This window comes from Rutidosis leptorrhynchoides, chromosome 3 (genome assembly GCF_046630445.1).
Source record: "Rutidosis leptorrhynchoides isolate AG116_Rl617_1_P2 chromosome 3, CSIRO_AGI_Rlap_v1, whole genome shotgun sequence".
Classification (NCBI taxonomy): Eukaryota; Viridiplantae; Streptophyta; class Magnoliopsida; order Asterales; family Asteraceae; genus Rutidosis; species Rutidosis leptorrhynchoides.
The window spans coordinates 125485946-125558034 of NC_092335.1; the positions used below are offsets into that span (position 1 = coordinate 125485946).

At 32.7% G+C, this 72089-nt stretch overlaps 4 protein-coding genes and 1 long non-coding RNA gene across 5 annotated transcripts; 4 read left to right on the forward strand and 1 right to left on the reverse strand.

The window, feature by feature from the left end:
- Positions 1-4733: 4733 nt before the first annotated feature.
- Positions 4734-7708, forward strand: LOC139900359 (large ribosomal subunit protein uL1c-like). The gene is made up of 8 exons (XM_071883136.1): positions 4734-5105; positions 5887-6066; positions 6163-6217; positions 6356-6483; positions 6587-6670; positions 6755-6880; positions 7421-7509; positions 7609-7708. Exons 1-8 carry the CDS (start codon positions 4779-4781, stop codon positions 7706-7708), a joined length of 1089 nt encoding a protein of 362 aa, XP_071739237.1. The 5' UTR covers positions 4734-4778.
- A 19096-nt stretch (positions 7709-26804) lies between these two features.
- LOC139896770 (uncharacterized) lies at positions 26805-30690 on the forward strand. Its single transcript, XR_011776341.1, has 4 exons — positions 26805-27678; positions 27742-28512; positions 28663-28805; positions 30511-30690. It is a non-coding gene; the product is annotated as an uncharacterized lncRNA (long non-coding RNA).
- Positions 30691-31618: 928 nt separating this feature from the next.
- LOC139896771 (ubiquitin-NEDD8-like protein RUB2) lies at positions 31619-36114 on the forward strand. Its single transcript, XM_071879407.1, has 3 exons — positions 31619-31728; positions 35612-35871; positions 35977-36114. Exons 1-3 carry the CDS (start codon positions 31636-31638, stop codon positions 36083-36085), a joined length of 462 nt encoding a protein of 153 aa, XP_071735508.1. The 5' UTR covers positions 31619-31635; the 3' UTR covers positions 36086-36114.
- A 2405-nt stretch (positions 36115-38519) lies between these two features.
- Positions 38520-42274, forward strand: LOC139896772 (membrane-bound transcription factor site-2 protease homolog). Its single transcript, XM_071879408.1, has 10 exons — positions 38520-38727; positions 38821-38886; positions 39444-39510; positions 39603-39701; positions 39833-39936; positions 40185-40332; positions 40426-40506; positions 41013-41450; positions 41538-41822; positions 41915-42274. Exons 1-10 carry the CDS (start codon positions 38591-38593, stop codon positions 42074-42076), a joined length of 1587 nt encoding a protein of 528 aa, XP_071735509.1. The 5' UTR covers positions 38520-38590; the 3' UTR covers positions 42077-42274.
- A 667-nt stretch (positions 42275-42941) lies between these two features.
- Positions 42942-46269, reverse strand: LOC139896773 (mitochondrial import inner membrane translocase subunit TIM22-4-like). Its single transcript, XM_071879409.1, has 4 exons — positions 46003-46269; positions 45042-45232; positions 44586-44658; positions 42942-43348 (listed from the first exon to the last, which is right to left on the reverse strand). Exons 1-4 carry the CDS (start codon positions 46190-46192, stop codon positions 43263-43265), a joined length of 540 nt encoding a protein of 179 aa, XP_071735510.1. The 5' UTR covers positions 46193-46269; the 3' UTR covers positions 42942-43262.
- Positions 46270-72089: the final 25820 nt, after the last annotated feature.

Genomic DNA, 72089 nt, shown 5'->3' on the forward strand with positions numbered 1-72089 from the left:
ATAACTATCTTAATTCGAGTGATAATCTTACTTGAACTTGTTTTCGTGTCATGATTCTACTTCAAGAACTTTCAAGCCATCCAAAATTCTTTGAAGCTAGATCATTTCTTGTCACTTCTAGTAGGTTTACCTACTAAACTTGAGGTAGTAATGATGTTCATAACATCATTCGATTCATATATATAAAACTACCTTATTCGAAGGTTTAAACTTGAAATCACTATAACATAGTTTAGTTAATTCTAAACTTGTTCGCAAATAAAAGTTAATCCTTCTAACTTGACTTTTAAAATCAACTAAACACATGTTCTATATCTATATGATATGCTAACTTGATGATTTAAAACCGGAAAACACGAAAAACACCGTAAAATCGGATATACGCCGTCGTAGCAACACCGCGGGCTGTTTTGGGTTAGTTAATTAAAAACTATGATAAACTTTGATTTAAAAGTTGTTCTTCTGGAAAAATAATTTTTCTTATGAACATGAAACTATATCCAAAAATCATTGTTAAACTCAAAGTGAAAGTATGTTTTCCAAAATGGTCATCTAGACGTCGTTCTTTCGACTGAAATAACTACCTCTTACAAAAATGACTTGTAACTTATATTTCCGACTATAAACCTATACTTTTTCTATTTAGATTCATAAAATAGAGTTCAATATGAAATCATAGCAATTTGATTCACTCAAAACGGATTTAAAACGAAGAAGTCATGGGTAAAACAAGATTGGATAATTTTTCTTGTTGTAGCTACGTGAAAATTGAAAACAAATCTATATTAATCATATCCTAGCTAACTCATATTGTATTACATGTATTCTAATATATTATGTAATCTTGGGATACCATAGACACGTATGCAAATGTTTTGACATATCATATCGACCCATGTATATATATTATTTGGAACAACCATAGACACTCTATATGCAGTAATATTGGAGTTAGCTATACAGGGTTGAGGTTGATTCCAAAAATATATATACTTTGAGTTGTGATCTAGCCTGAGACGTGTATACATTGGGTCGTGGATTGATTCAAGATAATATATATCAATTTATTTCTGTACATCTAACTTTGGACAACTAGTTGTAGGTTACTAACGAGGACAGCTGACTTAATAAAATTAAAACATCAAAATGTATTAAAAATGTTGTAATTATATTTTGAACATACTTTGATATATATGTACATATTTGTTATAGGTTCGTGAATCGACCAGTGGCCAAGTCTTACTTTCCGACGAAGTAAAAATCTATGAAAGTGAGTTATAGTCCCACTTTTAAAAATCTGTTATTTTTGGGATGAGAATACATGCAGTTTTATAAATGTTTTACAAAATAGGCACAAGTAATCGAAAATACTTTCTATGTTAGATTATCGAACCGAATATGCCTCTTTTTAGCTTGGTAGCGTAAGAATTAGGGAAATGGCCCCTAATTGACGCGAATCCTAAAGATAGATCTATTTGGCCCAACAAGCCTCATCCGAGTTACGGATGCTTTAGTACTTCGATTTATCATATCCGATGAGAGTCCCGGAATGATGGGGATATTCTATATGCATCTTGTTAAGGTCGGTTACCAGATGTTCAACATATGAATGATTTTTATCTCTATGCAGTTTGCGAAATGCCTGATATGAGATGTGTTATAAAAATGAAATCTTGTGGTCTATTATTATGATTTGATAATATGTAGGTTAAACCTATAACTCACCAACAATTTTTTTGACATTTTAAGCATGTTTATTCTCAGGTGATTATTAAGAGCTTCCGCTGTTGCATACTAAATTAAGTACAAGATTTGGAGTCAATGCTTGTATAATATTGTTTAAAAACTGCATTCGAAGAATTATGTTGATGTGTAATATTATTGTAAATCATTATGTAATGCTCGTGTGAAAAACGCTATATTTTAGATTATCATTATTTGATAATCGTCGTAATATTTTAAAGGTTATGGTTTGTTCTAAAATCGAATGCAGTCTTTGAAAAACGTCTCATATAGAGGTCAAAACCTCGCAACGAAATCAATTAATATGGAACGTTTATAATAAATATGAACGGGACATTTCAGTTGGTATCCGAGCGTTGGTCTTAGAGAACCAGAAATTTGCATTAGTGTGTCTTATCGAGTTTGTTAGGATACATTAGTGAGTCTGAACTTCGACCGTGTTTTCTTTAAAAACGATTGCTTAACACTTTTGTTGGAAACTATATATTATTAACATGTAATTATTATGTGATATATTAACTTCTTAATGTGTTTGATATTGTGTGATAGATGTCTACCACTAGTACAAATCTCATCGACTCACCTAATAATAATGAAGAGTCGAATATACTTTGGGAAGATTCACAAATTCCCGAAGAGGAACCGAAAGAGGAGGAACTAGAAGAAGAGGAACCGAAAGAAGAGGAACCAGAAGAGGAGGAATCGGAAGAGGAGGAACTGGAAGAAGAAGAGGTTCCGGAGGAAGAAATATTGATACCTACAGTAAATCGATTAAATAAAAGAAAATCCTCAACCAACGGACCAAAGTTAAAAATGGTCAATGGTGTTTTCGCCGAGGAAGCAAAATATTGGGAAGATTACCAATTTTCTGATTAATCGGATCCAGATGAGGATTCCGATAATGTTATAGAAATTACCTCGACCTAATTTAATATAGCAAAAGAAAATAATAAGGGAAAAGGTATAAAAATAAAGAAACCTGATTCCAACCCCGATGAAGTTTATATGTATCGGCAACGTCCGTATTTCCTAAATTGTAACAATAACCCGGGAACCTCTAAACCACCAGGTTTTTCTAAACCATTGTGGAAAACGACGGCTCGTATTAGAGGAACACCATATATCCCTAGAAAATTAGGAAAACGAACCAAGTCAGAAGAAGAAGAAACCAGTGATTCAAATTAGAGGGTTGTAATCATGTTGTGTATTATATGTATTGTAGTGTGCTTGTATGTTCCATGTAAAAACTGCTTGTATTGTTTGTTAATTATCTTTTATGAATCTAATCCTTGTCTATTTTACAGTATAAAAACAAAATGGACGTTAAGGGTAGACAACCGAATATTTTAGAAGACCTACCAGAGGATATGATTGAGGAAATCTTGTCTAGAGTCAGTCAGAATTCATCAGCACATTTAGTTATGGCGAAATTAACTTGTCAAACATTTGAAAGACTTTTCAGAAATGCCTTAGTTTATAAAAGGCTTTCCTTTGATAGGTGGGGTATATCACATTGAGAAGACCGTAAGTTACGCCGTGTTTTCTTTAAAGCGTTAAGTGCGGGGAACCCAAATGCAATTTTACGCTACGGGTTAAGAACCTATTTTGACTCAACATATCCCAACATAGGATTTCGTGAGTTAGAAAGAGCTTCTAACATGCAACATAAGGAAGCATGTTATGCTTACGGGTTAGTGATGTTCGCTTCTCACCAAAGTGAGAAAAAGAACATCGGATTACAACTTTTAAATAAAACCTTCCCACAAGTGACGGATTCAGTAGTTGAGATGAGAAACAAGATTTTTAGATTATTGCGGGGTTGTTGGACATTACGAAACCCTCGTCCCTTTAACGACGTTACAACATGTTGTCTTGTCAACGGTCACAACGGTTATGTTCCACAAGACCAAGGATGGGAAGTAGTCTTAATAAAACCTCGCAACGAAATCAATTAATATGGAACGTTTATAATAAATATGAACGGGACATTTCATATGTCACAGATATATACATCATCTTCGGTTCGGTCCAAATACCCGTTTTTTAGAGTTTGGCCGGACCGGACCGGACCGACACCCTAAAAATATAAATCTATGGACCAATGACCGGACCGAATAACATCAGGTATTTCGATTTTGGGTCAGTTCCTCATCGGTTCTCATAATTTTCGTGTTCTACTCGAACCAGTCACTTTGTACTTGATTTTGCATTACTTATTTTAACAAATCATAATATAATAATAAAAAAGACATAACTGAGCACAAAGTCAATACAAACCAAAGCCTACGACCCAACAAAAACAAACAACAGACTACAGAATAAGAAGGAACGAAGCGACAAGGGCACCAAGAAAACAAACTAACCCGCCTACAAACAAAAACCACCAAAAGAAAAAAAAGAAAAAAAAAACTAAACTAAAATAAACTTGAGGTATCAAGGGAACACATCGACCTTGAAGTTGTGATTCAAGTCCCATCTTAGACGATAATGAGTGTTTGTTTGACATTTAGAAAGAAAAAAAAAAGCAAAACCGACTAAGAACTTGAGAGATCACCTAGTTAATTACCATACTACAAGTATCTATATGACTATATCTTTAGCTTAGATGTGAATTTACATAAACACCTATGTGTCCTTGACCCTACTATTTTATAATTTACGTAGTCATATTTTGTAAAACGAATTACAAAGTATTGCGAATACTTAAATTGTTCATGTTGAGTAATGATTCTAAAACGTCACTGTTAGCCATTAAGGATAAATAAATAAATATAGAAATATAAATGAGAGAATAGCTATAATGCTAAAAGTATCGTTCACATTTACACATAGAAATTGTCGTCGAAAAAAAAAAAAATGTACACGTTGACATACAAAAGGTTAGGGTTTATTCATGTAAAAATTAAAAGTCAAAGGTCAAAACTTAAAATAATCCCAAATTGCCTTATCTTCATCATCTTCATTGGTACATATGGTATCTGGTTAGAACACACAAAACATAACCCGAAAAAAATAAAAGACCAGAAAAGAAGAAGATGGCTGCTTCTTCAACTTCAGCTACTCTCACTCTATCATCAATCCATCTTCACCAAGAACCAAAATCATCCTTAATCTCTTCTTTCACTTTTAAACCAAACCCCAAAACCAAAACTTTTATTTTACAGTCCCAATCTGATTACACAAGACCCACTAATTTGAAATACAAAAATTCCCCATTTTTAGTTTCTGCAGTGGCCGCTGAAGCTGATTTGGATGAAGATATTGATGAGGATGTCGCCGGTGGCGGTGTTGCTACGATTGCTCCGCCGTCACCCTCTAAACCTAAGAAAGGGAAAGCTGCTCTGCCTCTTAAGAGTGACAGGGTATGTCTTTTATCTAATTTTTTTTATTAAATTTATAATTATTTATATCTCATTTCATTATAAATGTTGATAATTGTTGAAAAAGAAGGTTACTTAATCTATTTTAAGTTCAAGATAGTTAATTGCACACTATATAGTCAAATGTGGACATTTAAACTGATGCTTAGGTTGTGTATATCATATTTCATGGCTTTATTATATCAAAATATAAAATATAATATATGTGATATTGTTAATTAGTGGAATAAGTTTCATGTCACTTGATAGATTTAACAATGACAAGTTAGAGGGACCTAATTAGTCAAAGTATCAATATCGTATTAATTGGCGATAATTAAGTTTCGAGTGGCGAAAAGTAGATATTTTGTGGTTTTGGGATCGAGTGAGTAGCGATGAGCTCTACCAACAATAACCATTTTGCTAATCAGCCTTTTAGCTGGTTGTTAATTCAAAGCTTCAACGGGCCTAGGTCTTAACCCTCTAACAGGGTGTTTACCGAAAATGTTGATAACCGGCAAAGCTGACCACGCCAATGACTATGTATGTAAGGAAATGTTCAGGCAGACTTAGATGGCCATCTAAGTCCTCTAGTGGGGTGTTTGGTTTTGGGTTGTTAAATACATTATCTGATTATCATTATTTAACATTTAAATGAACACAAGACAGATTCCACATTTGAATGTCTTATAATCAGCTTCATACTAGCTTCAAATAAGTGTTTTCACAGTGTTCGCTTGCTGATATTGATTTGTTTTTGTGTCCAATTTGTGTTTATTGTCAGACACGGTCAAAGAGATTTTTGGAAATTCAAAAGCTAAGGGAAAACAAGAAAGATTATGATGTGAAAACTGCAGTATCTTTGCTCAAGCAAATGGCAAGCACTAAGTTCATCGAAAGTGCAGAAGCACATTTCCGTCTTAACATTGATCCAAAGTATAATGATCAACAGCTGAGAGCTACAGTAAGTTACAATTTTAACTGTATTTAAACTTAAATTACTTTATGACTTTAACTTATGCATCAACAACTTCTGATGTTTCTTAATCATCTGTTGTAGGTGAATTTGCCCAAAGGCACTGGGCAGGTTGTTAGAGTGGCTGTTCTTACTCAAGGTTTTTTATTCTTTAAAATATTTATTTATTATTTATTTATTTATTTTAAAAAAACTTACTATAGTCCTGCATGAAGTGGTTGGAAATTACGTTATCATGATCTTGTTGGATTTGTTAATGGATTGTAAAAATTTACAGGTGAAAAGATCGATGAAGCAAAAAATTCAGGAGCAGATATTGTTGGTGGAGAAGACTTGATAGAACAAATTAAAGGAGGATTCATGGAATTTGACAAACTTATTGCAACTCCAGACATGATGCCTAAGGTTTAACTTAGTCTTATTTAAAAATTTCGAAATAAAAGTTACTTTTTTCATACATTATCTAAACATTTTCCTATAAAAAAGAAATAATATATTTGTGGATCAGGTTGCTAGTCTTGGTAAGCTTTTGGGACCTCGAGGACTGATGCCTAACCCGAAGGCTGGGACCGTCACCACCACTATATCTCAGGTACTATACAATCAACACACATAACTCACACTATGTATGTGTGCGTATTACTATTACGTACATTGACCATAACGTATTTTACAGACCATAGAGGAATTCAAGAAGGGAAAAGTTGAGTTTAGAGCAGACAAAACCGGAATTGTTCACTTGCCATTTGGAAAAGCAAATTTCTCAGAAGAAGATCTTATCATAAATCTTCTTGCTGCAGTGGTAAGTTATATCCTTTGCAAGGTTGGAAAAGTCGGGAGACGGGAACGAGTCGGTCGGGACTTTGAAACAATTAGTCGGTTGATTCAGGGACTAGTCGGATGTTAAATAACGTTGACTTATGTATATATATGTGTGTTGTGTGTGTGTATGTATATATGTATATGTATATGTATATGTATATGCCTTTCAAAAAAAATATGTATATGTATATGTATATGTATATGTATACCGAGTTTATTACACAAATATTTTAAACATATGTATAGGGCACAAAATCTGAGTATCAAATATTATAAAATTTTTAACCAACTTTGATTGAGTCACACCGACTTTGACCGGCTTTGACCCGAGTATTAGCGTTGACAGACTTATTAGACGTTTTTGGGCGAAACGGGACGGGTTAGTCATCAAACCGACTAGTCGACCGAGGCTGCCGCCGTTTACAACACTGTCATTTCCTTCCTAAAGCTTATGTCATAAAAATAAAATTGTTCTCTAAAGTACGAGTGTATTTTGACGTAATTTGTCAATTTCGTGCAGAAATCAGTGGAAACGAACAAGCCAAGCGGTGCAAAGGGAGTATACTGGAAAAGTGCACATATATGTTCATCGATGGGTCCATCAATCCGGTTGGATATAAAGGACATGCTTGATTTCAAGCTTCAGTAGGACGAACGTCTAAAGAACGTAACCATAGATGTAAATTAAATTATATGCTGCTTAATCAGCTTTTTGAGAAGTGTTGTTGAAGAGGGAGTGATGCAGCATAACATGGTTGACGAAAAGGAAGATCAAGAAAGCTATTTCTTCTATCAACGTTCTCATTAGTATTATTCCTTTTATGTCAATTTAATACACTTGTGTAACTCTTTCTTTGGTGCAGAGAATTATTGTTGGTTTCTGGTCTTTTATGTATCAAAAAGGGTATTTATTGCAATGATGTTATGTGGTATAATATATGAAACCATTGCATGACATCTATGCAATTCCACATCATTGTCACTTATATCTGAAGGTAGCCCAGTCGTTGGGACCTGACATCCTCGTAAGAGGTCCTAGGTTCGAATCTTGGAGTGGCAAGAGAAGGGTTGGAAACAGCCAGAGAGTATTCCTATGGGCTGCGTACAGTGGAGTATGAGGTCGGATTACTCACACTTTCTTGGTAAACCGAATAGGAAAAATCTTACAACTTTTTTTCGCTAAAAAGAAACTTAGATTAATAAAAGGGAGAGCTTCATCATTATTTTTGAAGACTCCAATGTAACAGTACAAAGGAGACCTACAGTAGACCAAAAGCAAATGGCGAAAAGCATACAAGCTAGAACAAGCAACTAAGATCGAACAAATAGAAGCACACCAATTGAGCTAAGCAAAATGTACGAAGGTTGGGGTAGAAAAAACTGGAATGTTCCTCTAGCGGTCAATTAAAAAGTTACGTATGGTTAGCTTCACGTTTGAAGAAGTGACAACTTGATTGAGTATGACTTCTAAATCCAAGTGTGTACGATGATCATGGCTTAGTAGAAATATTCGCTGCTACTCAGGGGGCGGATCTATAGTGTGTTCAGTGGTAGCACATGACACCAGTAAACTACGCGACCTGGTGGGAACAAAATTGGGTTTTTAATTAGTTACATGAGTCGATAGTGTATTTTTACTTGAGTGACACCACTGAAATCTTGGGCGAATCTAGCTTGAGGCAACCAGGGTTAGGTGCATCATGTGGCCAAATTTTTTGTTTTATGGAATTTTAGGTAAGTCTATGAAAATAATGGTGGAATATGAGTAGTTTGAAGCTTTGGAGAAGATGATAAAAAGTGAAGAAGAAAAAAAGAGTTGATGAAAAAGAAATCTAAAAATAATTTTTTGGTTTTTATTTATTTATTTAAAGTGTACGATTACAATAGTGTCTATTCACATAGTCACATATCCATTACCTATCATTTAATTAAAATAATTAGTATTTCAATTCATTTAATAGAGAATAACAATAACAATAATGATTTTAAGTGTATAATATTCATATTCATTCATATATTCATACTATAAATTACTAATAAGATGTAGTCTCAAGTTTATAAAATTAAGTTTTAGATTTTTATAGGAGAAAATTTGGTAAAATTTGTCATATTTAGCTATTATGTTTCTTATGAATGTACGTATATTGAGAGTTTTACTAATATGTTGACATTATGTTATGTAATTTATTAAATTTTAGTTTTTGTTAAATTTTTTCGCCCCCTAACAAAAATATATATGGATTCGCCACTAGTTTAAATAGATATCCAGTAAAAAAAATTCACGTTTTTAACTAGTGACATCACTAAGTGTCATTCCTAGATCCGCCACTTTTGCTATTGTTGCTACAATTTCGTTATTCTATCTGCGTTTGTTTCATTATGGATCTGCGCTGTTTGATATGTTATTCTACATGCTATCCGTTGAGAACCATCAAGTGGTTGGCTGGCGTGGCACTTGGCGCAATGATGCCTATGTTCGTCAGCACTTGGCCCACGCCAAGTCCTAGCCCAATTTGACGTAGATAGAAAGTAGTCTTATTAAGCAGGTTAATTACTACCTCAAGTTAAATTAATCTTCTTCTCTACCATTTACAAAGCGTAAAACATATTTCTGAGTTGTCAGACTGTCCTTTCATTCAGATTGATTATGCCACGTGTATTTTTTTTATTTATAACACTTATTCCTTTTAATTCTGACAAAATTACACCTGGACCAATCCTGATATTAAACACTCTTCAAATGCAACTTCCCCCTTTCTCTTTCTTAACCCTAAAAAAAACCCCATCAACGATTACACCGACGAGCATGGCCTGTAGCCGCTGTAGTGACCCGAACTTTTCCGAACCTTTCTATGATTATATGTTTAATGAAAACTATATTTACATGATTAAATGTTTCCAACATGTTAAGCAATCAAACTTGTTAAGACTTGGTTAATTGAAACGGAAATTTTGTAAACGTCTGATTACCCAGTTTGACCAATGATTCACGAACGCTATAAGTTGTATATGACATGATGATACATAAATGAATAAATATATATTTTTAACATGATATAATGATCATCAAGTATCTCATTAAAAATAGTAACAATAAGTTATATACTTAAAAAGGAGACTATTGACGTATGAAACTCGAAACGATACATATAACGATTATCGTTATAACCACGTCTTACTAAATATATATGAAGCATATTAATACATTGTTATATTATATATAACATGATAATATGATAATTAAATATATCATTAAGTGTATTAACAATGAACTACATAAGTAAAAACAAGACTACTAACTTAAGGATTTCGAAACGAGTCATATATGTAACGATTATCGTTGTAACGACATTTAAATGTATATATCATATTAAGATATATTAATATATCATAATATCATGATAATATAATAATTTAAAATCTCATTTGATATTATAAACTTTGGGTTAACAACATTTAACAAGATCATTAACCTAAAGGTCTCAAAACAACACTTACATGTAACGACTAACGATGACTTAACGACTCAGTTAAAATGTATATACATGTAGTGTTTTAATATGTATTCATACACTTTTGAAAGACTTCAAGACACTTATCAAAATACTTCTACTTAACAAAAATGCTTACAATTACATCTTCGTTCAGTTTCATCAACAATTCTACTCGTATGCACCCGTATTCGTACTCGTACAATACACAGCTTTTAGATGTATGTACTATTGGTATATACACTCCAATGATCAGCTCTTAGCAGCCCATGTGAGTCACCTAACACATGTGAGAACCATCATTTGGCAACTAGCATGAAATATGTAGTGACCCGAACTTTTCCATGTTTATATATATTAATTGAGATTGATGTTTACATGATTAAATGTTTCCAACATGTTAAGCAATCAAACTTGTTAAGACTTGATTAATTGAAATAGGTTTCATATAGACAATTGACCACCCAAGTTGACCGGTGATTCACGAACGTTAAAACTTGTAAAAAAACTATATGATGACATATATATGGTTATATATATAGTTAACATGATATTATGATAAGTAAACATATCATTAATTATATTAACAATGAACTACATATGTAAAAACAAGACTACTAACTTAATGATTTTGAAACGAGACATATATGTAACGTTTATCGTTGTAACGACATTTAATGTATATATATCATATTAAGAGATATTCGTACATCATAATATCATGATAATATAATAATTTAAAATCTCTTTTGATATTATAAACATTGGGTTAACAACATTTAACAAGATCGTTAACCTAAAGGTTTCAAAACAACACTTACATGTAACGACTAACGATGACTTAACGACTCAGTTAAAATGTATATACATGTAGTGTTTTAATATGTATTTATACACTTTTGAAAGACTTCAATACACTTATCAAAATACTTCTACTTAACAAAAATGCTTACAATTACATTCTCGTTCAGTTTCATCAACAATTCTACTCGTATGCACCCGTATTCGTACTCGTACAATACACATCTTTTAGATGTATGTACTATTGGTATATACACTCCAATGATCAGCTCTTAGCAGCCCATGTGAGTCACCTAACACATGTGGGAACCATCATTTGGCAACTAGCATGAAATATCTCATAAGATTACAAAAATATGAGTAATCATTCATGACTTATTTACATGAAAACAAAATTACATATCCTTTATATCTAATCCATACACCAACGACCAAAAACACCTACAAACACTTTCATTCTTCAATTTTCTTCATCTAATTGAACTCTCTCAAGTTCTATCTTCAAGTTCTAAGTGTTCTTCATAAATTCCAAAAGTTCTAGTTTCATAAAATCAAGAATACTTTCAAGTTTGCTAGCTCACTTCCAATCTTGTAAGGTGATCATCCAACCTCAAGAAATCTTTGTTTATTACAGTAGGTTATCATTCTAATACAAGGTAATAATCATATTCAAACTTTGGTTCAATTTCTATAACTATAACAATCTTATTTCAAGTGATGATCTTACTTGAACTTGTTTTCGTGTCATGATTTTGCTTCAAGAACTTTGAGCCATCCAAGGATCCATTGAAGCTAGATCCATTTTTCTCTTTTCCAGTAGGTTCATCCAAGGAACTTAAGGTAGTAATGATGTTCATAACATCATTCGATTCATACATATAAAGCTATCTTATTCGAAGGTTTAAACTTGTAATCACTAGAACATAGTTTAGTTAATTCTAAACTTGTTCGCAAACAAAAGTTAATCCTTCTAACTTGACTTTTAAAATCAACTAAACACATGTTCTATATCTATATGATATGCTAACTTAATGATTTAAAACCTGGAAACACGAAAAACACCGTAAAACCGGATTTACGCCGTCGTAGTAACACCGCGGGCTGTTTTGGGTTAGTTAATTAAAAACTATGATAAACTTTGATTTAAAAGTTGTTATTCTGAGAAAATGATTTTTATTATGAACATGAAACTATATCCAAAAATTATGGTTAAACTCAAAGTGGAAGTATGTTTTCTAAAATGGTCATCTAGACGTCGTTCTTTCGACTGAAATGACTACCTTTACAAAAACGACTTGTAACTTATTTTTCCGACTAGAAACCTGTACTTTTTTTGTTTAGATTCATAAAATATAGTTCAATATGAAACCATAGCAATTTGATTCACTCAAAACGGATTTAAAATGAAGAAGTTATGGGTAAAACAAGATTGGATAATTTTTCTCATTTTAGCTACGTGAAAATTGGTAACAAATCTATTCCAACCATAACTTAATCAACTTGTATTATATATTATGTAATCTTGAGATACCATAGATACGTATACAATGTTTCGACCTATCATGTCGACACATCTATATATATTTCGGAACAACCATAGACACTCTATATGTGAATGTTGGAGTTAGCTATACAGGGTTGAGGTTGATTCCAAAATATATATAGTTTGAGTTGTGATCAATACTGAGATACGTATACACTGGGTCGTGGATTGATTCAAGATAATATTTATCGATTTATTTCTGTACATCTAACTGTGGACAACTAGTTGTAGGTTACTAACGAGGACAGCTGACTTAATAAACTTAAAACATCAAAATATATTAAAAGTGTTGTAAATATATTTTGAACATACTTTGATATATATGTATATATTGTTATAGGTTCGTGAATCAACCAGTGGCCAAGTCTTACTTCCCGACGAAGTAAAAATCTGTGAAAGTGAGTTATAGTCCCACTTTTAAAATCTAATATTTTTGGGATGAGAATACATGCAGGTTTTATAAATGATTTACAAAATAGACACAAGTACGTGAAACTACATTCTATGGTTGAATTATCGAAATCGAATATGCCCCTTTTTATTAAGTCTGGTAATCTAAGAATTAGGGAACAGACACCCTAATTGACGCGAATCCTAAAGATAGATCTATTGGGCCTAACAAACCCCATCCAAAGTACCGGATGCTTTAGTACTTCGAAATTTATATCATATCCGAAGGGTGTCCCGGAATGATGGGGATATTCTTATATATGCATCTTGTTATTGTCGGTTACCAGGTGTTCACCATATGAATGATTTTTATCTCTATGTATGGGATGTGTATTGAAATATGAAATCTTGTGGTCTATTGTTACGATTTGATATATATAGGTTAAACCTATAACTCACCAACATTTTTGTTGACGTTTTAAGCATGTTTATTCTCAGGTGATTATTAAGAGCTTCCGCTGTCGCATACTTAAATAAGGACAAGATTTGGAGTCCATGCTTGTATGATATTGTGTAAAAACTGCATTCAAGAAACTTATTTTGTTGTAACATATTTGTATTGTAAACCATTATGTAATAGTCGTGTGTAAACAAGATATTTTAGATTATCATTATTTGATAATCTACGTAAAGCTTTTTAAACCTTTATTGATGAAATAAAGGTTATGGTTTGTATAAAAATGAATGCAGTCTTTGAAAAACGTCTCATATAGAGGTCAAAACCTCGCAACGAAATCAATTAATATGGAACGTTTTTAATCAATAAGAACGGGACATTTCAGTTGGTATCCGAGCGTTGGTCTTAGAGAACCAGAAAATTTGCATTAGTGTGTCTTATCGAGTTTGTTAGGATGCATTAGTGAGTCTGGACTTCGACCGTGTTTTCTTTAAAAATGATTGCTTAACATTTTTGTTGGAAACTATATATTTTTAACATATGAATATTATGTGATATATTAATCTCTTAACGTGTTTGATATTATGTGATAGATGTCTACCTCTAGAACAAGTCCCATTGACTCACCTAATAATAATGAAGAGTCAAATGTAAATTGGAATGATTTGTGGACTGATTCACAAGTTCCCGAAGAGGAACCGGAAGAAGAGTCGGAACCGGAAGAAGAATCGGAACCGGAAGAAGAATCGGAACCGTATGAAGAAATAGAACCGGTGGGGAAAATAATAAAACGGTTAAGTAAAAGAAAATCCTCAACCAACCGACCAAAGTTAATTATGGTCAATGGTGTTTCCGCCAAGGAAGCAAAATATTGGGAGGATTACCAATTCTCCGATGAATCGGATTCCGACGAGAATTCCGATGATGTTATAGAAATTACCCCAACTGAATTTAAAAAGGCAAAAGAAAATAATAAGGGAAAGGGCATAAAAATAGAGAAATCTAATTTCAACCCCGATGAACTTTATATGTATCGTCAACCCCCGAAGTCCTTAAGTTGTAACAATGACCCGGGAACCTCTAAACCACCAGGTTTTTCTAAACCAATGTGGACAACGACGGCTCGTATTAGGGGAACATCATATATCCCTAGAAACTTGGCAAAACGAACCAAAACCGAAGAAGAAGAAACGAGCGAGTCGGAATAAGATAGTTGTATTCGTGTGGTGTAATATATGGAATATAGTGTTATTATGGTTTATGATATATGTAAAAATTGCTTGTATTAATAAGTATTTTTTTTTATGAATCTAACTCTTGTCTATTTTACAGTTTAAAAACACAAAATGGATAGACAACCCAATATTTTAAGAGACCTACCCGGAGACATGATTGATGAAATCTTGTCTAGAGTCGGCCAGAATTCTTCGGCACAACTATTTAAGGCGAGATCAGTTTGTAAGACATTCGAAGAACGTTCCAAGAATGTCTTGGTTTATAAGAGACTTTCGTTTGAAAGATGGGGGATATCACATTGGGAAACCCATAAGTTACGATGTGTTTACTTTGACGCATATATTGCGGGGAACCCAAATGCTATTTTACGCAACGGGTTAAGAAATTATTTTGACTCAATATATCCGAATATTGGACTTCGTGATTTAGAAAAAGCGGCTAACATGCAACATAAAGAAGCATGTTATGCTTACGGATTAGTAATGTTCGCTTCTCACCAAAGTGAGAACAAGAACATCGGGCTACAACTATTAAACAAAACGTTTCCACAAGTGACGGAGTCGGTAATTGGGGTAAGAAATGAGGTTTTTAGATTATTACGGGACTGTTGGACATTACGTAACCCTCGTCCCTTTGATGACGTTACAACACGCTGTCTTATCAACAGCCATAACGGTTATGTTGCACAAGACCAAGGATGGGAAGTAGTCCTAGTAAAACCAGAATGCATGACTTGTTTCTGGACGTATGAATTACGTGTCTTTATTGCCTTTGCTGAACGACTTGTGTACTAGCTAGAATTGTCTTCACAACTATCTTGTATCAAAGTTATTGTGTGCTATATTTCATGCTTTATGTAAAATAAGCGATATTGTAAGTTTGTAAAATATTGTATAAAAGTTTGAACGCGAAATATTATTATAATCAGTTTTTCATATAGAATTGTAGTAGTTGAATTGTATATTAGCTACTAAGTATGAACTTAACGGGTAGGTACTACCCGAATTTAAACTTATAAAACGCTAATATGAAGAAAAAGCTTTTATAAATGAGTTCATATTATGCTACGAAATACTATTAACTACTCTTAATATTCTGTATGATTAACTTGTTCCATTTAACTATTTTGAAGGAAATGGCACCGACTACTCGACACACCGTGAATATGAATGAAGAGGAATTCCGTACTTTTCTAGCTTCAAACATAGCTGCAGTACAGGCTGCGCTACATACCAACAATAACCTTGGATCTAGCAGTACAGGAAATCGTGTAGGATGCACCTACAAAGAATTCACTGCCTGCAAACCTTTGGAATTTGATGGAACCGAAGGACCGATCGGATTGAAACGGTGGACCGAGAAGGTTGAATCGGTGTTTGCCATAAGTAAGTGTACTGAAGAGGACAAAGTGAAGTACGCTACGCATACCTTCACAGGTTCAGCGTTAACATGGTGGAATACCTATCTAGAGCAAGTGGGACAAGATGATGCGTACGCACTACCGTGGTCAGCATTCAAGCACTTGATGAACGAGAAGTACCGTCCCAGAACCGAGGTCAATAAGCTCAAGACAGAACTTAGAGGGTTACGAACCCAAGGATTTGATATTACCACGTACGAAAGACGATTCACAGAATTGTGCCTATTGTGTCCGGGAGCATTCGAAGATGAGGAAGAGAAGATCGACGCGTTTGTGAAAGGATTACCGGAAAGAATCCAAGAAGATATAAGTTCACACGAGCCCGCCTCCATACAACAGGCATGTAGAATGGCTCACAAACTAGTGAACCAGATTGAAGAAAGAATTAAAGAACAGACTGCTGAAGAGGCCAATGTGAAGCAAGTCAAAAGAAAGTGGGAGGAAAACGGTGATAAGAATCACCAATACAACAACAACAACAATTACAACAATAATCGCAACAATTATCCCAACAATCGCAACATCAATCGCAACTACAACAAACGGCCCAACAACAACAACAACAACAACAACAGCAACTACAACAATCATCCCAACAACAATAATAACCGCAACAACAACAACAATCAGAAGCAACTATGCCAAAGGTGTGAAAAGAATCACTCGGGGTTCTGCACCAAATTTTGCAACAAGTGTAAAAGAAATGGTCATAGCGCGGCGAAGTGTGAGGTCTACGGACCAGGGGTTAATAGAACGAAAGGAACAAATGGTGTCGGAACGAGTAATGGCGGAGCAAGTAGTGTCGGAGCAAGTTATGCCAATGTAGTTTGTTATAAATGTGGAAAACCAGGCCACATTATTAGAAATTGCCCGAACCAGGAGAACACGAATGGACAAGGCCGTGGAAGAGTTTTCAATATTAATGCGGTAGAGGCGCAGGAAGACCCGGAGCTTGTTACGGGTACGTTTCTTATTGACAATAAATCTGCTTACGTTTTATTTGATTCGGGTGCGGATAGAAGCTATATGAGTAGAGATTTTTGTGCTAAATTAAGTTGTCCATTGACGCCTTTGGATAGTAAATTTTTACTCGAATTAGCAAATGGTAAATTAATTTCAGCAGATAATATATGTCGGAATCGAGAAATTAAACTGGTTAGCGAAACATTTAAGATTGATTTGATACCAGTAGAGTTAGGGAGTTTTGATGTGATAATCGGTATGGACTGGTTGAAAGAAGTGAAAGCGGAGATCGTTTGTTACAAAAATGCAATTCGCATTATACGAGAAAAAGGAAAACCCTTAATGGTGTACGGAGAAAAGGGCAACACGAAGCTACATCTTATTAGTAATTTGAAGGCACAAAAACTAATAAGAAAAGGTTGCTATGCTATTCTAGCACACGTCGAGAAAGTACAAACTGAAGAAAAGAGCATCAATGATGTTCCCATTGCAAAAGAATTTCCCGATGTATTTCCGAAAGAATTACCGGGATTACCCCCACATCGATCCGTTGAATTTCAAATAGATCTTGTACCAGGAGCTGCACCAATAGCTCGTGCTCCTTACAGACTCGCACCCAGCGAGATGAAAGAACTGCAAAGCCAATTACAAGAACTTTTAGAGCGTGGTTTCATTCGACCAAGCACATCACCGTGGGGAGCTCCTGTTTTGTTTGTCAAGAAGAAAGATGGTACATTCAGGTTGTGTATCGACTACCGAGAGTTGAACAAACTTACCATCAAGAACCGCTACCCACTACCGAGAATCGACGACTTATTTGATCAACTACAAGGCTCGTCTGTTTATTCAAAGATTGACTTACGTTCCGGGTATCATCAAATGCGGGTGAAAGAAGATGATATTCCAAAGACTGCTTTCAGAACACGTTACGGTCATTACGAGTTTATGGTCATGCCGTTTGGTTTAACTAATGCACCAGCTGTGTTCATGGACCTTATGAACCGAGTGTGTGGACCATACCTTGACAAGTTTGTCATTGTTTTCATTGATGACATACTTATTTACTCAAAGAATGACCAAGAACACGGTGAACATTTGAGAAAGGTGTTAGAAGTATTGAGGAAGGAAGAATTGTACGCTAAGTTTTCAAAGTGTGCATTTTGGTTGGAAGAAGTTCAATTCCTCGGTCACATAGTGAACAAAGAAGGTATTAAGGTGGATCCGGCAAAGATAGAAACTGTTGAAAAGTGGGAAACCCCGAAAACTCCGAAACACATACGCCAGTTTTTAGGACTAGCTGGTTACTACAGAAGGTTCATCCAAGACTTTTCCAGAATAGCAAAACCCTTGACTGCATTAACGCATAAAGGGAAGAAATTTGAATGGAATGATGAACAAGAGAAAGCGTTTCAGTTATTGAAGAAAAAGCTAACTACGGCACCTATATTGTCATTGCCTGAAGGGAATGATGATTTTGTGATTTATTGTGACGCATCAAAGCAAGGTCTCGGTTGTGTATTAATGCAACGAACGAAGGTGATTGCTTATGCGTCTAGACAATTGAAGATTCACGAACAAAATTATACGACGCATGATTTGGAATTAGGCGCGGTTGTTTTTGCATTAAAGACTTGGAGGCACTACTTATATGGGGTCAAAAGTATTATATATACCGACCACAAAAGTCTTCAACACATATTTAATCAGAAACAACTGAATATGAGGCAGCGTAGGTGGATTGAATTATTGAATGATTACGATTTTGAGATTCGTTACCACCCGGGGAAGGCAAATGTGGTAGCCGATGCCTTGAGCAGGAAGGATAGAGAACCCATTCGAGTAAAATCTATGAATATAATGATTCATAATAACATTACTACTCAAATAAAGGAGGCGCAACTAGGAGTTTTAAAAGAGGGAAATTTAAAGGATGAAATACCCAAAGGATCGGAGAAGCATCTTAATATTCGGGAAGACGGAACCCGGTATCGGGCTGAAAGGATTTGGGTACCAAAATTTGGAGATATGAGAGAAATGGTACTTAGAGAAGCTCATAAAACCAGATACTCAATACATCCTGGAACGGGGAAGATGTACAAGGATCTCAAGAAACATTTTTGGTGGCCGGGTATGAAAGCCGATGTTGCTAAATACGTAGGAGAATGTTTGACGTGTTCTAAGGTCAAAGCTGAGCATCAGAAACCATCAGGTCTACTTCAACAACCCGAAATCCCGGAATGGAAATGGGAAAACATTACCATGGATTTCATCACTAAATTGCCAAGGACTGCAAGTGGTTTTGATACTATTTGGGTAATAGTTGATCGTCTCACCAAATCATCACACTTCCTACCAATAAGAGAAGATGACAAGATGGAGAAGTTAGCACGACTGTATTTGAAGGAAGTCGTCTCCAGACATGGAATACCAATCTCTATTATCTCTGATAGGGATGGCAGATTTATTTCAAGATTCTGGCAGACATTACAGCAAGCATTAGGAACTCGTCTAGACATGAGTACTGCCTATCATCCACAAACTGATGGGCAGAGCGAAAGGACGATACAAACGCTTGAAGACATGCTACGAGCATGTGTAATTGATTTCGGAAACAGTTGGGATCGACATCTACCGTTAGCAGAATTTTCCTACAACAACAGCTACCATTCAAGCATTGAGATGGCGCCGTTTGAAGCACTTTATGGTAGAAAGTGCAGGTCTCCGATTTGTTGGAGTGAGGTGGGGGATAGACAGATTACGGGTCCGGAGATTATACAAGAAACTACCGAGAAGATCATCCAAATTCAACAACGGTTGAAAACCGCCCAAAGTCGACAAAAGAGCTACGCTGACATTAAAAGAAAAGATATAGAATTTGAAATTGGAGAGATGGTCATGCTTAAAGTTTCACCTTGGAAAGGCGTTGTTCGATTTGGTAAACGAGGGAAATTAAATCCAAGGTATATTGGACCATTCAAGATTATTGATCGTGTCGGACCAGTAGCTTACCGACTTGAGTTACCTCAACAACTCGCGGCTGTACATAACACTTTCCACGTCTCGAATTTGAAGAAATGTTTTGCTAAAGAAGATCTCACTATTCCGTTAGATGAAATCCAAATCAACGAAAAACTCCAATTCATCGAAGAACCCGTCGAAATAATGGATCGTGAGGTTAAAAGACTTAAGCAAAACAAGATACCAATTGTTAAGGTACGATGGAATGCTCGTAGAGGACCCGAGTTCACCTGGGAGCGTGAAGATCAGATGAAGAAGAAATACCCGCATCTATTTCCAGAAGATTCGTCAACACCTTCAACAGCTTAAAATTTCGGGACGAAATTTATTTAACGGGTAGGTACTGTAGTGACCCGAACTTTTCCATGTTTATATATATTAATTGAGATTGATGTTTACATGATTAAATGTTTCCAACATGTTAAGCAATCAAACTTGTTAAGACTTGATTAATTGAAATAGGTTTCATATAGACAATTGACCACCCAAGTTGACCGGTGATTCACGAACGTTAAAACTTGTAAAAAAACTATATGATGACATATATATGGTTATATATATAGTTAACATGATATTATGATAAGTAAACATATCATTAATTATATTAACAATGAACTACATATGTAAAAACAAGACTACTAACTTAATGATTTTGAAACGAGACATATATGTAACGTTTATCGTTGTAACGACATTTAATGTATATATATCATATTAAGAGATATTCGTACATCATAATATCATGATAATATAATAATTTAAAATCTCTTTTGATATTATAAACATTGGGTTAACAACATTTAACAAGATCGTTAACCTAAAGGTTTCAAAACAACACTTACATGTAACGACTAACGATGACTTAACGACTCAGTTAAAATGTATATACATGTAGTGTTTTAATATGTATTTATACACTTTTGAAAGACTTCAATACACTTATCAAAATACTTCTACTTAACAAAAATGCTTACAATTACATTCTCGTTCAGTTTCATCAACAATTCTACTCGTATGCACCCGTATTCGTACTCGTACAATACACATCTTTTAGATGTATGTACTATTGGTATATACACTCCAATGATCAGCTCTTAGCAGCCCATGTGAGTCACCTAACACATGTGGGAACCATCATTTGGCAACTAGCATGAAATATCTCATAAGATTACAAAAATATGAGTAATCATTCATGACTTATTTACATGAAAACAAAATTACATATCCTTTATATCTAATCCATACACCAACGACCAAAAACACCTACAAACACTTTCATTCTTCAATTTTCTTCATCTAATTGAACTCTCTCAAGTTCTATCTTCAAGTTCTAAGTGTTCTTCATAAATTCCAAAAGTTCTAGTTTCATAAAATCAAGAATACTTTCAAGTTTGCTAGCTCACTTCCAATCTTGTAAGGTGATCATCCAACCTCAAGAAATCTTTGTTTATTACAGTAGGTTATCATTCTAATACAAGGTAATAATCATATTCAAACTTTGGTTCAATTTCTATAACTATAACAATCTTATTTCAAGTGATGATCTTACTTGAACTTGTTTTCGTGTCATGATTTTGCTTCAAGAACTTTGAGCCATCCAAGGATCCATTGAAGCTAGATCCATTTTTCTCTTTTCCAGTAGGTTCATCCAAGGAACTTAAGGTAGTAATGATGTTCATAACATCATTCGATTCATACATATAAAGCTATCTTATTCGAAGGTTTAAACTTGTAATCACTAGAACATAGTTTAGTTAATTCTAAACTTGTTCGCAAACAAAAGTTAATCCTTCTAACTTGACTTTTAAAATCAACTAAACACATGTTCTATATCTATATGATATGCTAACTTAATGATTTAAAACCTGGAAACACGAAAAACACCGTAAAACCGGATTTACGCCGTCGTAGTAACACCGCGGGCTGTTTTGGGTTAGTTAATTAAAAACTATGATAAACTTTGATTTAAAAGTTGTTATTCTGAGAAAATGATTTTTATTATGAACATGAAACTATATCCAAAAATTATGGTTAAACTCAAAGTGGAAGTATGTTTTCTAAAATGGTCATCTAGACGTCGTTCTTTCGACTGAAATGACTACCTTTACAAAAACGACTTGTAACTTATTTTTCCGACTAGAAACCTGTACTTTTTTTGTTTAGATTCATAAAATATAGTTCAATATGAAACCATAGCAATTTGATTCACTCAAAACGGATTTAAAATGAAGAAGTTATGGGTAAAACAAGATTGGATAATTTTTCTCATTTTAGCTACGTGAAAATTGGTAACAAATCTATTCCAACCATAACTTAATCAACTTGTATTATATATTATGTAATCTTGAGATACCATAGATACGTATACAATGTTTCGACCTATCATGTCGACACATCTATATATATTTCGGAACAACCATAGACACTCTATATGTGAATGTTGGAGTTAGCTATACAGGGTTGAGGTTGATTCCAAAATATATATAGTTTGAGTTGTGATCAATACTGAGATACGTATACACTGGGTCGTGGATTGATTCAAGATAATATTTATCGATTTATTTCTGTACATCTAACTGTGGACAACTAGTTGTAGGTTACTAACGAGGACAGCTGACTTAATAAACTTAAAACATCAAAATATATTAAAAGTGTTGTAAGTATATTTTGAACATACTTTGATATATATGTATATATTGTTATAGGTTCGTGAATCAACCAGTGGCCAAGTCTTACTTCCCGACGAAGTAAAAATCTGTGAAAGTGAGTTATAGTCCCACTTTTAAAATCTAATATTTTTGGGATGAGAATACATGCAGGTTTTATAAATGATTTACAAAATAGACACAAGTACGTGAAACTACATTCTATGGTTGAATTATCGAAATCGAATATGCCCCTTTTTATTAAGTCTGGTAATCTAAGAATTAGGGAACAGACACCCTAATTGACGCGAATCCTAAAGATAGATCTATTGGGCCTAACAAACCCCATCCAAAGTACCGGATGCTTTAGTACTTCGAAATTTATATCATATCCGAAGGGTGTCCCGGAATGATGGGGATATTCTTATATATGCATCTTGTTATTGTCGGTTACCAGGTGTTCACCATATGAATGATTTTTATCTCTATGTATGGGATGTGTATTGAAATATGAAATCTTGTGGTCTATTGTTACGATTTGATATATATAGGTTAAACCTATAACTCACCAACATTTTTGTTGACGTTTTAAGCATGTTTATTCTCAGGTGATTATTAAGAGCTTCCGCTGTCGCATACTTAAATAAGGACAAGATTTGGAGTCCATGCTTGTATGATATTGTGTAAAAACTGCATTCAAGAAACTTATTTTGTTGTAACATATTTGTATTGTAAACCATTATGTAATAGTCGTGTGTAAACAAGATATTTTAGATTATCATTATTTGATAATCTACGTAAAGCTTTTTAAACCTTTATTGATGAAATAAAGGTTATGGTTTGTATAAAAATGAATGCAGTCTTTGAAAAACGTCTCATATAGAGGTCAAAACCTCGCAACGAAATCAATTAATATGGAACGTTTTTAATCAATAAGAACGGGACATTTCAAAATATCTCATAAAATTACAAAAATATGAGTAATCATTCATGACTTATTTACATGAAAACAAAATTACATATCCTTTATATCTAATCCATACACCAACGACCAAAAACACCTACAAACACTTTCATTCTTCAATTTTCTTCATCTAATTGATCTCTCTCAAGTTCTAACTTCAAGTTCTAAGTGTTCTTCATAAATTCTACAAGTTCTAGTTACATAAAATCAAGAATACTTTCAAGTTTGCTAGCTCACTTCCAATCTTGTAAGGTGATCATCCAACCTCAAGAAATCTTTTTTTTACAGTAGGTTATCATTCTAATACAAGGTAATAATCATATTCAAACTTTGGTTCAATTTCTATAACTATAACAATCTTATTTCAAGTGATGATCTTACTTGAACTTGTTTTCGTGTCATGATTCTGCTTCAAGAACTTCGAGCCATCCAAGGATCCGTTGAAGCTAGATCCATTTTTCTATTTTCTAGTAGGTTTATCCAAGGAACTTAAGGTAGTAATGATGTTCATAACATCATTCGATTCATACATAAAAAGCTATCATATTTGAAGTGGTAAACTAGTAATCACTAGAACATAGTTTAGTTAATTCTAAACTTGTTCGCAAATAAAGTTAATCCTTCTAACTACACTTTTAAAATCAACTATACACATGATTTATATCTATATGATATGCTAACTTAATGATTTAAAACCCGGAAACACGATAAACACCATAAAACCGGATTTACGCCGTCGTAGTTACAACCGGGGGCTGTTTTGGTTTGGATAATTAAAAACTATGAAAAACTTTGATTTAAAAGCTATACTTCTAGGAAAATAATTTTTCTTATGAACATGAAACCATATCCAAAAATCATGGTTAAACTCAAAGTGAAAGTATGTTTTTCAAAACAGTCATCAAGATGTCGTTCTTTCGACGGAAATGACTACCTCTTTCAAAAATGACTTGTAACTTGTATTTCCGACTATAAACCTATACCTTTTCTGTTTAGTTTCATAAAGTCAAGTTCAATACAAAACCGTGGCCGCTTAAATCACTCAAAACGGATTAGAAACGAAGAAATGGCGAGCAAAACAAAATTGGTAAAAACTACTTATTTTAGCTACGTGAAAATTGGTAACAAATCTATTCCAACCATAACTAAATCAACTTGTATTGTATATTATGTAATCTTGAGATGCCATAGACACGTATACAATGTTTCGACCTATCATGTCGACACATCTATATATATTTCGGAACAACCATAGACACTCTATATGTGAATGTTGGAGTTAGCTATACAAGGTTGAGGTTGATTCCAAAATATATATAGTTTGAGTTGTGATCAATACTGAGATATGTATACACTGGGTCGTGGATTGATTCAAGATAATATATATCGATTTATTTCTGTACATCTAACTATGGACAACTAGTTGTAGGTTACTAACGAGGACAGCTGACTTAATAAACTTAAAACATCAAAATGTATTAAAAGTGTTGTAAATATATTTTGAACATACTTTGATATATATGTACATATTTGTTATAGGTTCGTGAATCGACCAGTGGCCAAGTCTTACTTTCCGACGAAGTAAAAAATCTGTGAAAGTGAGTTATAGTCCCACTTTTAAAATCTAATATTTTTGGGATGAGAATACATGCAGGTTTTATAAATGATTTACAAAATAGACACAAGTACGTGAAACTACATTCTATGGTTGAATTATCGAAATCGAATATGTCCCTTTTTATTAAGTCTGATAATCTAAGAATTAGGGAACAAACACCCTAATTGACGCGAATCCTAAAGATAGATCTATTGGGCCTAACAAACCCCATCCAAAGTACCGGATGCTTTAGTACTTCGAAATTTATATCATATCCGAAGGGTGTCCCGGAATGATGGGGATATTCTTAAATATGCATCTTGTTAATGTCGGTTACCAGGTGTTCACCATATGAATGATTTTTATCTCTATGTATGGAATGTGTATTGAAATATGAAATCTTGTGGTCTATTATTATGATTTGATAATATATAGGTTAAACCTATAACTCACCAACATTTTTGTTGACGTTTTAAGCATGTTTATTCTCAGGTGATTATTAAGAGCTTCCGCTGTCGCATACTTAAATAAGGACGAGATTTGGAGTCCATGCTTGTATGATATTGTGTAAAAACTGCATTCAAGAAACTTATTTCGTTGTAACATATTTGTATTGTAAACCATTATGTAATGATCGTTTGTAAACAGAATATTTTAGATTATCATTATTTGATAATCTACGTAAAGCTTTTTAAACCTTTATTGATGAAATAAAGGTTATGTTTTGTTTTAAAATGAATGCAGTCTTTGAAAAAAGTCTCATATAGAGGTCAAAATCTCGCAACGAAATCAATTAATATGGAACATTTTTAATCAGAAGGGACATTTCAGCGGCCGTATTTTAAATCGCCATAACCACCAATGAATCCGTTGCCTTTTTCTGAAAAATACCGTATAAATTTTATATAAAAACACAACATTATGTCATTATGCCGGAAGTTTCTCCGGCGATTGAGCCGGAGACATAAAGACGAAAATTACAAAAAAAGAAATAGGGCTTGGAACGCTTAATGGTCTCCAGTGATTTAGGTTTTGCTGCGTTAATAGCAGCAATTTAGGGTCTCCATCGTATATGTGGCTGATTGGAATTCAAATCGCTGATGCAATTACAGGTTAAAGTGTATAGGGTTTATTATTGTTATTACGATTTTGTGATCATTACAGTTTTGTGTCTTCATTCCACTCATGCTATTATTGATTCAATGCTAATTATAGTTGTGTGTCTTGATTCCATTCCTCTGCGGTTTGTATGCCAGTCGTTAAATTTTGTAACAATACACATTGTTCACAGTATTGATTTAAATATAAATTAATTAACAAACGATATTTTTTGTTTTTAATTTTTTTTATATGAATTAAATTTCTAATTAAAACTAATTTTACTCATAAAAAAATTGATTTGATTTTGATTAAAATTCGAAATTTAATGACTTTTTATTATTTTGCAACTAACACCCTGTTTTTTAGTCATCACCATATCAATTTTTTAAAAAACTCACAGCAGTTATGCACTTATAAAAATTAAAAGTTAAATTCGTTTATATATGAATATAAACGAATTGTATGAATTGTGATTAAATTTTTTTAATTTTTTTTTTCTGTTGATGGTTGGTTAATCTTTTAGTTCTTACTGGATGTAAGTTCTAAGTTGATTCGTGCAGTTTGATTGTAGTCCAATTATAGAGTTTTGAATGTTGTTTCTTATTGTTGGTTAATGTTTTGTCGCTTTTGTGTACAGGACAAACAAGGTTACCGATAATTTACTGATGTTATGTACAGACGCTTAAAAACAAGGTTACCGATAATTTACCGATAGTTTGTGGACATGTAAATGGATTAGGATATTTGGAATGTAGGACCATTAAATTAATAACATCACAGACCCATACCGTAGAGAGTAGTCCCAAACTACAGCCTGTTTTCTGGGGTGGCAATTTCGACCCAGTTGAAAGCAAACTGGTCTGACCCATTTGATAACAGATAGGTTGGGTTTCAATTGACACTCAATTTTCTGTCACTGTTGGTGTTGCTTATAACTGCTTAGACAAGTAAGATACCATTGTATAAGGGCTTATTTTCTCAAAGGAGTTGTAACCTTTTGTTATTTTTATTATGGATTACATTACTCGACAACTATTTTCAATAACTTTCATTATACAACTTGTTTCATTATGTAGCCAAGTTTTTCATATACGTCATCACCTTCTCTGCTAATATACGCTTGGTGCCAGTGGTGTTGAATACTCTAAACAGGTATCAATGAATTTCATTTGTTTTAAGAAAAACATATGTAAATTCGATTGCCTTTTCTTGCAGGCAGAAAAAACAGATAAAAATATATACCGAAAGGGTTCTCAGATTTACCAATTTGTATGGCGAAAACTCAGTACCCGTTTTCAGATAAGCCCGCTGCTAAAGGAGCGCCCACAGGATTTAAAGCCACCAAAAGGCAACTGAATGAAAACGACCCACAATGTAGACATGTATATCCACCCTTATGGCATATACGGGCCCTAATAGCACACAATCACCTAATGGTAGACAACGACCCACACTGTAGACAGTTTGTCCCAAACTGCAGACATGTTAGGGTGGCAATTCTGACCCATTTGACAGCTAACTGGTCGGGTGACAATGCTGACCCCTTCGATAACAGATGGGTTGGGCGGCAATTTAAACCCATTTTCCTGTGTCTGTTGGTGCTGCTTGTATCTGAATAGACATGTGGCTGATCTCAGTTTCGATATGATGGTACAAATATTGATCATCTAAGTCAATTTATTGCCATTCACTTCATACATTTGAAAGGTGGCAACACAAATTTATTGGGTAGTCATATATAGCTTCTAATAAGATGCAACATAATCATATCATTAAAATGTTGAGCTGAAGATGATCAACTATATAAATACCTGAGTGCAGTATATTTGTTGTCACCTTGAAATAAATATGGAATACTCAAAATTGTGCAAATGCCGGTGTTTTCAAGGCGATAATTGAGCTTAATCGAGCAACAAAAGGCCGTATTTAGGACAGCGCAGACCACGCTTTGGGCAGCACAAAGGGCTGTAAATGTGCGCTAAAGAGGTACACAAATATCTCTACTGCGATTGGGTCACATAGCTGCATATCCGTGAATTATCTCGATCAAAACACCGAATATATATAGTTAAACATATCTCTATTTTGATCAATTTATAGGATGTTTTTCACCTAATATCTTTCGTACTTCATCAGATCATGCATAACTGATGATGATCAAAACTGTGATCCACCTCTGTAAATTTTTACAAACCATTATTATTGATGATGATCATGCTCCCGGAGGTTACTAATTATGAAGTTTATCAGTGGAGCGATTGGTGGTGCTGTTCCTTGTGGTAATTTTTCCAGCTTTAATATTTCTTTATCTTGATTTTTCAAGAAATCTACTGAACCTTAATATCTAAACTAATTTTATTAATTTCAATCCGTATGGTGATACTAATCTGCTTATTTTATTTATAATGACTTTCTAACCATTATTACTTTATTTGGGACAACTTTTAGATTCCTTCATTTACAATAGATATATGGAAGTTTGGGCGACTTGGGTAAAAGTGCACAATGGGTTCCGGTCAGGTTTGGCCAATCTACAAGCACCTTTATGCCTTTAATTTTGATTGTGTTTACATACAACTTAAAATTATATGTGATTGAAAAAATAAGTGCAGCTAAAGTATTAGATTAGAAACTCAAGCTCGAACCCCATGACCCGTTTACCCTTAACAAGACTTATCTCATTTTTGTGATTATGATCATATGTATTAGATTAGATATATGGATTAAATGTTTTTCTAATTGTTTTAATATGCTACTATGTTTAGGTAACTGTAGAACAACTTGCACTTTTTTTTATAAAAGTCAAGGCCCCAAAGTGAGGTTGGTAGGGATGGAACACGGTCCCCCTTGGAGGTCGACTCGTGTATGCGGTGACCCTAATTCCATTCTTAATTTTGCCTTTATAGAATTTATTATTGATAAGGTTATGTTAATCTGACATTCTGACCTATAGGACTAACTAAATATCTATGTGAGTTTTTGTTACCGTCGGACATTTTTTTGATCAATATAACATGGGCTTAAGGTGCAAGCAATGTATCGTGTTTTGGTGGGACTATATTGGGTTACATTATGAAATGTTTGATTTTATTCACAATTTTCTTTTGTTTTCTGATGTTATAGATGTGACTAAATTTTATCGAGATTTATGCGATTGTAATCGTATTACATTCCCCGTTCCGTAACATTTTGGTTTGATGAGCGGGTTAAGTTCAATACTAACAACCCCAAAAGAAAACAGTTTGTGCAGTTAGGAAACATAAATTGGGGTTTTAAAATTGACTACCTTAGTAGTTAGTACCAACATTCAGATGGTAACTTTTGAACTATATCATGATGGACAATAGGTGTACATTCTTGAAAAATTAATGTTTGAATGTGTGAATATAAGTAAACGTATTATGTGCAAATGCAGGATTTTTGTGGTTGATATTCCAATTTGGATGTTCAATAACACTAAAGATTTAGGGGTCAGATTCCCATTTAACCAACCATTGAATATTTACTATGACCCTCTTTAGATAGTAAAGATTAGGGTGTTCAAAAACTGATTGTGAGTGGTTCGTTTATCGTTTAATTGTTGGGGCTCCACAAGTCTGACTTTCTTTGATGGGTCCTTGGGTAACAAAATCATGGTTGGTTAGTTTTTTTTATCAGGTATTAAAACTGAGTTTTGAATGTGTATAACTTTGATTCATAGTGCTTTTACTCAAATTATAAGGTCACATCAACTCTTGAAAGGGAGTATAAGTACTTTGTTAGAAGATTGATAGGATATAGAATATGATTGATGTCTTCATTTAAGTAATGTGTGTTGATGTCTTCATTTAAGTAATGTGTGTTTTTGTTGCTGCGTTTAAATAATAATTGTGTAAAAGTAGTATTGCTTGAAAAGTGTGTCATCTTTAAATATGTGTTGCTGTGTGTCTACATGTCTGGCTGTCTGCAAATGGTTTTATTCGACCCTGTATTTGTTGTTTTCAGGTTATTAGAGGGGTATGCACAAGGTTGTAAAAGTCGCGAGTCGGGGACGCATCGGTCGAGACCTAAAAAGGACGCGTCGGCCGAGTCGGGACGCGTCGGGGACGCATCGGTCGTTGACCAATGTTGACTTTATTGATAATTTCTTAAATATATATTTATATATGTATAAAATAGTTGATTCTGTACCATAAATTTCTTAAATAAGAACTTGAAATTAAATACAATCAAACTTCAAACTTAATTAATGTTACCGAGTACATAATCAGTAAGGACACATAGAAAAGAGCGGCCCAAAAAATGAAAACGTACTTTAATTTTAAAACATATCACATCTTGACAAAAATTTGAATGATTTTGACCGTTTTTACCAACTTTGACCGTGTTTGACCGAACTTTTAGCTTTGACCGTCTTTTAAGTCGTTTTCAGAAAAAAGGGGACGGAGAACCCAAAAAAACGACGCATCGGCTGACGCGTCGGCCAAGTCGGCCGACTTTTACAACACTGGGTATGCAGTTGGGTTTTAGTTTTGATTGAGGTAATGGATGTTCCTTTTGTTGATGTTTTTGAATAACTTCCTTGTGTTGTATCTTTTAGTTTTAAATTGGATCAAACTGACTCTTAAAGGCTTAAAAGCTTATTCAAATAAGTTTACAACATATGTAATATGTAACTGAGTGAGATTGAAACAAAGGTTGCATCCTAATATGTACTCATGCTACTATTATATACTACGTATTTGACACTTGATGACAACGACTATAAACAATTGATGCATTTGAGGTATATATTTCAATACAAATATCATCAATAATCAAAGGATACGTAATTGTAAATGTATCATACAAATAATCGGTACAAATAATAACGAATATGAAAACTATTTTTAGAGCTGTCGTGCAACGCACGAGCTCTTAAAATCTAGTAATAATAATAAAATAAAATATATTAGGGTGAAAATAATACTCGGGAATAAGAGTAAACGGCCCGCGTTATTCAAACGCTTAGCTTTTGGGTTTGAGTATATATAGTCGCATTTGGCTTATAGGTATCCATCCATCCGTCCATATAATAAATAGAAGAAAACCCTCGTATCCCACCCATACCATAAACCGCGAAGAGAAAATATGCAGATTTTCGTCAAAACCCTAACTGGAAAAACCATCACTCTCGAAGTCGAGAGTAGCGACACCATCGATAATGTCAAAGCTAAGATCCAGGTGTACTTTCTTATATCCTTCTTGTTTCTATTTAGGTTTTTGTCGATTATTGCTTTTTAGAATTAGAATTAGGGCTTTGTTTTGCATGAATGTTAAAAATCAATTCGGACTAAAGTTATTCAAGGTTCAATTAGGGTTTCTGAAGCTCTGTTTCTTAATTTTATAGACTACTTGATTCACTATATCTTTTGTTACAAAAATTTCTATGCTTATTTATAAACATCTGATATTTTTATACTTATCTAGCGATATAGAGGCATGCTCATATATATATATATATATATATATATATATATATATATATATATATATATATATATATATATATATATATATATATATATAGAGGGGCAGGATCAATGGTAAGTAACAATCGGGGGAAGCGGGGAAAGCAAATTTTTTTTTTTTTTTCCGGCATCAAGATCACACGAAAATATGAACATTTAGAAGAGACACTTCGTGATGAATGTTATTATTTAGGCGGAAAAACAATCGACAAAAATAACATTCAAGATAATATTGTTCGTGAAAAATATGAACGTTTTTTTTTCTTCATGTTTTGTGAAGTAAAATTTAGCCCGATTTAGGGTTTCGGGTTTAGGGTTTAGGGTTTGGTGTTTTGGGTTCCATGGACCCAAAACACCAAACCCTAAACCCTAAACCGTTCGTGTTAAAAACTCAATCTAAATCCTAAATCTAAACCCTAAACCCTAAATTTCTAAACCCTAATATCTAAACCCTAATATATAAACCCTAATATCTAAAACCCAATAGCTAAAACCTCAAAATACGCTCGAAAAACACGATAATTGTTATATATTACTTCTTCGAGCGTTTTCCCGCCAAAATAAAAACATTTATCACAAAGTGTCTCTACTAAATGTTCATATCTTCATCTCATCTATAATGTTCGTGAACAAAGTTTTTTCAAAAAACGAAAAAAAAAAAAAAAGTTTTTGCTTCCCTCCGCTTCCCCCGAATGGTTACTTCCCTCTTGATCCTACCACTATATATATATATATATATATATATATATATATATATATATATATATATATATATATAGGGGCAAGATTAATGGGGAACTAACCAAGGTTGTAAAAGTCGCGAGTCGGGGACGCATCGGTTGAGACCTAAAAAGGACGCGTCGGCCGAGTCGGGGACGCGTCGGGGACGCATCGGTCGTTGACCAACATTGACTTTATTAATAATTTCTTAAATATATATTTATATAGTTTATTTTGTACCATAAATTTCTTAAATAAGAACTTGAATTTAAATACAATCAAACTTTAAGCACAATTAATGTTACCGAGTACATAATCAGTATGGACACAGAGAAAAGAGCGGCTCAAAAAATGAAAACAAACCCTAATTTTAAAACATATCACATCTTGACGAAAATTTGACTAATTTTGACCGTTTTTGACCAACTTTGACCGAACTTTTAGCTTTGACCGTCTTTTGAGTCGTTTCCAGAAAAAAGGGGACGGAGAACCCAAAAAAATGACGCATCGGCCGACGAATCGGCTAAGTCGGCCGACTTTTACAACACTGGAACTAACCAATCGGGGGAAACAAATTTTTTTTTTCTTCTTTTTTTGGAATTTTTTTTTCCAGTCATCTAACATCACACAAAAATATGAACATTTAGAAGAGATACTTCATGATGAATGTTATTATTTAAGCGGGAAAACGATCGACAAAAATAAGATTCAAGATAATATTGTTCGTGAAGAATATGAACGTTTTTTTTCATGTTTTTGTGAAGTAAAATTTAGCCCGATTTAGAGTTTAGGGTTTAGGGTTTGGTGTTGTGGGTTTATGGAAAAACTCAATCTAAATCCTAAATCTAAACCCTAATATCTAAACCCTATAAACCCTAATATCTAAACCCTAATATCTAAATCCCAATAGCTAAAACCTCAACATAGACTCGAAAAACACGATAATTGTTATATATTACTTCTTCGAGCGTTTTCCCGCCAAAATAAAAACATTTATCACAAAGTGTCTCTACTAGATGTTCATATTTTCATCTCATCTATAATGTTTGTGAACAAAGTTTTTTCAAAAAAACGAAAAAAAAGAGTTTTTGCTTCCCCCCAACTTCCTCCCGATTGGTTACTTCCCCCTTGATCCTACCACTATATATATATATATATATATATATATATATATATATATATATATATATATATATATATATATATAGGGGCAGGATCAATGGGGAAGTAACCAATCGGGGGAAGCAAATTTTATTTTTTTTTCGTTTTTTTTGAATTTTTTTTTTCCGGCATCAAGATCACACAAAAATATGAACATTTAGAAGAGATACTTCGTGATGAATGTTATTATTTAGGCGGAAAAACGATCGACAAAAATAACATTCAAGATAATATTGTTCGTGAAGAATATGAACGTTTTTTTTTAATGTTTTGTGAAGTAAAATTTAGCCCGATTTAGGGTTTAGGGTTTAGGGTTTAGGGTTTGGTGTTTTGGGTTTATGGAATAAACCCAAAACACCAAACCCTAAGCCCTAAACCCTAAACTCTAAACCGTTCGTGTTAAAAACTCAATCTAAATCCTAAATCTAAACCCTAAATCTAAACCCTAAATTTCTAAACCCTAATATCTAAACCCTATAAACCCTAATATCTAAACCCTAATATCTAAACCCCAATAGCTAAAACCTCAAAATACGCTCGAAAAACACGATAATTGTTATATATTACTTCTTCGAGCGTTTTCCCGCCAAAATAAAAACATTTATCACAAAGTGTCTCTACTAAATGTTCATATTTTCATCTCATCTATAATGTTCGTGAACAAAGTTTTTTCAAAAAACGAAAAAAAAAAAAAGTTTTTGCTTCCCTCCGCTTCCCCCCGAATGGTTACTTCCCTCTTGATCCTACCTATATACATATATATATATATATATATATATATATATATATATATATATATATATATATATATATATGTATATATCTTGTTTTGATTTTGTACAGGTTGTAATTTATTTTCGTTTGAGTAGTAGTTAGCCGTGCTGACTGAATAATACAAAACATAGATGCTAAATACCTTGAATTGAGGGTTGTAACATATTGAAGGCACACCATAGATTGTAGATCATATACTCCAGCATGAGCAGACTTAAATTACTTAGAAAGTACACCATAAGTATGAATGCGTATGCATTACCAAACATCAAGTGGTTGCGAGTTAAGATTTTTGAGAAGTGAAGTGGAATTTGTAACTTATAATATTAAACTTTCTTATTGTATAAACTAATAACGGGCGGGGTAGCCCAACCTGACCCTGACCAGATTACTAAGACCATCTTTAACAATGATGGGCGTTTTGGCGTGTTGCTGGGTAGGGGTGGGGGTGTTTGATGGGCGTGCTGGTAAATGATAAATAATGAGGTGGTGTGTTGAGTGGCGTGTTGGGTGATGTGTTAAAATCTGATTGGAAGTTGGGTGAAAAAGAGGATAAAAATCAATCAAAAAAGAAAAATAAACCAATCAAAAATCAGCACCCTACATTTTTGTTTCCGTGCTTGAAGCATGCACGCCACCTAGCACATGGCTAGCACGCCACCACTAATAGGCGTGTTGGTGATTTTGGCCTTGAGCACGCGTGTAACACTGATGGTTAGAGAAGGTCTAAATAGATTAACCGGGGTTACCTGTTTACAACCCTGAATCATTAATTTAGAGTCGGGTTTGTTACTGCATCCATAGCTTATATAACTCTATATGTGCAGCAAAATTAGTTCTTGTTAGTATTGTTGATGACTATTTTTTGAATTATGTGGATTAATTGCAATTATAGTGCAAGGTTATACGATTATTTGAGATTTGATACTTGTGTTATGAAGGACAAAGAAGGTATTCCACCAGACCAACAGAGATTGATTTTTGCTGGGAAGCAATTAGAGGATGGAAGAACGCTTGCTGATTACAACATACAGAAAGAGTCAACACTTCATCTTGTTTTAAGATTGAGAGGAGGAACTATGATCAAGGTCAAGACTCTTACAGGGAAAGAGATTGAAATCGACATCGAACCAACTGATACTATTGATAGGATCAAGGAAAGAGTTGAAGAGAAAGAAGGAATCCCTCCTGTGCAGCAAAGGTTCGGTTTTCTTCTATTATCTACTTTTATCTGGCCTTTTGAAAAACTGATACACTTTGATTTATGGTTGAAGTGGTAACTAAATAGTGCAAGTGTAATGTGCAGGTTGATTTATGCCGGGAAACAGCTTGCAGATGACAAAACAGCCAAGGACTACAACATTGAAGGAGGGTCTGTACTTCATCTTGTTCTTGCTCTGAGAGGTGGTTGTTAATCTCTAAAAGATGCTGCCCTGCTTGCTTGCTTGCTTGCTACTGTTTCTATGCTATGTTTACTAAAGTTTACATAATTGAATTCACTCCATGATTAGACATGTCTTGTTTGTCTGATTGTCTCCATGACAACGTTATTCATGTTTCTATTTGTACTTCTTTACTGCCTGCTTATCCTTTCGAGCATTTGCATTGCATTGAAATAACTTTTTGCGTTTATCTGCTATATATTTCTTGGTTTCGGACAAGCATTCCGAGGTTAGGTTTTGAATTTTTTTTTTGTTTTGTTTAAAGTTACTGGTAAAAGCTCACAAACGGTGTCTATGCTATTTGGGTTGTTTAAGTTAACCTCTAGTGAGAGCCATAAGCGTTAGATGGAAGCCTGATACGGAAACGAAAGTTACCAGTCTAGTTTGACAAATTCTAAACTAGGGCATATCATATCATCCATGACTTGATCAGTTCGCCTCCGCTCTATTGAAAGGTCTCCGCTCTATTGAAAGACGGAGGTGTTATTTGGATATTAGTTATGAGCAATTTTTGTGTCATACCAATGTAATAATATATCTGTAATCTCCCCTTCTATCTGAACCGTCTTTAAACTAACTTGTGCCTTAAATTTGATTGCAGCATATAACACACCTGTAGGTCTTACGCATAACTTAAACATTTGATCTACCTTTGATCTTTCTTGTTTCATATTGTTAAATATATGTAATGTAATGTAATGTTGCGATCCACCGATTACTAGAAGTCGAAAACGATCAACATTACAGACTCTAATGTTTTAGCATTACTTTTATTTTCTTGAATAATGAGCCTAGGGAGAGGTTAGATACAAAACTGAAACAGAACAACTGTACAGTTATAAAAGCCAACTAAAGACCCCGTGATCAAACATAACTTGAAGGGATGCTGTGTATTTAGGAAGCCTTAGGAAAGTTACTAGCAGGGGGCGGCAAGATACTCGAGCTTGACTTGGTAAAAATTTGTTTCGAGTCGAGCTTACACATATGTTGAAATTCATTTGTGAAACTAGCTCGACCTCTTTATATTGAGTTCATACATGTTCGCAAGCCCAATCATTTATATACATTAATAGTCCCTTACAACAATACAAAACACAAAATATATATAGTTACATTACAGAAATGCTTATACAAGTATAATGACAAATCTTATGTCTTATACGTACTAATATTAATATTACATGTAATATGCGATATGTAATACTCCGTATTGTAATGTAACATGTAAATATATTTGAATGCAAATAATAAAACAAATAGCATTCTAGAAAGAGCCTGAGCTTGTAAAAGAGCAAACTCACTTTGAGTTTTATATCTCAAGCTCAAAAGAAGTCGAGTTCTAGCTTAAGTTTCAACTCGGTTCATTTACACCCTCATTAATAGCGAATATGGTCCAATTTGAAGAAGGTTAAACCCCACCCCTATAAAAGCGACAAAAATACAGTCTTAACCTTATAAAGCAGATCCGAATGAGGAGATATATAAGAGGATATAACCGAGTTGCAATTTCCTGATATTCAAGACAACAATTAGATTTGAGATTTCTAATATCCGAGACGATATGTTCCACCACTAGCACCACGATAAGTAAGAATGGCGGATTTCACTGAGAAAACATCGAAAAGACATGTAAACAGAGGATTCATATTTGATTGTCGATTTCAGTTTCCTTTACCAAAATCATGTTCTTTGATGAGGATTCAAGTAGAAAACATAAAAACTTGTATAAAAAAGTTCTGCATAAATTTTCTCTGCGACCATCGTCATCTTCGCAACTCTTTGGAGCATTTGGAGATTGTGCAACAACACTATTTTTAAGGATAAAAACTTTAAAAATTGTCATGTGATCGATGGTATTGTGGTGTCGAGTTTTAATTGAATTTATGCTAGATTTCAGAAGAGGAGATGCAGTTGAAACCAACGGATATAATCTTCTTTACTTTCCTTGTAATTACTTGTAATAATATTTGTATTCTCTTGTAATTTTGTTACTTTTTTAGTAAAATTTCAATCGTCCGAAAAAGAAAAATACGCTATTAGACTCGCGCAAATTGAAGTTTGTATTTACCTACATTCATATAATAATACTATTACTATTATTATTACTCATTCCGTTCTAATTTAATAGTCTTGATTTTCTTTTTGAGATTTTCAGATTAAATAGATAAAAATAATGAGCAAAATTTTAATATCTATTTATTATGCATTTAAAAAAAACAAAAAAATTAAAAATTAAAAAGTAAAGATTAAACTATATAGTAAATAAAAAGTATATGTATGTGAATTATTAAACTGGAAGAAATTATTAAAAAGTTAAATCTCAATAACTAGAATCTTAACATGTGGATTAGAAAATTAATTAGGTCGATTTAGAACTCAAAATTTTCATCAAACCCTAGAACTAGAAAACAATAAACCTATTTTGCCGTCTACAAAAAATTCCCTTTTAGGGAAATCTGAGCTCCATACCCACCATCAATGGCGGAGGGCCATATTCAGCTGCAGCCAGGAAGAAGACCAACGAGGAGATCAACACCTCCTCACACCATTCTCCCCCTCCGCCGTATCTCCTCCTCCTCCTCCTCCTCTCACCTCTCCAACTCCATTTCCTGCTGGTATCCATCACTATCACTATTATCTTCTATATATCTATATACATGTATCTATATTTGTTTATATTCATGTAATTAATTTGTGTTTTTTATCAGGTACTGTGACTTCAAAACTTCAGTCTTCAACCAACCGCTCTTTCATTTCGGACAAAATTATTCCAGGTCTTCTTTTATAACATAGACTATGTATAACATAGACCAGTAAATGTATGAATTGTGTTGTATTGATTTTTTTTACTATGTGATAATAACTACTTATAGCCAAGGTTGAAAAAGACGCTAGACGGGTCGAGACGTTACGGACCTTAAAACATCGCAAAGGAAAAAACGGGGTCAAGATGTTAGATGGATGTTGACCAACGTTGACTATTTATATATATATATTTCAAACATTAATATTTTAAAGTAAACATAAATATTTGCCTTTAATATGAAATATTTAATATTTATGTTTGAAATTTTTTTAAAAAGGTCAACGTGGTCAACATTCGTCCCGACCCGGCTCGGCCTTTTTTTACCTTCTCGGCCGTTGTTGACCGTTTTTTAAGCGTTGACCGGTTTTTTACCCGTTTCTAGGTCCGTTGCAACGGTAGCATGGTAAAATAGTTGCGACGCCCGTCTCGGCAACACTGCTTATAGCCCAACTTGTTTGCTTACTTTTCTGGAAACTGAAGTAATGCGAAACGAATTGCTAACGTGTTCCACTAAACTGGTTGTAGGTGGCTGAGAATATGGTTTTCTATTGGGATGGGTTTCAGCCTCACCACTTTAATTAGCGTTACCATCGTAAGAAACGCGTGTATTCGTTACTATATAATCATTCTTTACATTGGTTAATATTATACTGATGATTCTTCTCTGTTCTGCTGTAACATCAGGTTATCATGTTGGAGTTAGCTAGAGTTTTGAATCTGTACAATGGGATCCCATGGCTTAACAATATTCTAAATGGATCTATCTTTGGATTCTATTCCCCGGTAAGATATAATTAGATAGTTATAATCGTTGTTAATGCTCGTCTGCTACTGTTTGTATTGACTTTTTTTAATTGACCTTTTTTGGTTGGTGCTATATCTGTTAGTGATACTTACTTGTGCATGTGATACAGGTTCTCAAATATAGCATATCAGTTACTGATATTGGATATATATGTATATCTACTATCATATCTGTAGCCATACATGAACTAGGACATGCCCTTGCTGCCACAAGGTTATTACTGCTATCTCATTCTTCTTCTTTAGTCTACTTTTTTGTTGACTTGAACTGCATGATAGCTTTAATATATCTTTCAGCTGTTTATAGCTATTTGATTTGGCTTTGTTACTTACTTAAATGCACAAATTTTCCTGTTAGTTGTACGTTAGTTTGATCTTTTCTCTTTTACAAGCAAGTTTACAAATTGTTTAGAAAATGGATCTTATGACTGATCATGTAGGCATCTATTTTACGGGTAACAGTGAGGGCATTCAAATTGAGTACACTGCCGTGTTTTTGGCAGTTCTATTTCCAGGTGCTCTGGTGGCTTTTAATCACGAGTTACTGGAAATGAAACCTCGAGTAGCTACACTTAGAATATACTGTGCTGGTATATGGCATAATGCAGCAGTAAGTAAACATACAAAACTACTTGCATTAATTTTGTCTGCTGGTAATGCAATATAGTCAAAAGTATTTACTCAGTGTACTCTACTCTTGCAGCTGTGTGTAGTTTGTGCGTTGACGTTGTTCATGCTACCGTTCATCTTATATCCACTTTATTCTCATGGTGAAGGTCTCATGGTAATATTTCTGAATTCTGACTATATATAAGGGGATAAGCAAACATTTTTCTTTCTTTCTAAATTTAACCCAATTTAGGGTTTAGAGAAAATATATACTTTATTTTTGAAAAAAGTTATAATTTAAAAAAATATATATATTTTGATTTTTTTACCCATGAATTTATTCATAAATCAAATATAATGTTTATCTAAATTAAACCCCGTTTAGGGTTTAGGGTTTGGATCCCTAAACCCTAAATCCTAAATTTTAAATGTTAACCGTTAAATCCTAAACCCCAAATCTTAAACCCTAAAATTTAAACCCTAAACATTGTTATTAGTCCGTTTCAATTAGTCGTTAGTCCTTTTCCGTTAGTCGTTAGTTCTTTTATGTTAGTATTCATCAAATGTATAAAAACCTTTATGGGTTGAAAAAGAATTCGAAAAAATAAAAAAAATAAAATTATTATTTTTCCAAAAATCCTCATTTTTTTCTTATTAACATTTGTAGTTTAATCAAAGCAGGTTTTGGATGTTTCTGCCGAATCACCTTTGTATAATTACTTATATCCCGGTGACTTAATTACAAAATTAGATGGCAAGCACATTAGCACTTCCAATGAGTGGATGGAGACTCTGCATTTGTTAGACAAACAAATATTTCAAATGACAAATTATTACATCAGCAATAAAGGGTACTGTGTCCCGAATTTAATGATTGCTGAAAGCAGGAACGCTGAAATTGTGGACGACCAATTTAAATGTCCAAACGAGCTTACTTTATTTACTACTATTTCCTGTATGGACTTAAGTAGAACAAACGATAGTAGCAATGGATCTAATCAGCTAACAAGAGAAAATGTCTACTGTTTCCCAGCAAAAGGTGTATTGGGGGAGAAAAAATGTGGTGATGGATGGGATAATACTGTTAATAATTATACCAACTGTTTATGCACTGATGAGGTAAAGTTCATATTTTTTTGTGGGTCCCGAATGTAAGAGAATTGAAACTGATATCTGAAAAAAATGTCATTTTTTTTATTTACTCAGGATGAGTCGTGCATGACTCCAATCCATACGCCAGATGTATCATGGGTTGAAATTTCGTTTTCAAGACGTTGCTCGAGTTATAATAGTTCTGGCTCTGAGGAAAATAGGTGTGGTGGGACTTTTGTTTTTATGGGTGACATGATGTTGATGGCGCATTCGATTAGGTTAACAGAATATAAACCTCGGTTGTTGTTTGGTCTTGGGTATGTTCCAGTTGTAGTGGAGAAGTTATTGATTAACACTTTTCATGTCTCGTTGATGTTGGCTCTTCTCAATAGTTTGCCGGTATGTGTTTTTTCATACAATATATTATATTGCTTTACGGTTTTAGATTTATTATTAATTAATATTTATTATTTTTTATTTTTCTGGTGCAGGTGTATTATCTTGATGGGGAATCCATCTTAGAGGTGGCTCTATGCTGTTTTGGTTCAATGACACCAAGGATTAGAGAAGCAGTTCTTCGATCATCTTTACTAGTAGGAACCATTGTCTGCGTTCTGTTGAATCTGAGGATCTTATTGCTTGTTACTACGTAAGATCATAGTTCAATATGATTACGATGATGTGATAATTATAAACATATACAATGATGAGATAGTCAGATAGATAAACATAATAGAATTCTAAAGACTAGTGTGCAAGTTCATTACTATTTTATTTGTTTAAGAATTGCAGCTGTAGAAGCAACTCAGAAGATCATATTAACTACACCACATTAGACCTTGAGATTTAGTAGACAAAAGTTATGCAAAATTGCCATGATTTTCTTTTATCGTATATTTGACTAGCGATTTATTTTTTTCATAGATTTTTCCAACGACAACCATTAGGAGTCGAGGGTTGTCGTTAACGCGCATAAATATATTATGCACTCCAATAAATATCATCTTAAAATTAATATATAAGCGACATGTACAAAGGATTTATGCACCTTAACGATAGGCTCCCTTATTAAAAGTTATTATTTTTAATTGTTTGCTTTACTTCTGCCACACAATTTTATCAAATTATCAATGATGGTTGTGATGATTTTACCTACACTATATCATCAAAATTTACTCTTTGGACAAAGTGACTGCACGTATGATCTTGTCTAAGTATCTTTGTTACAGAAAAACTTTCACATGGTGATTTTTTTAAGCCATAAGTTGATTTTTACACATGTAATGTGATACATTTCAACTCAATATCAGCAACAAAACAACTACGACAGCAATAATTATAAGAACTAATCAAGTTATAAAACAAATAATCACGAGTTCTTGACAATCTGAACTGTACATATGCTGCAAGAAAATAACTCATGTGATAACTTCAACAAATATGACTTTTAAGAGGTGAATTCTCTATACTAACAACATTGTGTTCATGACATGCAAAAAACTTTCAATAAACAGCTCCAATCAATGATCAATTGTTCTCAATCATGATGAAAGCCGCACTAAAGAATGAACCATTCCACAATTATCAACTTTTTCTTATATAAGCAATCTACAAATCGTCTAATGCAAATAATTAAGAGGGTTTGTAAAATACCCCTGATCATACAAACTGAGTCCCATGAAAAGTGGTGGATGGCTATGATTAAAAATAAATCAAAAAAATGGAACGAGTTGAACCTATCCTCCAGTATTTCATTCTATGCTATTTCGTATGTAAATTGCAAAAGGCTCGTTTTTAGGATATAACCGTATTATTCTAGCTTCAAAAATTGATGTCCCCTCATTCGTGTCTCTCCAAAAACTTCTCTATCACTGCAGAAAAAGTAGCAAACCCGATACATCCCATACAAGCTGCCTTCGGACCAGCTAAAAACAAAAAAAGAAAATATAAGTTGTCTTGGGTTTAAAAACAGAGAAACATATTACTGCATTTTCATTAAGGTTGTAAAATTCGAGAGTCGGGGCCGAGTCGATCGATCCGGGGACAATACGGGAACAAGTCAGGCATTGACCAACGTTGATTTATAGATATAAAAAACATTAAACACATATATATTACACATAAATATATCAAACATAAAACATAAGTATTTCGAACATAGATTATGAGGCACAAATCTACGGAGTAATTTTAAAAAAAATAAAAGTTTGACCAACTTTGACTTTGACCGACTCAGCCCGACTTTATAGCGTTGACCGACTTTTAAGGAATTTTTGGGCGAAAAGGGACGGTTTAGTCCCCAAACCGAAGAGTCGTCCAACTCAACCGACTTTAACAACAGTGACTTTCATGGACCGAAAATGTTCATTCTGCTCTTAATTAGGAAAATGGTTACAGAATAGTCATATATCAATGCCTCCGGTACAAAGTTGACTTTTATTTTCAATAATATCCAGCAGTTACGCATGCAAATTAGAAATCCACAAAAGTTTTTATTTTAAAAACTGTATCGACAGTGTAAAATAAATACAATCCAAAATTTTAAAATCCAAAAATGATTCGTTGACTATAACTACTTCCATTCAAGATCTGGCATCACAGTCGAAGCTTAAATTAAAACATCATATATTCAGTTCATCACATTATCTCTAACATTCAATATACTGATTTCATCTAGAACTAAACGCTTCTAGAGGTTGTTGTTGGCGACTTGACTCACTATTAGAGCCTAAATTAAATTCCAAACAGGATTTAAAACCCATGGAAATTTGATTCTACCATTTTCATGGCGTCTATTATTATTTTTATTTTAGTATTTTTATTTTTTTAAAACTTTTTCCTACTTAAAGGCCAGAGGTCCTCTCGGAAGCAATCTCTTTATCCGTCGAATAAAGAGAGAGAAGACTTTATCTACTCTTGAGAGTGTTTCACTCTGGGTGGAGAAATGACTTGACTTTATTCTCGGATAGGGGAAGGATTGTCTACATATCACCTCCCCCATACACCACCACTCATGTGGTAATGGGTTTTGTTGTTGTTGTTGTTGTTGTAGGTTGTTGCTGGCTTCTTTGAGCAACAGTATGCCAGTACCTCTATAATATAATAACAAATACATGCAGCAATAAGCTTCAAACCAAACAGAGCTTAATTAAAAACTGTTACCTCTTGCGGACATTGTACCCCCAGTCACACACCCTGCTACAATTGTGTTTGTCATGTCATGTTTCGCTCGAGCCTTTAAGAGAACAGCCAAATATTAGTGAAAAACAAGTATCGGACTTCTGAAGGGAATTAATGGGATAGATAAAAAAAATTAGGATAATAATAACGCGTATAAAACGACAAAGCCAAGAAGATGGTACTGGCTGAATATGTATAATAAGCATTGAGATATCAACCAAACTTTAATTTACATATCCTCTTTTTCAAAGACTTACACAAATCAACAATGCGAAATTTTGATTACAGACTATATGCGGGAAGCGAAGATATGTTATCAAAAGTCTAACAAGGGTTTTTAAGAATACAATAGGCTTATAAGCTGCACAACAAAATAATAAAAAATAAACAGGCTTGCAGTGCATAGTAGAAGACAAAAATAAAGAATTTGAAACTTGCCTTTTCAACTACACATTCAGCAGCGGAGAAAACGAAACCCATTACAGCAAATGCCTTACATGAATTCCAGCTCCTTGATCCCATTTGCTTTGCAGTATGAATAAACTGCTGCCTACCGCTCATCTTATCATCTGTTATCGGATTATCTAACGCACCAAGAAACAACCCCATTGCTATCCCAAGCCCACCTCCTACATCAATTAAATGGCACTAGTAAAATTAAAAAAGACAACAACAACAACAACAGCAAACGGATAAAGATTTCCCTGTTCGGACTACCCGGGAGGGGAGAAATTTTCCTCAATTGTATGCGACCAAACCGAGTTAGGATGCTTTTGATAACACATAATGATTAAAATCTAAATGAATCAAATGTTACGAATGAGTTTGGGTTTGAATGACAATAACCAGTTTGATAATCATTCTTAATAAACACTACGAACGATGTAGAATTTACGTACTAACCTTTTAATTAAATTAATAAAAAAAGATAATTCTTTGATAAGTATTCTGGATATAATTTACTGATGAATGAATATTCAAGGATGTGCTTAATGGTTAAGAGAGCAATCCAGTGCAGGTTGCATCACACATTTTATAGTGGTTTAGCATCACTTAAATGTTCCAATTCATTCTATTATAAGGCAATAAAACATAATCAAACCTTATTCCGTGACCGTTTATGACCCTTTTCCATCATCCCTATATATACTACTAGTGAGGATTAACCTCATACCTCTAATGAAAAAAATATCAGGATCCCAATTATTTGAATGGTTAACAACATCAATATATAATCTACCCAATCCCTTCATACTAGTAAAACAAAAATAAATAATAAAAACAACATTTTAATCGTGTTATGCTAAACCTAATTGTTGTTCTTAAAATACATAGCTAAAACTAAATACTAGAGTATAAATTAGGGTGAACATAAAGTAGAAAATAAGAATAAAAGTACCCATGATTCCACTAGCAACACTACGAACAGCGCAATTATTCCAAATATCTTGACCTCTAACTTCTTCAATTGTAGGCATCTGTATTGGCTTTATTATTTTTTCTGCTTCATTAGCGTTTGCAGGATTAGAATCAGGGTTAGCGGTAGTGGTAGGGGTAGCATTATTCGATGAATCTTGTTGTTCGCTCATGGTTGTAGTTACACGGAGGAATAGTGTGTGTGTGTGTGTGTGTTGGCGGTTATCTCCGGTTGCGCGGCCGAGAAGAAGATCTTGCACCTGATTTCAGGGTTTTTTTTTTTTTTCCCCTTTCCCTTTCTTGTAAGAAAATTACAATGAGGGTCGCGTAGTTTATACAAAATTACTAGTATGGTCCCTGTTACTTGTAGAAGGGGTCATAAACGTTGATTTTTTTTCTTTAACATTTTCATCGTCCTTAAATTTTTTCTTAATTAATGACAACATTTTAAGAGATTCAGACATTCTTCTTTTGTTACTACACACAAGATAACGACGAATAACCACTCTAGTAAATAGAATCATGTATAACTCTTTTATGCATCTATATTTCTCTTGATGACAATCTTAAAGCTGTCATTAGAAAACTTATAATTTTTTCATTAAGAAATTCGGACATACTTTTATTACTTGTAGTCTTGTACACAGTGTTGCAAAAATTGGAAAACTCGGCCGATTTCTCGGGGAGAAATCGGCTTGACCTCCCTGCCGAGAACTCGTTTTGGAATCGGCCAAAAATCGGTCAACGACCAAAAATTGGTCAAATCTCGGAAAAATCGGTCAAATCTAGAAAAAATCAGTTAAATCTCTGAAAAATCGGTCAAATCTCGGTAAAATCGGTCAAATCTCGGTAAAATCGGTCAAATCTCGAAAAAAACTCGGTAAAAGCTCAAAAGTCAACGAAAGTCAACCGCCGATAACTCCCCGAGTTCTCCGAGTTCTCGTTTTGGAGACCCTGCCGAGTGATCATATACATGGCATTGTATATGTATATTTTATTTGCTAAAAGCCAAAGGCAGAACTACGCGAATTATAAGGCAAAGCTAAGTACAGCGGTTATGTTTTCGCATTAATGCAAGACCGCGGTTTAATCCGCTGAGTTTCCGCGGATAGTTAAGTAACTCACAGACCGCGAATATTTCGATTCCTATAAATAGGGAGCTTGGCCTCTCATTTATAGGTTGTTGATTCTCTGCCATTTTGCCTAAGCCTTTGTAATTTTCACTTGTGATCTTGCCCAAGGGATTTTTACATCGCGTAAAGGTGAATTAAGCTAATTAACAATCAAGACCGGGTCGGGGTGGTTGATCACTTGATAGTTAAAGTGAAAGACGATCATCGGGCCCCAAAATAATCATCAAACATTCCAACCTCCATTACATTCTTATTGCACTCAATCCGTAATTAAGTAACATCGCTAATTAAGGATTGATCAATTGGCCCCATCCGTGGGACAAAAGAGAAGAGCGGAGATTAATGGCTGCTATTAGAGAAGCGAATAATAAGCAGCAAATTGCTAAGTATTATAACAAAAGAGTGCGTGCTTTGTCTTTCGCTATAGGCGAATGGGTGCTGCGAAACAATGAAGCAAGCAGAGCAGAAAAGCTTGGCAAGTTGGGTCCTAATTGGGAAGGCCCTTATCAAATTGTGGCAATTAATGCCGCAGGCTCATATAAGCTGACGGATATGGAAGGACGAGTTTTACCTAATGCGTGGCATGCTGTTTTGTTAAAGCGATATTACGCGTAGTTTTGCGAAAAATATCAAAGATATATGTACAAAGTGCGACATTGGATTCAAGGCATATGGCTGATATGCTTATTAGGTGTTTTTGTTTTTTATTTTTTTTGCAAGTCTTGATCACGCTTGTAGGAATTTTAAAAATAAACACTTGTAAAAATACGCGAAAAGCTTATTTGTGAAATACGAATAGTAATGAAATGTTTTAAAGATTGTTTCATAATGGTTATAGTATTTCGCAGTGTTTAAATAGCAAAGTGATGAAATTGCCCACTTTTGCATGCGAATTATTGCGAAAGGAATTTTATATCCTAAGTGTTTGATTTTGCCAATGCTTAGATGCTTCGCAATGCTAATTAATTGCCTAAGGATCGTTTCGGCGGACTTGGAAGATTCATAACGTATAAGCATATACGCATACAGATTGTTTCGCAAAAGTACGCATTTATTATGTGCACAATAATATATGTTGGAAATTGCAAAGGACAAGTTTGTGTTATGAATATTGATAATGAAAGCGCTATAAAAATAGAAGTACTTGCAAAAATATGAAAAAGCGAAATTTTATTAATAAGGTCGCAGAAGCAGCTGCGTGCTGTTATACAAAGTAAGTATTAATCCTTGGTTAAGTCAAGCTTGATGATGTCATCTGCAGTGACATTTTCTTGCTCACTTATTGCGGTTATTTTGGGGAGGGGAATTTCGGCTATGCCCTGTTGAGCAACCGCGTATGCTGAATTCGCATCTTCCAGTGAGCAAAGGCGATCAGCTAATGCAGATGGTAGCGGGTCTGGCAATGGGCAGCGAATAGCAATCTCATCCATAAATTCAACCCTCTCGCGTAGCCTTAACGCGGCGGCAAATGTTGAAAAATTTACAGAAACAGGCTTGGAATTAAGAATTTTTCTAGCCAGTTCAGGGAGATGTTGGTGGACCTTGGTGAACTCAAGTTCTGCAGAGGCTTTAGCAGCAAGAGCGTTGTCTCGCTCTGTTGTTAGTTTCGTCACATTCTCTGACAGTGCTTTAATGGTGTCCTGCAGTTGGTTTTCTTTCTCAGTTGCAGCAGCAACCTGTTGTTTCAAGTCATCAACGGTGGTTTTTGCTACGGTTAGCTCATGGGAGAGATTAGCACAGCGTTTTTCGCTATCTTCAGCTTTGATCTTCTCAGCATTGTACTTTAGTTGTTCAGCTTCAAGAACATTGAAAAATTGTTCTTGACGGCATATAACGTCATATGCTGAATTGAAGCACATGTAGAAATTTTGAACAAAACTATTATGCGCGTCCAGCGCAGAGAGTTTAGAGAACTCGCGGCGAAGCTCGCCGGGGATTGCTAACTTCATCTGTTGGCGCTGATCCAGAGCAGCAGCAGCTGAAGCATAAGTATATCCTGCTAAACCATTAATTCACACTCCATAAGAGTCAGGTGGAGTGCGGAACAATTCGGTGATTTGATCAAGAGTGTTCGGGCTTGCAAAGAAAGGATCACCAGAAGAATCGCCTGCAAAATAACATAGTTGGTTAGTTGGTGAAATAAAAGTAATGTATATTTTACGTATGCAATAACAATCCGCAATATACCAGTTTGCTGGTCCCCTTCGTGTTCCGATATAACTGGATTGTCGTGAGGGGGGATCTCCTGTTGTTTATGTTTTTTGCTTTGCGAAGACGGCGGCGTTTGTAACGCGAAATATGTTTCAATGCGGATAGTGGTCAGATCAAACTGCGAATTTTTAGAGTTTATCATGATGCATTAGCTTCGCGAAAATGCATCATAATAAACTGGGGGGACTTGATCATATACATGGCATTGTATATGTATATTTTATTTGCTAAAAGCCAAAGGTAGAACTACGCGAATTATAAGGCAAAGCTATACAATATTCGCTGAAAATAAGTACATCGGTTATGTTTTCGCATTAATGCAAGACCGCGGTTTAATCCGCTGAGTTTCCGCGGATAGTTAAGTAACTCGCAGGCCGCGGATATTTCGATTCCTATAAATAGGGAGCTTGGCCTCTCATTTATAGGTTGTTGATTCTCTGCCATTTTGTCTAAGCCTTTGTAATTTCCACTTGTGATCTTGCCCAAGGGATTTTTACACCGCGTAAAGGTGAATTAAGCTAATTAACAATCAAGACCGGGTCGGGGTGGTTGATCACTTGATAGTTAAAGTGAAAGACGATCATCGGGGCCCAAAATAATCATCAAACATTCCATCCTCCATTACATTCTTATTGCACTCAATCCGTAATTAAGTAACATCGCTAATTAAGGATTGATCACCGAGAACTCCCCGAGAACCGATTTATGCAACTTTGCTTGTATATTATATATAGTCAATTTTATCGTAATTTTTTTTTCAATAACCGCTTGCATGTACAACTAATTTTTACATATTTATATTCTTAATGACAGTATTAAGTGGGTTGTCATTAGAAAGCTTCTTTTTATATTTGCCATGAGAATATTTATATAGTTTATTACTATTTACTATTACTATTATATTAAGGGGGATGATTCTCACACACTGTTTTTTAATCCTCACACACCCATTTACCCTATTATTAGGGAGGAGTTCAAGTAAATTGATGTGTGAGGATCAAAAAACAGTGTGTGAGAATCATCCCCCTTATATTAAAGTGTTATTATTATATTATTATTACTGCTAATAATAATTCTAATTATTTTAAGTTAAACTACACCATGATTAGCCAAGTGCTAGATGAATCATTGTAGAAACCAACTCTCTTCATTGACCCAATCTATTTATTTTATTTTTCTTCTTCTTTTTATAGGACTAAAGGTGAGAAAATCAAGCATCCTTAAAATAAAGGATGCTTAATTTTTTCGTGCGCCTTCGATCGATCTTCTTATGGTTCTATAATTGGTTTTTAATCTTTTGCACATCGTTTACATTTACTTCCATCTTCCTTGTACCGTTGTGTTAGACTATGGCATTTATGTTGTAGGTTTGTTTCGATCTAGTTTATTTAATTATGCGCATAATCAGACCATTTTACGTATACGCATCACACGTGCTATGCATGCATTTTTCTAAGCATAAGGTAAAGATTACTTCGCTAGATATGAACGCATGCGCATGATAAGTCACGAGGGTGCTAGACACAAACAAACAAAAGGACACCCATAAGGTTTGGCACGATCTCGACACCACAACCTGCCAAATGTCGAAACAAAGCTTTTGGTAGAAAAAGCATTAAGGGACAACATATACCTTTTTCAGCTTTAATGTACAATACGGAAAGAGAATGTCTCTCTTTTTTGTCTCATTACATACCACTAAAGGACAATGGTGTTTCTCCTATAAAGAGGATGGTATGCTGAAATGCCACGTTCATATACATTATAAACGATTCACAATAGTTGATTACATCGCGAGGTATTTGACCTCTATATGATACATTTTACAAACATTGCATTCGTTTTTAAAAGACAAACTTTCCTTACATCGAAAGTTGACAGCATGCATACCATTTCATAATACATTCAAATATAATTGACTTAATAATAATCTTGATGAACTCAACGACTCGAATGCAACGTCTTTCGAAATATGCCATGAATGACTCCAAGTAATATCCTTAAAATGAGCTAATGCACAACGGGAGATTTCTTTAATACCTGAGAATAAACATGCTTTAAAGTGTCAACCAAAAGGTTGAAGAGTTCATTAGTTTATCATAAATAATCATTTCCAATAGTATAATAGACCACAAGATACTCATATTTAGACCACAATCTGTGCAGGTCTACTCCTGCTGTAAAATCATTCATATGAAGAACACCGGAACCTTTCAAAACAACTTACCAACGGTAGCTAATGCGTGCGTGCAATGCAAAATCATCTCACCGTGAAAGTTAATACAATATAATTTTACAACGGGAGCTAATGCGTGCGTGCAATGCAAAATCATCTCACCGAGGGTAGCTAAAACGGGAGATAATGCGTGCGTGCAATGACAAAATCATCTCTCTGTTACTAACTACAAATTCGAATACAATACAATACATCGAGAGCTAATGCGTGCGTGCAATGCAAAATCATCTCGCCGATGGTAGCTAAAACGGGAGCTAATGCGTGCGTGCAATGTCAAAATCATCTCTCCGTTACTAACTACTAAATCGAACCATTTCGGGAGCTAATGCGTGCGTGCAATGACAAAATCATCTCGCCGATGGTCGATAATACAATCTTTATAGAAATCGAACCTCTGAATCCAAATAATTCTATCATAGAATGTAGTTTTGAATATTTGTGTCTATTTCGTCAAACGTTTATAAAAGCAGTTCATGTATTTTCAGTTCAAAAATATATCTCAAAGTATTTAGTAAAACAGTTATAAAAATAGCGCATGTATTCTCAGTCCCAAAAATGTAAAGAGTAAAAGGGAATCAAATGAAACTCACTATATTGTATTTCGTAGTAATTAAGCATATGATGGCATTGAACAAGTGCAAGGTTGGCCTCGGATTCACGAACCTAAATTATATATATATATATATATATATATATATATATATATATATATATATATATATATATATATATATATATATATATATATATATATATTTGTATGTTGGTCAATATCTGTTTAACAATTTAGGTCAAGTCGTACTGTATCACAATCCTAATGCTCGAGACTAATATGCAAAAGTCAACAAAAGTCAACGTAATCCTAAATGACTTCCAAAATCTATACATGATTATTATATAACTTAAATATAGTTGTTTCAATATATTTAAATATTTTTAACAGATTTATTAGAGTAAATAATATAATTCATTTATTAATAAATAAAATTTTATATTAAAATTTATATAATAAAAATATACTTTTATACATCTTAAGTACTAAAATTTATAAGGTTCATTTAATATCATAAAAATAATATGATAGGTATTATTAATGTAATTATATTACACGTAGTAAAATATCTTTGTATCACAAATTTATTTGATAAAATCATATCGATAATAACAATAGTAAATAAAAGTTGTATTATTTTGTAATAATAATTATTATTATTTTATTAGTAAAAATAACAATGTTTATATTTACTAACAATGTTATTATGATAGAATGATAATTTTTATTAAAATGATAATGATATTTTATATTAACAATGATATTCCTATAAATAATAAATTTTGTAAAAATGATAGTTTTAATAATACTTTTAATAATAATAATGATAAAAATAATGAAAACGATAGTTTTATCTAAATCAATACCTTTCAATATTTTAATTTTATCATGATACTTATACTCATTATTTCCTAATCAATTTGTTAATAGTTGTTAGTCGTCTTTTATATCGCGTTCATAATAATGACAATAATAGTAATCATAATAATTAGATGTTACTAATATTAGTTTTAATTACAATAATACTAATAATAATAAATACTATGATAATATTAATGATAATACTAATAACTATTTTAATGATAAATAATAATACTAATAATACTAATTATAATCTTAACGATAATAACGATAGTAATAATAATAAAAATAACAATTTTTAATGTCAATACTTTTTATTAATAAAGATAATGATAATAATAATAATAATAATAATAATAATAATAATAATAATAATAATAATAATAATAATAATAATAATAATAAGATTATAACGATGATAATAACGATGATAGTAATAATAATCATTTTAACAATAATACAAAAATTTAGTTGACTATAACTTCTAATCCGTTCATCGAAACCATTCGATATCTAAATGAAAAGTTCGTATTTTTTCGCTAGCTTTCCAACGACATGCACATCTTATATCTTATCCTAGTGGCATATGTATTAAATTCAGGATTCAACATGACCTATCTAACGACAATATCAAACGTACAAGCATGCATAATCCTATATACTCGAGCACTAGTCAGGGATACACTAATAATATATAAAAGTTAAGTTATGAGTGCTCACGTATCAATATTGAGATTCAATATTGCAGGAAAGATACGTAGACGCAACGGAGATGATAAACACTAGTTTGACCTCATGAGCATACTCCCGAACATTATCCATAACCTCCATAGCTATAACCCATAATTTCCTTAGCCCTATCCCGCTCGCAAAACCCATTTTTAAAATAACTCGCGCGTACCCTCGTCGTAGTATTTTATGTATACTACTAATAATATTATCAATACCACTAATAATAATATTTAGATTAATAATAATAATCTTTACTAATAATAATAATAATAATAATAATAATTATTATTATTATTATTATTATTATTATTATTATTATTATTATTATTATTATTATTATTATTATTATTATTATTATTATTATTATTATTATTATTATTATTATTATTATTATAATTAATATGAGTAATACTCCGTAATATAGAGTGAAGATGAAGAAAATGAATGAAAGAATGAAACGAGTTCGGTTATAAGGATGTTAGCCACCAACCCTTACCATGCGATCGCATGGGTTTAGTGTGGTTAGGTCATGCGATCGCATGGAGCACTCTTACAGCTCATATCCACTCGTTAATGGCTGCCAACACATGATTTTAAATTATATAATATATATATATATATATATTAATATATTTATTTAATCTAGGTAATTATTTATATAATATATTATATTTACGAGCATGGTAAAAATATAGTTTTTGTTCCAATGCCTCGTACGTTGTCACTCAACTAATGTCTCAGTTTCGGTTTCTCGAATGGCTTTTCGTACACTTAGAAAACTAGCGTTTTACATTTCGTGATGCGTACCTTTAACAAGAATATAGATTTAATCATCGATGAACTATATAACTTGAAGTATAATCTATACATTTGAATGTTGTGGTCATTTGCTTCTATAAATCAATGTTTCATTGTTTGTCAAAATGTATATTTTAAATCAAACGTGTTATGACTAAGTTAATATTATATTAATCACTTTGTAAAATATATATATAAATATATATTTATATTTATATATTCATTAAAAGTATAAATTTGTACGTATTGTATGTAGTTGAAATATTTATTTAATAATATAATATTTAGTTTTTCAAAACTAATTATAATTTAAAGTTTGTTTTAAAATTGTTTAGAAAAATATTATTACACATAACGTTTTCATTTTAAAACTTAAATAGATACCATTCATTTATGTACTAATGTTTTAAATATCAATCGCATCACTAAGCGAGTGTTACTATCGTGTACGTAACTAATTCGAAAACATATATATTTAATGAACACGTTTTAAATACAAGTTGCAAGTTATCTATATATTTAACAACCAATTTTCCAACTTACGTTTATTTAATCAAAGACATTTTAAATAATCACGTTCTATCATATCGAAAAGTGTTTTCTTATATTTGGAAATTACATCAATTGATTACTATGTAATTTAGTCTTCCACTAATATTTGTCTAACTCTCGTCAATTGACACATTTATTCTTACTTGTAAATGACTTTACCATTTATTCCGAATATCGTTAAAAATAGGAAGATTTCTCAAATCAATGTGGACCTCTCAACAGAGACTCGTAATCATAATTCAATGTATCTGATAATTCAATCATTAAGGGTAATTGGTCATATGAACATAATTCTAAGTTTTTGAGATTTCAACATCACAGACTTTGCTTATCATGTCGGAAACATATAAAGATCAAGTTTAAATTTGTTCGGAAATTTTCGGGTCATCACAGTACCTACCCGTTAAAGAAATTTCGTCCCGAAATTTGATCGGGGTCATCATGACTAACAATAAGAATGTTATTATGACTAATATGAGTTGATACATAGAATTTTATCATGATTGAGGAATATGGATTAAAATAATTCGATTACTCAAAGCGTATGAGTGAAGCTATCATAAATGAGTGAAATGAGAAAAATAGAGATTCGTCTTATCTTTTGACGTCATCATGGTTGATCTCCGGAGTAAAGAAAATCTTTGTAATCTATACAAGATTTGATTCTTCGGAGATTAAGGAAATTATGATCCTCTTCGATTTATTGCGATAATCTGTCTCGATTTCTCTGTCGGATATTTCACTATAAATCCATACTCTTTGTTTCCTTATTTTCATAGCTTAGCTCATACTTTAAAGCATTCTTCAATATGCTTCATCCAGTTCTGCTTCTTGATATATTTCTTACTTTCATATCTGTCATTCTTCTTTTTCATCTACCGCTAGAAGAATCTATTTACTTCTACTATACTCTTGGTTTTATAGTGTTTTTAGTTCTCCCGTGTCTTTATATTGCTATATGCATCGATATATATGGTTTATAATTTCTGAGTTGTAGTTGGGCTTTATATCCTCCTTTATATTTTGAAGTCCCTGCTTCTGTCTTCTATTATTATTGTCATCCCCAGTTAATGCTCTCTTCTATTTGCTGCGATTTATACTCCAATTTCTATTTTAGATCTTCATGCTCTGTTTTCTCTTCTATTTATTAAACACAGCAAGTAATGGTCCAGAATTCGTAGTTATGGAGTTTCGAATGAACATGGCTAATGTTCTAAGAAGGAAATTATAATGGCACGATCTTGATTCGTCAAATTACCAGAATACCTCGGAAAAGACCGAATCATCAAGAAAATATTTTCTTGATATTTTTAGAGGTTAAATAGAATACAAGAGTCGTGTAATATAGCACATGATGACGTTATGATTTGTGAATCATCACGTTCCATTTAGAAACTCAGCATGACTTACTGTAATATAATCACGTTGATCAAGTATCATTATATTATACTAATTCATGCTTCAGTTCCCAACACTTCTTCAAAAACATTCTTATTTTGAACTCGAAGATTTCAGAATTTAGAAACTAAAATAGTTTCTTTTATGATATAACACAGATAGCGCGAAGAAGTAAATGATTTCAGATAAGAATAATTATGGAAATATATTCAGAAATATGGAGGATATTTATAATGAAAGATACGATGATATCTTAGAATTTCTAATATCAGAGGATGATGAAAGATATTGTCCGCAGGGGTTTAGGGTCAGGAGCAAGATATTCGTTAATGACTTCAACAAATACTGAATCATTTGGATTCTTTGAAGGCAGGTTCGGGATTTGTTCACAGCCTCCTTCATACTTTGCTCAATCCGTTTTTCAGTTCCAAAACTTCTCTTTTTCTGAGCTTTGCCCATACACTATTCTTTATCCATACACTATTCTTTATCATCAACTTTTTACTGTTAAGGTCGTTTACAGTTTTTGCTGCTTCATCAGCATTTTTCAAAATTTCGAGAACTAGTTCGCAGTTTAGGGTGTTTTTCAGAAACTTCACATTCGCAGTATGTAAGTCCAGGAGATAGACGTTATATGTATAACTGTTGGCGTCGACATGCTGCGAGATTTCAAAATACTGATTGCTAATTCCCAATAATTCGTATGACAATTCTTGTTACAAGATGCAGATAAGTAAATGATGGTGTTTTGATAATTATAATGATTTTTCGGAAAATCAAAGATCAGTGAAATTGTTGGTAAGTTTATTGCTAATGTGATGGAACATAAATGGTTCCCCGGTAACGTTGGCGAAAGGGCAACGTATCTATCGAGGTTATAATAAGACTGTCTTGATTGAGAAGTCGAAGTTGACTTGCTGGAGCTGTGACAAAACTGTCTACTTTGAAACGGAATTGGAAAGTTATTTTAGCTAATAAATGCCAAAGGGTCTGACATAGATACGTATTAAACTATGACTTTGGTTTTGAAAGTTTTTCAGGTGTATAATTGTGATTAACATGTGGTTGGATCATCAGCTCGATTGTTCATTGTTTGAAATGTCTTCAAAAATTTTGGAGGGTTTGAACACAGATTGTAATCGTTAATATACACATGATGTTCTAGCACAGTTTTGAAGTCAAAGTATAACTTTTAAAGATATAGGAATCTAAGAGTGATGATACTGGTTATATTTCGAATTGAATTCTGCGATTTCAAGATCAGCATATGTAATTGAATTTGAATGAGTATGGTTGTTATGATTTTTATAAAAGAATGTATATTGTTGAGAAAATAGTGAGTATAGTTGATGATTGTTGAATCAGATTTGAAGAATGTAACATATTAATTGTGAATTTATATCTCTCTCGGGTATTACCTACCCGTTAAAAAAAAATTTCACAATTAATATTTTGTACAACAGAATTTTGTTACAGTCTTTATGAAAATATATATGTGCATATTTTCTTCAGATGTAACATAGATTTAATGAGTTAATATTAAATTAAACTCATTTGATTTACGGTTGAAACTAGAATTGAATAATCCCTAGTGACTTTAGAAATTACATAACTTTTACGGAGTATTTATTCAATGAAATTTGAATTATGAATCAATACTTTGTTATTTGTTGATGCATGATGTTGGTGTTCGTGAAATTCTTGTGAACTTCGCAAGGTACGAATGATGTTATCGGAAAAGTTTCGAGTACATCGATGATGAAAGTGTAAAATCAAACATATATTTGAATAATACTCTTTATTTATTATGAATTGGAATTTATTGAATTGAGACAGAGGTTGTAGTTAACGATGGTTAAGTTGCTGATGAAGGACATACATCATTGCATATTTGTAATATGAATTAACCGAGTAGTTAAGATTCTCACACAATAGCTTAGTACAGAAAGATTTATTTTGATCCCAAAATTCATATATGTATAAAATATACATATAATTTCTTCAGAGGGAATGAGTTAATACTTCATAACTCGTTGATACAATATACGCGTTATTGATTCGTAATGATGTCTGCAGTGATTCTTGAACTGACAGAGTTTGTGATGCTATAGGTGCTGCTGATTCTGACGATACTGACGGTGCTGGTGATACTAACGGTATTGTTGATGCTGCTGATAAAACAAGTCTAGTTTGTAAATCACGCACCATTCTTGTCAGGATTTCTATTCTTATTCCTATCATTTTGGTTCATTTATCTGATTTATGGTTAGTGTTAGAATAGATAATCTCTAAGACTTTAGAGACCACATAATTGTCGCAGAATGTTTCTCCAATGAAGTTATGAATCAACACTTCATCGTTTGTTGTTGTTGGTATTCCTTGGTACCTACAGAGCGTATGACATTGGTGCTCGTGGGACCGATTGTAAAGTTGAGGTTTACGACGCGGTTGTGGTTGGGGGTGGTACTGTTGGCGTTGATGATGGTGGTACTGGTTATGCTGCTGGTGCTGCTGCTGGTGCTTGTAACCTTTGCACCATATTTTCCAAGGCCACTACCCGAGCGCGAAGTTCGTTGACATCTTCTATTACTCCGGGATGATTGTCGGTTCAGACAAGCGGATAAATAAGATCTAGAATTTGATGTAGTATATAATCATGACGAGATACTCTAGAAATGAGAGAGAAAATGGTGTTTCGGACAGGTTCGCCGGTAAGTGCTTAAGGTTCTTCGCCAAAAGAACAATGTGGTGGATGGAAAGGATCGCCTTTTTCTTGTCTCCAATGATTAAGGAGGCTACGAACCCATCCCCAATTCATCCAGAATAGATGATGGCTGATTGGTTGATCCATTCCAGTCACACTGCTTTCGGAGCTTGAGTGGGTTTCCATTTCGGAATCCGAGGGATTTGAACTAATGACGAATTCCATTTCGTACGATTTAATAAAGGATTTTTCGATATGAAATGATTTTCCAGCTATCGGGTGGTATTCTAACTACATAGGATATCTATATATATATAGCAAAAGATTTCGTAGATTACGGAGGAATTTACGGAATATGTCAGGCAAAGTTTGCAGTAACAGATACGCTAATATATGAATTTTGTCTATACACTATTTATACAATCAATGCATTAAGATGTGTCTAGACTAAGAGTGATAAGCAGGAAATTTCCGACAAAAATGATAAGCAAAACTTTTGACATGCAGACACGGTCGAAGTCCAGACTCACTAATGCATCCTAACGACTATCAGTTTGACACACTAATGCAGGCCGCTCTGATACCAACTGAAATGTCCCGTTCATAAACATTATAAATGATTCACAATAGTTGATTACATCGCAAGGTATTTGACCTCTATATGATACATTTTACAAACATTGCATTCGTTTTTAAAAGACAAACTTTCTTTACATCGAAAGTTGACATCATGCATACCATTTCATAATACATCCAACTATAATTGACTTAATAATAATCTTGATGAACTCAACGACTCGAATGCAATGTCTTTTGAAATATGCCATGAATGACTCCAAGTAATATCCTTAAAATGAGCTAATGCACAGCGGGAGATTTCTTTAATACCTGAGAATAAACATGCTTTAAAGTGTCAACCAAAAGGTTGATGTGTTCATTAGTTTATCATAAATAATCATTTCCAATAGTATAATAGACCACAAGATACTCATATTTAGAAAACAATCTGTGCAGGTCTACTCCTGCTGCAAAATCATTCATTTGAAGAACACCGGAACCTTTCAAAACAACTTACCAACGGTAGCTAATGCGTGCGTGCAATGCAAAATCATCTCACCATGGAAGTTAATACAATATAATTTTACAACGGGAGCTAATGCGTGCGTGCAATGCAAAATCATCACGCCGAGAGTAGCTAAAACGGGAGCTAATGCGTGCGTGCAATGACAAAATCATCTCTCCGTTACTAACTACAAATTCGAATACAATACAATACAATACATCGGGAGCTAATGCGTGCGTGCAATGCAAAATCATCTCGCCGATGGTAGCTAAAACGGGAGCTAATGTGCGTGCAATGTCAAAATCATCTCTCCATTACTAACTACTAAATCGAACCATTTCGGGAGCTAATGCGTGCGTGCAATGACAAAATCATCTCGCCGATGGTCGATAATACAATCTTTATAGAAATCGAACCTCTGAATCCAAATAATTCTATCATAGAATGTAGTTTTGAATATTTGTGTCTATTTGGTCAAACGTTTATAAAAGCAGTTCATGTATTCTCAGTTCAAAAATATATCTCAAAGCATTTAGTTAAACAGTTATAAAAACAGCGCATGTATTCTCAGTCCCAAAAATGTAAAGAGTAAAAGGGAATCAAATGAAACTCACTATATTGTATTTCGTAGTAATTAAGCATATGATGGCATTGAACAAGTGCAAGGTTGGCCTCGGATTCACGAACCTAAATTAAATATATATATTTGTATGTTGGTCAATATCTGTTTAACAATTTAGGTCAAGTCGTAGGGTATAACAATCCTAATGCTCGATACATGATTATTATATAACTTAAATATAGTTGTTTCAATATATTTAAATATTTTTAACAGATTTATTAGAGTAAATAATATAATTCATTTATAAATAAATAAAATTTTATATTAAAATTTATATATAAAAATATACTTTTATACATCTTAAGTACTAAAATTTGTAAGGTTCATTTAATATCATAAAAATAATATGATATGTATTATTAATGTAATTATATTACACGTAGTAAAATATCTTTGTATCACAAATTTATTTCATAAACTCATATCGATAATAACAATAGTAAATAAAAATTGTATTATTTTGTAATAATAATTATGATTATTTTATTGGTAAAAAAAACAATATTTATATTTACTAACAATGTTATTATGATAAAATGATAATTTTTATTAAAATGATAATGATATTTTATATTAACAATAACATTCCTATAAATAATAATTTTTATAAAAATGATAGTTTTAATAATACTTTTAATAATAATAATGATAAAAATAATGAAAACGATATTTTTATCTAAATCAATACCTTTCAATATTTTAATTTCATCATGATACTTGTACTCATTATTTCCTAATCAATTTGTTAATAGTTGTTAGTCGTCTTTTATATCGCGTTCATAATAATGATAATAATAGTAATCATAATAATTAGATGTTACTAATATTAGTTTTAATTATAATAATACTAATAATAATAATAAATATTATGATAATATTAATGATAATACTAATAACTATTTTAATGATAAATAATAATACTAATAATACTAATTATAATCTTAACGATAATAACGATAGTAATAATAATAAAAATAACAATTTTTAATGATAATACTTTTTTATTAATAAAGATAATGATGATAATAATAATAATAATAATAATAATAATAATAATAATAATAATAATAATAATAATAATAATAATAATAATAATAATAATAATAATAATTAGATTATAATGACGATAATAACGATGATAGTAATAATAATAATTTTAACAATAATACAAAAATTCAGTTGACTATAACTTCTAATCCGTTCATCGAAACCATTCGATATCTAAATGAAAAGTTCGTAATTTTTTGCTAGCTTTCCAACGACATGTATATCTTATATCTTATCCTAGTGGCATATGTATTAAATTCAGGATTCAACATGACCTATCTAACGATAATATCAAACGTACAAGCATGCATAATCCTATATACTCGAGCACTATTCAGGGATACACTAATAATATATAAAAGTTAAGTTATGAGTGCTCACATATCAATATTGAGATTCAATATTGCAGGAAAGGTACGTAGACGCAACGGAGATGATAAACACTAGTTTGACCTCAAGAGCATACTCCCGAACATTATCCATAACCTCCATACCTATAACCCATAATTTCCTTAGCTCTATCCCGCTCGCAAAACCCATTTTTAAAATAACTCGCGCGTACCCTCGTCGTAGTATTTTATGTAAACTACTAATAATATTATCAATACTACTAATAATAATATTTAGATTAATAATAATAATCTTTACTAATAATAATAATAATAATAATAATAATAATAATAATAATAATAATAATAATAATAATTATAATTAATATGAGTAATACTCCATAATATAGAGTGAAGATGAAGAAAATGAATGAAAGAATGAAACGAGTTTGGTTATAAGGATGTTAGCCATCAACCCTTACCATGCGATCACATGGGTTTAGTGTGGTTAGGCCATGCGATCGCATGGAGCACTCTTACATCTCATATCCACTCGTTAATGGCTGCCGACACACGATTTTAAATTATATATACATATATATATATGTGTATATATATATATATATAAATATATATATATATATATATATATATATATATATATATATATATATATATATATATATATATATATATATATATATATATATATATTAATATATATTTAATCTAGGTAATTATTTATATAATATATTATATTTACGAGCATGGTAAAAATATAATTTTTGTTCCAATGCCCCGTACGTTGTCACTCAACTAATGTCTCAATTTCGGTTTCTCGAATGGCTTTTTGTACACTTAGAAAACTAGCGTTTTACATTTCGTGATGCGTACCTTTAACAGAATATAGATTTAATCATCGATGAACTATATAACTTGAAGTATAATCTATACATTTGAATGTTGTGGTCATTTGCTTCTATAAGTCATTGTTTCGTTGTTTGTCAAAATGTATATTTTAAATCAAACGTTTTATGACTAAGTTAATATTATATTAATCACTTTGTAAAAAATATATATAAATATATATTTATATTTATATATTCATTAAAAGTATAAATTTGTACGTATTGTATGTAGTTGAAATATTTATTTAATAGTATAATATTTAGTTTTTCAAAATTAATTATAATTTAAAATTTGTTTTAAAATTGTTTAGAAAAATATTATTACACGTAACGTTTTCATTTTAAAACTTAAATAGATACCATTCATTTATGTACTAATGTTTTAAATATCAATCGCATCACTAAGCGAGTGTTACTATCGTGTACGTAACTAATTCAAAAACATATATATTTAATGAACACGTTTTAGATACAAGTTGCAAGTTATCTATATATTTAACAACCAATTTTCCTACTTACGTTTATTTAATCAAAGACATTTTAAATAATCACGTTCTATCATATCGAAAAGTGTTTTCATATATTTGGAAACTACATCAATTGATTACTATGTAATTTAGTCTTCCATTAATATTTGTCTAACTCTCGTCAATTGACACATTTGTTCTTACTTGTAAATGACGTTACCATTTATTCCGAATATCATTAAAAATAGGAAGATTTCTCAAATCAATGTAGACCTCTCAACAGAGACTCGTAATCATAATTAAATGTAGCTAATAATTCAATCATTTGATATAATATTCTAATCTATCGATAACATATTATGGCAATTACGTTCATGTAAAGTATTATACATCTAATACTTTATTAACGTTTTCAAGTTATAATATATATATATATATATATATATATATATATATATATATATATATATACATCTAATACTTTATTAACGTTTTCAAGTTATAATATATATATATATATATATATATATATATATATATATATATATATATATATATATATATATATATATATATATATATATATATATATATATATATATAATCATATCCATTTAATGCTTCGTGAATCGTCGAGAACAGTCGAAGGGTAATTGGTCATATGAACATAATTCAAAGTTTTTGAGATTTCAACATCACAGACTTTGCTTATCATGTTGGAAACATATAAAGATCAAGTTTAAATTTGTTCGGAAATTTCCGGGTCGTCACATATGCTCCCATTACACACACGGAAACACATACATCACGTACACATTTAGGCAATTCTTCTCACCCGACTTCACCGGAACCTTAACATCTACCGGCTGCGCTAAGTCACATGTATCTTTCTTTGAACCATAATTCCTAAACACTCTTCAACGAGCCATCATAACCAGCTTATCCGAATAAGGGTGGGTTATGTTTAACCACCCTTGCTGATATGTTCATCTCACATTGGGGTTATCACGGTAAACCGGACCGGATGTCACGACCCAAAATTTTTTGACTAATTTTAAACCAAACTCATGATACGATTTTATAATTCTGACACGATAAGCATAGTCTGTTAGGTTGAATCTCAAAAATTTTGAACTGTTTTCATATATGCAATTGACTTCGATTATTTCCTGACGATTCACGAACAATTAATTGTAAATAGATATGTGTGTGTATATATATATATATATATATATATATATATATATATATATATATATATATATATATATATAAAGTGTATTGAATATAATTATTTAATGATTATAATACTCGCTTGACATTTCAATTGAGATTAAATAAGTTAAATGCAACTTATGAGCATTTAAAAATAAATGTTGGTCCGTAAATCTAGTCCACAATAATTAGACGTGGTATTTTAGCATCTTTGGTTTACATATGAGCAGATACTACCAATGAAACTCATCACTATACTAATGAATTATGTTTACATAAAAAAAACTAAATTAATCTTAAAAACCACTTAATATTGACCCTACCCCTCATATATGGTAGGTAGCTAATTAAACGAATAGATAATGTACATAAGTTGAATTTGAAACAAATGAAGATGATACATGATCACACATATTCTGTTTTAATTATACACCAACCAATATGTAACATGCTACAAAATAGATGGAATGATAGTTATAACTTTATAGAACCTGAATGAAATTACTTTGTGGACAGAACAACCTGAATGTGAATTTTTTTGAAATGCACGAATAATCATTATTTCTTTTCTTTGAAATCGATAATACATAAACTGATCAATGTTAAGTATTGAAGAAATGCAATAACGTTTAATTTCTTTACTATCACACTTTCACATTTTAAGATTATAAGAGTTTCATAATTTCACAATCACAAAACTTCAATGGAAACAAATATTTTGTCCAGTCTAAAATATTGATCGCAACCTCCGTCCACTTGCACTTTAAAGTTGCAAATTCTTTAATATTTTAAAAAAGCAAGATTTTTATAGATTACAATTAATTAAAAAATATCTAACAAAGAATTATGACACGTTTTCTAACTTAATATAATATAGGAAGTGGATTATTACTATGCTTAATTGAAATCATATATAGTAACTGTTTTTGTTCTGCACTTAAGCTATATCTATATGATATCTAATTTTGTTAGAAAACCCATGACATCAAAACCCACTTGCACATTATTAATATACATATACTTATGCATGCATCAAACTATCTCACACTTTCACTTTGGTAAGAAGCGAACATCACTAACCCGTAAGCATAACATGCTTTTTTATGTTGCATGTTAGAAGCTCTTTCTAATTCACGAAATCCTATGTTGGGATATGTTGAGTCAAAATAGGTTCTTAACCCGTAGCGTAAAATTGCATTTGGGTTCTCCGCATTTAATGTTTTAAAGAAAACACGGCGTAACTTAAAGCCTCCCCAATGTGATATACCCCACCTATCAAAGGAAAGCCTTTTATAAACTAAGGCATTTCTGGAAAGTCTTTCAAATGTTTGACAAGTTAATTTCCCCATAACTAAATGTGCTGATGAATTCTGACCGACTCTAGACAAGATTTCCTCAATCATATCCTCTGGTAGGTCTTCTAAAATATTCGGTTGTCTACCCTTAACGTCCATTTTGTTTTTATACTGTAAAATAGACAAGGATTAGATTCGTAATAACAAACAATACAAGCAATTTTTACATAGAACATAAAAGTACAAGCACACTACAATACATTTATTACACAACATGCTCACACCCCTCTAATCTGAATCACTGGTTTCTTCTTCTTCGGACTTGGTTCTTTTTCCTAAATTTCTAGGGATATATGATGTTCCTCTAATACGAGCCGTCGTTTTCCACATTGGTTTAGAAAAACCTGGTGGTTTAGAGGTTCCCGGGTTATTGTCACGATATTGAAAATACGGGTGTTGACGGTACATATAAAGTTCATCGGGGTCGGAATCAGATTTCTCTATTTTGATGCCTTTTCCCTTATTATTTTCTTTTGCCTCATTAAATTGGGTGGGGGTAATTTCTATAACATCATCGGAATCCTCATCAGGATCCGATTCATCAGAAAATTGGTAATTTTCTCAATATTTTGCTTCCTTAGCGAAAACACCATTGACCATTATTAACTTTGGTCCATTGGTTGAGGATTTTCTTTTATTTGACCGGTTTTCTGTGGTTCCTACTATTCCCCCCTCCGAAACCTCTTCTTCTTCCGGTTCCTCTTCTTCTAGTTCCTCTTCTTCCGGTTCCTCTTCTTCCGGTTCCGTTTCCTCTTCTTCCAATTCTTCGGGAACTTGTGAATCTTGCCAATATATATTCGACTCTTTGTTATTATTAGGTGAGTCAATGGGATTTGTGCTAGAGGTAGACATCTATCACACAATATCAAACATGTTAAGAGATTAATATATCACATAATATTTACATGTTAATAATATATAGTTTCCAACAAAAATGTTAAGCAATCATTTTTAAAGAAAACACAGTCGAAGTCCAGACTCACTAATGCATCCTAACAAACTCGATAAGACACACTAATGCAAATTTTCTGGTTCTCTAAGACCAACGCTCGGATACCAACTGAAATGTCCCATTCATATTGATTATAAACGTTCCATATTAATTGATTTCGTTGCGAGGTTTTGACCTCTATATGAGACATTTTTTCAAAGACTGCATTCATTTTTAAAACAACCATAACCATTATTTTCTCAATAAAGGTTTTAAAAGTATTACGTAGATTATCAAATAATGATAATCTAAAATATACTGTTTACACATGACCATTACATAATGGTTTACAATAGAAATATATTACATCGACATATGTTTCTTGAATGCAGTTTTTACACAATATCATACAAACATGGACTCCAAATCTTGTCCTTATTTTAGTATGCAACAGCGGAAGCTCTTAGTATTCACCTGAGAATAAACATACTTTAAACGTCAACAAAAATGTTGGTGATTTATAGGTTTAACCTGTAGTGACCCGAACTTTTCCATGTTTATATATATTAATTGAGATTGATGTTTACATGATTAAATGTTTCCAACATGTTAAGCAATCAAACTTGTTAAGACTTGATTAATTGAAATAGGTTTCATATAGACAATTGACCACCCAAGTTGACCGGTGATTCACGAACGTTAAAACTTGTAAAAAACTTTATGATGACATATATATGGTTATATATATAGTTAACATGATATTATGATAAGTAAACATATCATTAATTATATTAACAATGAACTACATATGTAAAAACAAGACTACTAACTTAATGATTTTGAAACGAGACATATATGTAACGTTTATCGTTGTAACGACATTTAATGTATATATATCATAATAAGAGATATTCGTACATCATAATATCATGATAATATAATAATTTAAAATCTCTTTTGTTATTATAAACATTGGGTTAACAACATTTAACAAGATCGTTAACCTAAAGGTTTCAAAACAACACTTACATGTAACGACTAACGATGACTTAACGACTCAGTTAAAATGTATATACATGTAGTGTTTTAATATGTATTTATACACTTTTGAAAGACTTCAATACACTTATCAAAATACTTCTACTTAACAAAAATGCTTACAATTACATTCTCGTTCAGTTTCATCAACAATTCTACTCGTATGCACCCGTATTCGTACTCGTACAATACACAGCTTTTAGATGTATGTACTATTGGTATATACACTCCAATGATCAGCTATTAGCAGCCCATGTGAGTCACCTAACACATGTGGGAACCATCATTTGGCAACTAGCATGAAATATCTCATAAGATTACAAAAATATGAGTAATCATTCATGACTTATTTACATGAAAACAAAATTACATATCCTTTATATCTAATCCATACACCAACGACCAAAAACACCTACAAACACTTTCATTCTTCAATTTTCTTCATCTAATTGAACTCTCTCAAGTTCTATCTTCAAGTTCTAAGTGTTCTTCATAAATTCCAAAAGTTCTAGTTTCATAAAATCAAGAATACTTTCAAGTTTGCTAGCTCACTTCCAATCTTGTAAGGTGATCATCCAACCTCAAGAAATCTTTGTTTCTTACAGTAGGTTATCATTCTAATACAAGGTAATAATCATATTCAAACTTTGGTTCAATTTCTATAACTATAACAATCTTATTTCAAGTGATGATCTTACTTGAACTTGTTTTCGTGTCATGATTTTGCTTCAAGAACTTTGAGCCATCCAAGGATCCATTGAAGCTAGATCCATTTTTCTCTTTTCCAGTAGGTTCATCCAAGGAACTTAAGGTAGTAATGATGTTCATAACATCATTCGATTCATACATATAAAGCTATCTTATTCGAAGGTTTAAACTTGTAATCACTAGAACATAGTTTAGTTAATTCTAAACTTGTTCGCAAACAAAAGTTAATCCTTCTAACTTGACTTTTAAAATCAACTAAACACATGTTCTATATCTATATGATATGCTAACTTAATGATTTAAAACCTGGAAACACGAAAAACACCGTAAAACCGGATTTACGCCGTCGTAGTAACACCGCGGGCTGTTTTGGGTTAGTTAATTAAAAACTATGATAAACTTTGATTTAAAAGTTGTTATTCTGAGAAAATGATTTTTATTATGAACATGAAACTATATCCAAAAATTATGGTTAAACTCAAAGTGGAAGTATGTTTTCTAAAATGGTCATCTAGACGTCGTTCTTTCGACTGAAATGACTACCTTTACAAAAACGACTTGTAACTTATTTTTCCGACTAGAAACCTATACTTTTTTTGTTTAGATTCATAAAATAGAGTTCAATATGAAACCATAGCAATTTTATTCACTCAAAACGGATTTAAAATGAAGAAGTTATGGGTAAAACAAGATTGGATAATTTTTCTCATTTTAGCTACGTGAAAATTGGTAACAAATCTATTCCAACCATAACTTAATCAACTTGTATTATATATTATGTAATCTTGAGATACCATAGACACGTATACAATGTTTCGACCTATCATGTCGACACATCTATATATATTTCGGAACAACCATAGACACTCTATATGTGAATGTTGGAGTTAGCTATACAGGGTTGAGGTTGATTCCAAAATATATATAGTTTGAGTTGTGATCAATACTGAGATACGTATACACTGGGTCGTGGATTGATTCAAGATAATATTTATTGATTTATTTCTGTACATCTAATTGTGGACAACTAGTTGTAGGTTACTAACGAGGACAGCTGACTTAATAAACTTAAAACATCAAAATATATTAAAAGTGTTGTAAATATATTTTGAACATACTTTGATATATATGTATATATTGTTATAGGTTCGTGAATCAACCAGTGGCCAAGTCTTACTTCCCGACGAAGTAAAAATCTGTGAAAGTGAGTTATAGTCCGACTTTTAAAATCTAATATTTTTGGGATGAGAATACATGCAGGTTTTATAAATGATTTACAAAATAGACACAAGTACGTGAAACTACATTCTATGGTTGAATTATCGAAATCGAATATGCCCCTTTTTATTAAGTCTGGTAATCTAAGAATTAGGGAACAGACACCCTAATTGACGCGAATCCTAAAGATAGATCTATTGGGCCTAACAAACCCCATCCAAAGTACCGGATGCTTTAGTACTTCGAAATTTATATCATATCCGAAGGGTGTCCCGGAATGATGGGGATATTCTTATATATGCATCTTTTTATTGTCGGTTACCAGGTGTTCACCATATGAATGATTTTTATCTCTATGTATGGGATGTGTATTGAAATATGAAATCTTGTGGTCTATTGTTACGATTTGATATATATAGGTTAAACCTATAACTCACCAACATTTTTGTTGACGTTTTAAGCATGTTTATTCTCAGGTGATTATTAAGAGCTTCCGCTGTCGCATACTTAAATAAGGACAAGATTTGGAGTCCATGCTTGTATGATATTGTGTAAAAACTGCATTCAAGAAACTTATTTTGTTGTAACATATTTGTATTGTAAACCATTATGTAATGGTCGTGTGTAAACAGGATATTTTAGATTATCATTATTTGATAATCTACGTAAAGCTTTTTAAACCTTTATTGATGAAATAAAGGTTATGGTTTGTTTAAAAATGAATGCAGTCTTTGAAAAACGTCTCATATAGAGGTCAAAACCTCGCAACGAAATCAATTAATATGGAACGTTTCTAATCAATAAGAACGGGACATTTCAGTTGGTATCAGAGCGTTGGTCTTAGAGAACCAGAAAATTTGCATTAGTGTGTCTTATCGAGTTTGTTAGGATGCATTAGTGAGTCTGGACTTCGACCGTGTTTTCTTTAAAAATGATTGCTTAACATTTTTGTTGGAAACTATATATTTTTAACATATGAATATTATGTGATATATTAATCTCTTAACGTGTTTGATATTATGTGATAGATGTCTACCTCTAGAACAAGTCCCATTGACTCACCTAATAATAATGAAGAGTCAAATGTAAATTGGAATGATTTGTGGACTGATTCACAAGTTCCCGAAGAGGAACCGGAAGAAGAGTCGGAACTGGAAGAAGAATCGGAACCGGAAGAAGAATCGGAACCGGATGAAGAAATAGAACCGGTGGGGGAAATAATAAAACGGTTAAGTAAAAGAAAATCCTCAACCAACCGACCAAAGTTAATTATGGTCAATGGTGTTTCCGCCAAGGAAGCAAAATATTGGGAGGATTACCAATTCTCCGATGAATCGGATTCCGATGAGAATTCCGATGATGTTATAGAAATTACCCCAACTGAATTTAAAAAGGCAAAAGAAAATAATAAGGGAAAGGGCATAAAAATAGAGAAATCTAATTCCAACCCCGATGAACTTTATATGTATCGTCAACCCCCGAAGTCCTTAAGTTGTAACAATGACCCGGGAACCTCTAAACCACCAGGTTTTTCTAAACCAATGTGGACAACGACGGCTCGTATTAGGGGAACATCATATATCCCTAGAAACTTGGCAAAACGAACCAAAACCGAAGAAGAAGAAACGAGCGAGTCGGAATAAGATAGTTGTATTCGTGTGGTGTAATATATGGAATATAGTGTTCTTATGCTTTATGATATATGTAAAAATTGCTTGTATTAATAAGTATTTTTTTTATGAATCTAACTCTTGTCTATTTTACAGTTTAAAAACACAAAATGGATAGACAACCCAATATTTTAAGAGACCTACCCGGAGACATGATTGATGAAATCTTGTCTAGAGTCGGCCAGAATTCTTCAGCACAACTATTTAAGGCGAGATCAGTTTGTAAGACATTCGAAGAACGTTCCAAGAATGTCTTGGTTTATAAGAGACTTTCGTTTGAAAGATGGGGGATATCACATTGGGAAACCCAAAAGTTACGAT

Bases quoted from the DNA above. Each gene is read 5' to 3' on its own strand.
- LOC139900359 (XM_071883136.1), top strand. From the start codon at position 4,779: ATGGCTGCTTCTTCAACTTCAGCTACTCTCACTCTATCATCAATCCAT. The intron at 6,067-6,162 runs GTAAGTTACAAT...CATCTGTTGTAG, and splicing joins ATCAACAGCTGAGAGCTACA to GTGAATTTGCCCAAAGGCAC. The intron at 6,881-7,420 runs GTAAGTTATATC...AATTTCGTGCAG, and splicing joins TAAATCTTCTTGCTGCAGTG to AAATCAGTGGAAACGAACAA.
- LOC139896771 (XM_071879407.1), top strand. From the start codon at position 31,636: ATGCAGATTTTCGTCAAAACCCTAACTGGAAAAACCATCACTCTCGAA. The intron at 31,729-35,611 runs GTGTACTTTCTT...TGTGTTATGAAG, and splicing joins ATGTCAAAGCTAAGATCCAG to GACAAAGAAGGTATTCCACC. The intron at 35,872-35,976 runs GTTCGGTTTTCT...TGTAATGTGCAG, and splicing joins ATCCCTCCTGTGCAGCAAAG to GTTGATTTATGCCGGGAAAC.
- LOC139896772 (XM_071879408.1), top strand. From the start codon at position 38,591: ATGGCGGAGGGCCATATTCAGCTGCAGCCAGGAAGAAGACCAACGAGG. The intron at 41,451-41,537 runs GTAAAGTTCATA...TTATTTACTCAG, and splicing joins ACTGTTTATGCACTGATGAG to GATGAGTCGTGCATGACTCC. The intron at 41,823-41,914 runs GTATGTGTTTTT...TTTCTGGTGCAG, and splicing joins CTCTTCTCAATAGTTTGCCG to GTGTATTATCTTGATGGGGA.
- LOC139896773 (XM_071879409.1), bottom strand. From the start codon at position 46,192: ATGAGCGAACAACAAGATTCATCGAATAATGCTACCCCTACCACTACC. The intron at 45,233-46,002 runs GTACTTTTATTC...TAATTGATGTAG, and splicing joins TGTTGCTAGTGGAATCATGG to GAGGTGGGCTTGGGATAGCA. The intron at 44,659-45,041 runs GCAAGTTTCAAA...GTTCTCTTAAAG, and splicing joins CTGAATGTGTAGTTGAAAAG to GCTCGAGCGAAACATGACAT.